General features: G+C 37.9%; 3 protein-coding genes across 4 annotated transcripts; 2 read left to right on the top strand and 1 right to left on the bottom strand.

The window, feature by feature from the left end:
* Positions 1 to 26,126: 26,126 nt before the first annotated feature.
* Positions 26,127 to 52,531, bottom strand: LOC102587547 (uncharacterized). Of its 2 annotated transcripts, XM_006361508.2 has the most exons (10): positions 52,211 to 52,531; positions 51,790 to 51,828; positions 49,942 to 50,068; positions 49,237 to 49,298; positions 37,605 to 37,672; positions 37,172 to 37,221; positions 35,303 to 35,372; positions 28,315 to 28,438; positions 27,127 to 27,243; positions 26,127 to 26,552 (listed from the first exon to the last, which is right to left on the bottom strand). In XM_006361508.2, exons 1-10 carry the CDS (start codon positions 52,469 to 52,471, stop codon positions 26,454 to 26,456), a joined length of 1,017 nt encoding a protein of 338 aa, XP_006361570.1. In that variant the 5' UTR covers positions 52,472 to 52,531; the 3' UTR covers positions 26,127 to 26,453. The 2 variants fall into 2 exon arrangements, with proteins under 2 accessions (XP_006361570.1, XP_006361571.1); XM_006361509.2 differs by lacking the exons at positions 49,237 to 49,298; positions 49,942 to 50,068.
* A 945-nt stretch (positions 52,532 to 53,476) lies between these two features.
* On the top strand, positions 53,477 to 54,846 carry LOC102587226 (salicylic acid-binding protein 2-like). The gene is made up of 3 exons (XM_006361507.2): positions 53,477 to 53,987; positions 54,084 to 54,221; positions 54,440 to 54,846. Exons 1-3 carry the CDS (start codon positions 53,547 to 53,549, stop codon positions 54,722 to 54,724), a joined length of 864 nt encoding a protein of 287 aa, XP_006361569.1. The 5' UTR covers positions 53,477 to 53,546; the 3' UTR covers positions 54,725 to 54,846.
* Positions 54,847 to 55,392: 546 nt separating this feature from the next.
* Positions 55,393 to 56,397, top strand: LOC102586884 (polyneuridine-aldehyde esterase-like). Its single transcript, XM_006361506.2, has 3 exons — positions 55,393 to 55,776; positions 55,854 to 55,985; positions 56,062 to 56,397. The coding sequence occupies exons 1-3, from the start codon at positions 55,393 to 55,395 to the stop codon at positions 56,344 to 56,346; spliced, it is 801 nt and encodes a 266-aa protein (XP_006361568.1). The 3' UTR covers positions 56,347 to 56,397.
* The last annotated feature ends 3,005 nt before the right edge of the window (positions 56,398 to 59,402 follow it).

The raw sequence follows: 59,402 nt of genomic DNA, 5'->3' as shown, positions 1-59,402 counted from the left end.
GTTTTAGCTAAACATCATAAAAAGATAGAAATCGTTACCAAATTGTGTTTCCATCAATAGGGTAAGATTAATTTCGTCTTTACAAAGGTCCAAATTGAAGAATCTCAAATACCCACTTCCAATTTCTCAAAAGTTAAAAACCTCAATTCTTCAAAGCTAAGGAAAGCTTGTCTCTCTACTCAGAATTCTCTCTCCAAAACTTAGAACTCTATATTCAATAACAATATGATAATAAACTAAATATTCAAAAACGTATTTATAGTCACCAAAAGTATGATGCGAAGAGCCATTCGGCGCAGTAAGTCAGGCTCGCCGATCAACTCGGTGATCTACCCTTTGGCCCATTTCATCGCCTTTCTGTTTTGGCCTTCAGCATCCTCCAAGGCTGGTACTTTGGGCGATCCAACACTGCATCGTGGAACCACTCGGTGATTCACCGACTGCTCTTTTCTCTCGCCGACTTGATTTTCTCCTTCAGGGCTTGGCACACTGCAACTTTAGGCGGTCAAATGGCCACTCGGCGATTCGCCAAATGGACTTGGCAATAGCCAGGATCTCTTTTCTTCCTTCTTTCAGCTCGCTTCGTTCCTTTTTGCAAATTAGTGTCCTTGCTTTGTTCCTCAATCCAAATACCTGGAAATCAAGGATTTTACATAAGTTATTAGAACAAAATAACCATTTGAGGACACTAAACCATTATAAATAAAGCTCTAAATGAGTCCAAATCTCAGACTCATCAACACCCCAACTTAAACTTTTGCTTATCCTCAAGTAAAACTCAAGTTCAACAGTTCAAAAAGGATGTCTCAAATAGTCCTACACAAGACTCAATCATGAATGCATACAACAAAACTCAACTTACTTAAGCAAGGATCAATTATGCACTCAAAGATTCAAGTTGTGAGTCACCATTATCAAAGATTCTCAAGTTCAGAATACTTCCTTCAAATGCAAGTTCAAACTCAACAAAGGTATTCAAATGCCCTCACAAAAAGATGATTCCATATTCACACATAATTTGTTCAACAATTTATATCTCTGGAATCACAAACAAATCTCACACTCAAAAAGATGAAAACATGCACAATTCCACCCATAGGTTTGCCCTTATTTTACAATCAACACTTGTCTCAGCTCACTCAAGATCAAAAAGGTATTTTCAATGCTTGTAACGGGGTTGAGTGTAAAGGTATGGTCATTTAGGCTCAATGGTTGCTATCCTCATGAAATGTGGTATGAACAACACTTTCTTTCCTTCTCTTCATCATTCTCATTCATGTTCACAATTCACCCCATTATTCATTTTCCATGAAATACCGAACACCCCATTTGTTTTCCAACTTTAACAACTTTATTCCACAACTTTTTCATTCCTTTTTTTCATTTTTCTTTTCTTTTTCTCTTTTTTTTTTATGGAGGGGTTCCATCTTTCTCAAAACCATGGGGCAAGGGGAATTTCTTTGAACTTCTTGATTTACCTTTTCTTTTCATCACAGCCCCAACTTAGGCTTTTGACCTAACTTGGCTATTCAAACAAATTACATCTCATGAGAATTATGGGTGAAAGGATAAAGAAAGGTCACAATTTCATCAAGTTTCTTCCAAGAAAAATCTAAGTCTCAAAGGGTGCTCAAGCAAAGTTCACACACTCACAAGGTAGGTCGCAAAAGAGGTATAATGTCAAATTATTTCACTCTTTAAAATTGTTGCCTAAGATCATTTCAAGAGCCTGCATCACTTAGTAAACCGGACCAACAGGGTAAATTCTAGGTGTCATCACACATGGTTCACTGTAAGCTCATCACACAAGGCATTGACACCAATTTCAAACAAGACTCCATACTTTCGCTAGTGTGCAATGTTCGTCACAAGAGACTCAATTCGATAACTGTCTAGTCACAACGAGATTCAAAACGTTAACATATTATCTATGTAACTTTCATTAGGCTTTATCGTAGCCGCACATTCATGTTTGTTCAATTGAGAGCATCATTCAAGTCATCGGTATTGACCATAACCGATACTCAAATTTGCACAAGAACAACCACATTCAAATACAATCAGGAAGGGTGGCAAAAAATTTAGAAGAGTCCAACAAAAACCAATTTGAATTAAAACAAGGAGCCACAAGCTCAAATATCCACAGAACAGTGCCAAAACACAATATATACAGAAAAGTTATACTCACAAGAGGTAGGTATGGAAATACCTCACCCCACCACAAACAAAAAGCAATTTGTCCTCAAATGCAATAAAATATCCAAAAATCAATAAAAATGACAGAGAGGGAGGTAAAGAGGTATCCTGTCTACACAGTCGCTCCATCTGTCGGGGCATCAGTACCTTGTGCAACACTCTGATCTTGGGCATTAGTGCCCGGAGTCATATCAAAAGTACTTGATCCACTAGGCCTGCCAAATGTGTGTCTGCCAAAGAGGTCTGCATAGCTACATCAACCATCGCCTCTTTAGTCTTCGTGATACCTTCTTTAGACGCATCCTCATCAATACCAACCTGCTCCTCATCAGTATCAGCCTCGGACTTAGCAGCGGCCACCTCATCAACTCGAACCTCATCTCCGATGGTAGTCGGAGGCACATCTGGATCAACTTGCACATCAGGGATCTCTACTGTCCCAAAAATCATCGACATGTCGGTGGACTTTAGTTGGTCAACATCTCTCCTCAGCTCAGCAATGGCAGCCTTCAGAGCGGTCACCTCATCAGTATCCCCTTAGCCTTGATCACACACCGCTATACGTGCAGCAAGGGCATCAATAGTAGAACTCAATGGTGTCACAACATCAACAAGAGCCTTCTCGATCATTCCAGGAATGGTGGCCTCAATCTTTAGGTGCATCTATCAGTAGAATGGGCTAGTTTCCCCATTCGTAGTAGTGTAGCCTGGGTGAGTGGAGGTCAGGCAGTAGCAGCAGTAGACTTGGGAGGCAAGGGAGTTGTAGAGGAACTAGGCATCATAGAAGGGGCAGTGCTAGATATACCTGAAGGCCCAGGGACTGGAATAGGCAATACTGCCTCTGTAGGTAGTGTCTGAACATCAACAACCGGGGATGCCTTCTTCTTCTCGGCCTCATCTTTCCAGTTCACCCCCTCAATCCTCCGAATGTCGATAGAAGATGTGGGAATCGCTTCCACATCCTTCTTCTCATCTCTAGGCACCCGAGCTTGTTTGCACAGCTCGATAATCAACACTTGGAATGGAAGGGATGCCTGCCTCTGCTTGTCCCATTAATGATGCAACCAAGACAGACTGCTTTGGTGTGATGGAGAATTGACTTGTTCTAGGATGACATAATGGTACTGCTGATGAAGTTAAACCAGAATCTTGCTGCTATGTTTAGATATTTTTTCTCAATGGGTGCTCTAACCTCAAGCCAGTTGGGAGTACAATCTGATATCAGAGGAGCCAAGCACTTTTTCATGTTTTTGAATGTTTTTGTCCTGATTTTGTATTGACAGTCATCCTCAAGTTTCGTTGAACGTTCTAGGACTGCATTGATGGCAACATTATCACACTGCACCATTTTGCCCCTAAAAACCTCATAGTCAATCAGCTTGAATTTGGCTGCCGGCTTCTTCCCTTGTGGTACCAGGGCTTCGTAGACAGTGTAGAACTCCCGGACCCAATTTGGAACATAAGGACCTTGGGGTCGAGTGAACAACTATAACTTGTGCGAACTCTGGCAACTCATGATCTCTGGATACCCGTAAATGACTCCATCAGTGGACAACCTCTTCACCTCTATGATAGTCTTCAGCCCCTCAATCTTCAATCTGTTCATAGACAGGGGAGGAGGACCCTCTACCGGTGGTGCTAGGACCACAACCTGAGCTGGAGCAGAAGGAGTAGTGGTGATCTAGGGAGTCCTGATCCTAGCCGGATCATTCATCCTCTTGGATCGCAGCTCTACTCTCTGGGCTGCTACTAACTCATCATCCTCAGGCTTAGAATTGGTAGCCCGAGGATCCTGGGCTCACCCTCATTCCCAAAAGTGGTGCGGTGAGTGGCATAGATCCCGTCACTATCGGAGCTGACCTCCAGTGACGCAGGTGCAGGTGCCTTGCCCTTTTCTTTTCCCTTCCCAACTGTTATGGGAAGTTTGGTAGCCTTAGCCTTGGATGCAGTTGCATCCTCAATGATATTTATTCCCTTGGCCCTCTTGCGGGGTGGCATGTCTCTACCGACCACTTTTTGTCTAGCCATATCTGCAAAAATTTCAAAAAGAGTTAGAAATAGTTCAAACAAAATTGTATAAAAGAGTTGCAAACACACTCACCAAACCGGTCGGCGAGTTGCCGAATCACATTGGCGAGCCAGATCGGGCTTGCCAAAAGGATTGGCTCAATATTTCCTAGGAAAATTGGCATGTTGACGATGGGAAGGGCCTTTCGGCGAGTTGCCGAAAACATTCAGTGATCAAGGACTAGCCCACTAAAAGTTACAGTGCGTTTTAAGGGTTAGGGGCGCAGAAAGGGCGATCAAGAAAGACAATCGGCAAGTAACTGAGTGCACTTGGCAAACCTAGACCTCTCGCCGAAAGATACAGAACCCAAACTCAAATTTAGCATGAAATAAAAGGCGATCAAGGGGGATTCGGTGAACCGTTGAGTGGTTCGGCGAGCTCGACCTGACTCACCAAACGACCCAACGTGTTTACTTTCAACCCTGACTTCTAAATTCAATCCCGCAGCCCCCGAAAACAAAATCCAAACATACACTCATTCAATTAGACTTAAACCTATTACACCCATGCCTTCGGATACTCAGACTTCTCCCGGTTTGGCAAAATTTGGCAATTTGATGACTTTTTCCCTTCAAAATGATGTCAACCGCTCCATCATTGGGTAAAGTACGTCATTTGGCACAAATGTGGTTACTTAGACTTCACACGACTAGACCCAACAATAACACAACACAACTTAATAAGATTTTGATCAATTTTACCATGACTATTCGAGAAATCAACAATATTGACAATTTAGGTGAGATATTCGAATTAAAATAGGCACACATGCACACAAGCATAAAAACAATGAAATCAGAGAGGAACAACACACATCACTAAGATAAGATCAATTGCAAATGAGTAATATTCGCTAAAAAGAATTCGGGTTCAGAAAACCAATCTTTAATGCCTATTAAATAAGTTGAAAACCTAGGCGGCAAAGTTATCAAACTCTGAACACACAAATGACGACTAGGAATCAGTAAAAATATGAAAATATAGTGCGGGTATGAGTTTGGAAAGTTGAAAAGTGAGGGAACGTGAAAGAGTTTGAAAGTTTAAACCTTTGGCCTTTAAAACCGTCCAATTCTCGCCCATTCGACAACATTATTTTTGCTCGCCGAGTTTTACAAGACCTCCAGTTAATGTGGGGGTCCAAACGGCGGACAAAGTCATGATCGCCGACTTGGTTGGTGATTCGCCAAGTAGTCCATGGGCTCGCCGAGGTTTACAGACTATAACCTTAGAATTTCTTGAGTCCAACGGCGGTCCAAATCCGGCTCGCCAACCTCTTCGGTGAGTCACTAACTGGACATTTAGCTCACCAATCTACACTTTTCAAACACATTCCACACTTTAACCTGCACAATCAACACACTATTATTTCAAAATTAAAAAAAGAAAGCAAATAAAACTAAAACTTGGGTTCCATCCCAAGCAGCGCCTTAGTTAACGTTGTGGCACGATGCACGTCCTCACTCAAACTTCATTTTTGGGGTTGGCCATAGTGTCACTAGGCAAACCCCCTTTGTTTTCTCGGGTTTAAATGAGACAAAATATGACCCATCTGGGTTTCCAACTGTTTGATAGAGACGGAATAAGAGGTAACTGTCTGGCTAAGGGTCGACACATCTTCCTTCATCTCTTTCAAAATCTTGTCCGACCCCTCAACCCCGTTAAGAATACGAGATAGCATATCCTCAGACCGGCCACCCTCCGAATCCTTGGGCTGTTGGTGCTCGTGCGGTGGAACATATCTATCTTTTTCCCCATTTCTCTCTTTCCAAGTGGGGTTATGATCCCTCCACTCTCTATCATGATCCTTCCAGCCTTCATCCATGCTCCAACCTTGGTTACCACCCTGCCTTGGGTAGTTTGTACGATAACCACCTCTTTGGTTTTCTAGGAAATTCATCTCTTCGTTATAAAAAGCTTCAAACTTAACCTCATCGGGGTTTACACACCCAACATTCACAGCATTGACACTTCTAGCTCCAGCTCCCATGACATTTTTAGACAAAATGTCAAGTTGTGTCATGATCTTTGCCATGTTCTGGTCCCTCTCTTGGTCTTTCTCAAGCTGCTCTTTGGTCAATTTAAACGTGAGAGGGGAGATATAATTTTTGAGGGTGTACCAAGCACGATTAATTGTGGTCATACATCCAAAAGCTCGGCTGCTATAATATAAGGTTATTGCATCAAACCTCCCGGAGAAAGTTGGTCGGCTACACCCTTGTTCACCGAATCAAGGCTTCACTAAAAATACTGCAGCAAAACGTTGTCTGGCAAACCATGAGTTGGGCATTGCAACACCAACTTTTTGAATCGTGGCCAAGTCTCATGAATTGGTTTGCCTTCCAAACGCTTGAAGCTTTGGATGTTGTCCCGAAGTGTCATCATCTTCGAAGGAGGGAAAAATTGCACTCAAAATGCGGCTGCATGCTCTTCCCAGGAAGTGATTGATTCTCTTGGCAATTCAGCCAACCATTTACATGCTTCTCCCATTAAAGAGAATGAGAACAACCTCAACCGGACCGACTCTTGGGATATGTTCTTGAAGGAGAACGGCCTGCAAACATCAACAAAATTTCTTATGTGCTCATGGGATCCTCTTGAGCCAATCCACCAAACAACCTTTTCAATTGCAAGAGTTGCATCATATATGGTACTTGTTATGTGGAACACAACGTTCCCTTCAGCCGGAGTGATGTTTGCATAATCAATGACATGTCTTACAGTTCAGGTGTCTACGATCGTGCAATAGTATAATAACCCAACCAAAGGTTGGGATCATCCCAAGGGAGTGGTTTTGAGAATTTATAGAAAAATAAAATTTCTTTCTAACTAGTCGTAGCTAAAGACATTAACGATTAAAAACATTGTAAATTAAAGGGGGACACAAAAGTGTCAATTAACAATGGGGTTTTAACACAGGTAAGAAAAAAATTACAAGATTAACAAGAAAATCTAACAATGAGAGGGGGATTCTTGGGATGTGACCGGAATACGGGTTAATCTAAAGTATTGGGTACCTACTTTCGATAGAAAATTTAGAGAGTAATAGTGACTAGGCTAAGCTTTATGTGGAAATAAGTTATCTCTCGAGCAACTTACCCCGTTTCAAATGGGTTCCTCTCGGACACCCACTTGCCGTATGAAGACCATCCTACGCCTTACCCCACTCACTCTCTCGAGCTGAGTGTTAGGATATGGGACTAGGGCTCACCCTCTCGGGATGAGCCTCATGTCGTCCCACTCCTTAGGCCATCAATCTAGTGGTCTCGGTTTCACGACTTCTCTCTCGAGCTAGCCAAAAACACATGAGTGAACTTGTATTTGCAACTACAAATCCATTAGATTCAACCACAACTACTAAACAGAATAACCATTAAACTACATTTAAACTATCAGCGAGCAAGATCCAACAATTATCTTAACCCATATTCGCTAAATCACACCCCAAGAATTGGGGTTTTCAGCCACACATCAAGAGATATAAGTCTTGTTACAGGCCAAGAATGAAGAATCAAAGAAACCCAAGTCCAAATCCTTGGATATGAAACCCTCTTCTTCTTCAAGTTTTCCAAACCCTCTTAAACTCAGAGCAAAAATAAAAAGTACTATTCTATATGAAAATTATAATAATAGTTTCACACTGAAAAAATCTCTGTTTAAGCTAAAACTCTCAACGAGTATTTATAGTTTTAAAAAATATGTGCTGCAGCGGATTATTCGGCAACATTAGTGGGAATCGTCGATCATATTGGCAATTTGCCCCTTGATGTAGTTCATCGCCGTCTTGCACCATCCTTCAGCATCGTCGTGCTCTGGATCATTGGGCGACATAGTACTGCCTCGCGGAATATCTCAGCGTTGCGCCGACTGCTCCCTTTTTCCGCTGACTTAATCCTTTCCTTCAAGGTTCAGCACACTGGGACAAAAGGCGAAGTGAGACCCTTCAACGACTTGCCAAGTGGACTCGGTGATCCTCATGTCTTCATTTTCTTCGTTCTTTTCAGCCTTTTTGTTCCTTTTTGCGAAGTAGTGTCCATATTTTCCTTCAAATTTCAAATACCTGAAATTACGTGTTTTCATCAGATATTGAGATAAAATAAGCATTTGAGGACACAATTTCTATTAAATAAAGCCCTAAATGAGTCTAATTTGTGGACTCATCAACACCCCTAACTTTAACTTTTTCTTGTCCTCAAGCAAACTCAAGTTCAACTGTTCAAAAAGAGTGTCTCGAACAGTGCTACAGAAGACTCAATCATAAATGCACACATCAAGACTCAGTTTACTTATGCAAAGATCAAATGTGCACTCAAAGATTCTAGTTGTGACTCACCAATATCAAAGAACTTCATGCTCACAATACTTGCTTCAAATGCCAGTATAAACTCAACGAAAGTGTTCGAATGCCCTCACAGAAAGAATGATTCCATAATCACACAATGGTTCACAGTTTAAAGCTTCGAAATTAGATGCAACACTCACTCTCACAAGGAAAAACACAATGCATGCTTTCACCCATAGGTTTTCCCGTATTTTCTCATCAACATTTGTTTCTGCTCACTCAAGATCAAAAAGGTCTTTTCAAGGCTTGTAATAGGGATGAGTGAAAATGTATGGTTATTTAGGCTCAGTGACTATGATCCTCATGAAATGTGGTATCTCTAACACTTCCTTTTCTTCTCCTTCTTCTTTCTCTTTAGTGTTCATAATTCATCCCATTATTCACTTTCCCATGGTGTGTTGGAAACCAAATTTCTTTTGTACTTTATTCCACAACTTTCTTTTTCATTTCTTTTCTTTTCTCTTTTTCTTCTTTTTATTTTATATGGAGGGTTTCCATTTTTCGCAACACCATGGGTTAAGGGAGACTTTCCTATTTCAATCAAACAACAATCATGAGGATTAAGGGAGATGGATCTAGAAAGGTATAGTTTTCATCCAGTTTCTTCCAAAGAAAGGTAAGGCTCAAGGGGCGTTCAAAAGAGAATCACACGCTCACAGGTAGGTCAGAAAAGAGGTATATGTCAAATTGGCTCACACTCTTAGAAGTTGACTGAGATCATATCAAGAGATAGCATCACTTAGTTGATCGGACCAACAGGGCAAATTCTAGGATCTATCATGCATGGTTCAAAGTAAGCTCATCACACAAGGCATCAACACTAAAGTCAAACAAGACTCCACACTTTCGCTAATGTGCAACGGTCATCACAAGAGACTCGATTTGATAAATGGCTAATCACAACGAGATGCAAAGTTTTCACATATTGTCTATGCAACTTCATCTGCCCTCGTCGTAGCCGCGCATTCATGTTCGTTCGATTGTAAGTACTATTCAAGTCATCGGTATTGATCAAAACTGAGACTTAATTTTTTTGCAAAGAACATCCACATTCAACATATAAGAGGTGGCAAAAATGTGCGAAAAATTCAAAAAATTTCGAAAGGGTCAAAATCGTTTTGTAAGTTAAAACAAAAGGAGCCATGAGCTCAAACATCCACAGAAATAGTGTAAATACAATTTTAAACAGAATAACCCAAATATATACATAAAACATAACTATCAACACAAAAGGTGTGGGCCTTAACCCACCACAATTAAAAAGCGTTTGTCCAAATAAAAGTGTCTAATAGTAAAAATAAATAAGACAACAAGAGAAGTAAAAAGAAGTCTTGTCTATGTCGTCTCTCTATCTGTCGGGGTCTGAATATGGGCATCAGTGCCCGGTGCATCTATCTGGTCACGAGTCTCAGTACCCGGGGTAGCCTCGGACGAACTAACAATGCCAGATCCATTGGGAGCTAGTGTGCATGTCTCAGCCGACACTATCTGAGTTACCGACTGCACAACCATCTCCATAAGATTCAGCAAGTCTCTAAATATGTTGTCCTCTTGGCTTTCGCTCACTACCTCATCACGCACTGCTATCTGCTCTTCGTCGGTCTCTGTCTCCGACTCTGCGTGCCCTGCATCATCCCTCTACACATCTTCGGTAGTAGCCAGATGAATCCCTGAGGTCTCAGGAGCATCCTTGTCATCTGTTCCCTGCATCAGTTTAGTGAAGTCGCTAGCCTTCAAATAGGCTATGTCGTTCTTAAAATCTGCTATTTCGGCTTTTAATGCTGAAACCTCGGGTGTCTCCCCCTTGTCTGCTCTCACAAGCAGTGAGCCTTGCGGTCAGATCCTCAACAGTGGTCCAAAGGGGGTTCAGTGCAGTCAAGATGGCACAGTCAATCATCCCTAGGATGGATCTCTCCAATCGCGTTGCCCTCACATCTGCTGAATAGGCCAACTGCCCCATCTTCAGGATTATGGCATGTGTGATCCTGGTAAGCTGGGAAGAGGAGGAGGCACCTAGAGTCTGTAAAGGAGAAGAAGGAGCGGGTATACCTGAAGGTTCCGAAACCGGAGTAGACGAAGGTGCCTCTACTGGTAATGAGTCAACATCGACCTCTAGAGAAGTATCAACTAGAGATGCTCTCCTCTTGTACACCTTCTCTCATCTGAACTCGTCCTCTATACACTAGATATCAGTGGAGGATGACGGGGTGACCTTTATATCTCTAGCAGGATCCTGGGGTACTCAGGCACACCGGCATAACTCAGTGTTCAGAACAGGAAATGGCAGAGCCGTCTGCGTCTGTTTGGCTCTCATAGCCATCTCCTGTGAAACCAGCAGTCCCAAGTCGATCCGCCTCCTAGCCATGAAAGAACCAAGACAAGCCACCTTAGGATGACACATAATGGACTCGTTCTGGGATGGCATGATAGTGATGCTGATGAAGCCAAACTAGTATTGTGAGGCAATGTTCATGTCCCTCTTCTCAATCAGAGATCCTGCCTCCATCCACCTTGGGGTGGTGTTACAGATCATTGGAGCCAACTAACCCTTGAGTTCAACCAGGGATGGAACAATAGGCAAACCCTGGTAGGGCAGTACCGAGTGCAACGATCGACCCAATACATCATTAATATGATCGCTGTGACACTCCACCTCCTTGCCTCTAACCATAACCGACTTCACTGGTCGGAACTCACTAGCCTTCTTCTTATTCTTTGGAACCAACTCTCCATAGGCTAACTAGAATTCCCGAACCTAGGAAGGAATGTAAGGGCCCCGTGGCCTAGTGAACTGCTCCAAGTGATGATACCTGAGTGTGTCAAGCACCTCAGTGTGCTTACCTTCTAAACCCTCCATAGATAGTAATTTTTCTTCTACAATGGTTTGTAAAACATCGCCTTTTAATCTGTTCAGCAATCCGGGTGGAGGTGGAGCTACGGGGATTGCAAGGGCCACTGGAGGTGATGTTGGAGCTGACACTAATTCAGTAGTTGGAGAAGTGGCAGCTGAAGGAGTTCTGCTAGATGTGGGCTGAGTTATAGCCCTGAGTTCATTCCTTCGATTCATCAAAGGTTGCTCATCCTTTGGCTCAAAAATATCTGGTTCAACATTTGTACCCATCCTAGCTATGTGCTTTTTTCATTTGCCTTTATCTCCCGGTTGGAGGTCATCCCTTTTTCTCTTTGGAGGATTTGATCATCCTTCATTTATTGTAATGCGTTTAGTCTTTTTCTGTGTTTGTTCAGTTAAATTGGTGCGTACCATATCTGCAAAAGATTGAGAACGGATAAGACAATCACTTCAATTCAAGTATAGCGACTCTCTTTGGAGATGGACTCGTCGATCAAGTCGGCGTATCGCTGAACCACTTCCGCAAACTAAATCAGGTTTGCCGATGGGTTGGCTAAATAATTAAGGCAAGTTGGCGAAAAGAGAGTTCTTTCGGCGAGTCGCCGACTACCTTCAGCGAGCAAGGGTTTGGCCGCTGAAAGTTACAGTGCATAAGGGTCTCAGGGGTAGCATACAAAGGGCGATCAAGAATACTTTCGGCGAGTCACCGAGTGGTTTCGTCGACCCATGGCTTCTCACCGAAAGTTACATACTAAAATATCCAATTTGACACGCTGTTAAGGGTGAGATGGATATGTTGGGCGAAACGCCGAACGACTCGGCGAGCTCGACCTAGCTCGCCAAATGGCCCAACGTGCCCATTTTCAATCCACCTTCTTGAATTCAATCCCGTAAACCCCAAAAACAAAATCAAAGCATGCACTAATGACATTCAAACAAGACCCATACTACCTATCACCCCGGGATACTCAGATCTCTCCTGGAGTTGCCGCATTTGGCCATTTGACGATATTTGCTTTTGAGAGCGGTGTCACCTGTTCTATCTTTGAGCAAATATTTGACATTTAGCACAAACGCGGGCTACTCAGACTTCAACCAATCAATTAACCAACACACAATCACAATCCAACTCATTAAAAAGCACAAAAGCTACAGGCATTTGACAATCAAAACACTACGGGCAAGATTTTCAAATTGAAAGTGGCATGTAAACATTCTAATCCTAGCAGAGAGGCCCAACAAACATCAATAAGAGACAATTATTGCAAATAAGTACAAAACTTTCAAATGTAACTGTGGGTAAATGAAACCAACCTTCAATGTTGATTAAATTCCATTTGAAAAGCTAGGCGACAAAGTATTCCAATTCCGAGCACAAGTCCCAAAATAAAATACTAGAGTAATGCTAATTTGAAGAAGTTACTACCTTAGTGTGAGTTTAGGAGATTTGTGAGCGAGGGAAAGTGAAGAAGTAGAAGTTTTGAATCTTTTGGCCATTATAAACCATCCAGTTCGTGCTCATTCGGCGATATTAGTTGCAATCGCCGATCCACTTGGCGATATGCTGAGTGATCACTTGCCCCGCCGATTTCTAAAGTTCTTTGAGTTTCTTGGGGGTCAAGACGACGATCTGCATCGAGGTCGCCGACACGCCGAACTACTTCGTAAGTCCGCCGAGTTTTACAGGCTCTGACTTAACTTTGAATTGAGCCAAACGATGGGTCAAGTCGAGGTCGCCAATCTGTATTTTTCACCAGTTTCCTCATTTTAACCTACAAAATCAACACACCATTATTTATAAAAGCAAACTAAGCATTTAAAACCTTGGGTTGCCTCCCAAGAAGTGCCTTATTTAACGTCGTGGCTCGACGTGAGCTGCCAGTCAAACTTCATCTCTAGGGTTAGACCTAATGCCACTAGGTAACCCGCCTTTACTTCTTGGGTAGAGATGAGGCAATGTGTGGTTCAAGAGGTCTTCAATCAACTTGATTGATCTTGAGTGGGAGCCACTCATCTAATTCAGTCCTTCCACGCTTTCCCTCATCACCTCTAGCATTCTATCTTGCTCGTGAAGCTTTTGGAGAATGATTAATAGCGTATCCTCGATACGTTTATTTGCATTGCTCCTAGACCTTTCTTGCTCATAAGGAGGTATGTGCTTCCTTTGGCTCTTGCACTAGTTTTCCACCTTTGAGATTTTGGTGGTCAAGTCATTCAGCTGAGTTACTAGTGCAACTAACTCGAATCCCCTCTCGACTTCTTGGCTCGACTCAACTAACTTGCCACCACTTCCCTCAGCCATGCTCAGGGATTATGCATACAACAACTTAGAGAAAAACAAAACTAAAAATAAAATTAGTAAAACTACAACTATTAAAAATAGAAATTCTACTAATCTAAGAATCCTCAAATAAAACCACTCCCAGGCAGCGGCGCCATTTTGATGTTTGTGTAATCAACCACACGTCTTACAGTTCGGGTGTTTACGATCGTGCAATAGTATAATAATCCAACCAAGGGTTGGGATTGTCCCAAGTGAATGGTGTTGAGAATTTATAGAAAAATAAAATTTTGTCCTAAGTAGTCGTAGCTAAAGACATTAACGATTAAAAACATTGTAAATTAAAGGGGGACACAAAAGTGTCAATTAACAATAGGGGTTTTAACACAAGTAAGTAAAAATTTGCAAGATTAACAAGAAAATCTAACAATGAGAGGGGGATTCTTGGGATGTGACCGGTAAACGGGTTAATCTAAAGTATTGGGTACATGCTTTCGATAGAAAATTTATAGAGTAATAGTGACTAGGCTAAGCTTTATGTGGAAATAAGTTCTCTCTCGAGCAACTTACCCCGTTTCAAATGGGTTCCTCTCGGACATCTACTTGCCGCATGAAGACCAACCTACGCCTTACACCACTCACTCTCTCGAGCTGAGTGTTAGGATATGGGACTAGGGCTCATGTCGACCGACTCCTTACACCATCAATCTAGTGGTCTTGGTTTCACGACTTCTCTCTCGAGGAAGCCGAAAACACATGAGTGAAATGGTATTTGCAACTACAAATCCATTAGATTCAACCATACCTACTAGACGAAATCACCATTAAACTACATTTAAACTATCAGCGAGCAAGACCCAACAATTACTTAACCCATATTCGCTAAATCACACCCCAAGAATTGGGAGTTTTAGCCATACATCAAGAGATAGAAACTTATACCTAAATGAGCTTGCATTCAAATGGGTATGAAGATATAAGTCTTGTTACAGGCCAATAATGAAGAATCCAAGAGACCCAAGTCCAAATCCTTGGAGATGAAACCCTCTTCTTCTTCAAGTTTTCCAAACCCTCTCAAACTCAGATCAAACCCTCGCATACTCTGCACTACATCCTTTCATGATGTAGGTTCAGGTACTTAGCATCCAACTTAGATCAACTTTCGGTCCGTATTTAGCAACTTCAGTGGTGAATCCTCATACTTCAAGGACAATAGACATGTTTTTCATACTTAGTCTTTTATTTAGTTTTCATTTTTTGTTAAAGTTAGTTGGGGGCATGTCCCAGCAACTCTACTTATTTAGAGGCTTTTCAGACATAGTAATAGATTCAGCTTTCATTTGAGTGGTTGTTTAGTATCACTAAACTCTTAGTATGTTTTATACATTTATAATAGTTTGGTATTCCCCACTTTTAGTTATCTGTTGTTTTAGCTTCTGCATAGTACTTCTTTTATTCAGTAACTTTTATAGTATGCTTATGATATGCCAGACACAGAGTTAGCTTGGGGTCACTCGTGATCCTAGGTCACGTGTTACGTCAAGGGGGTAGCCTTGAGGCGTAACAAACTTGGTATCAGAGCATTAGGTTCAAGAGTCCTAGGATGTCTGAAATACACACTAAGTAGAGTTTCTTTCTTAGGTGTGAAGTGTACTACATCTATGAGAAGGAGGCTGCAAAGTGTTTTAAGAAAAAAATCATTTTCCTTGCTATTCTTATTGTGCGTGGGATATGATCCAACTTCTCCTTTCTAATCCGTCGTTATGTGTTTAGATCATGCCTCATCATAGAGCTTACGGACGAAATGCTAATGCACACAACGCTAATGGAGTTCTTCCAGTCCCGAACCATGAGGTTACACATGCAGAATTTTGGAATGTGATTCAGCTCTTGGCTTAGAGTGTGGCTAACCAGACAATCAGCAAGCTCCAGTTCCTGCAAACACTAATAATGGATCAGCTGTAGCTAGGGTTTGAGATTTTGTTTGGATAAATCCGCCTGAGTTTCTAGGGTCGCAAGTTTGTGAGGACCCACATAACTTCATTAATGAGGTCAAGAAGATTTTTGGAGTGATGCAAGTAATTGGTAATGATAGGGTGGAGTTGTCATCCTACCATCTTAAGGATGTGGCTCACATATGGTTCACACAGTAGAAGGACAACAACAGTGTGGATGCAGCTCCTGTGACTTGGAAGTGTTTTACCGGAGCTTTACTGGACTGGTTCTTCCCAAGGGAGTTGAGAGAAGCTAAGGTACAAGATTTTATGAACTTGAAACAGGGTACAATGTCAGTCCAAGAGTACGGACTTAAGTTCACTCAGCTCTCCAGGTATGCTCCACATATGGTTGCCGATCCTATGGCACAAATGAGTAAGTTTCTATTTGGGGTGTCCAACTTGGTGAAGACAGAGTGCAGGAATACTATGCCTTTAGGGGATATGAGTATCTCTAGGCTTATGAATCATGCTCAGCATGTTGAGGGAGATAAGCTTAGGGAAATGGCTAAGGACAATAAGAAGGCTAGAACAGGAAATTATGAATACTCTTTAGCAAAAATCAGGTGAAGGAAATCGATCACAGTTTCAACAGAGGTCTACAGCCCCAGCACCTTCATCAGCTAGTGCTCCATCCCCTAGGTTTCGACAGGATCAGAAAGGGAAGGCATCGGGCTCTAAGTCTCAGGGGAGTATTCTGGTAACAGGACTTTCCCAACTTGCCCAAAGTGCGGTAAGAACCATCCGGGTGAGTGTCTTGCTGGCAGAGAGGGATGTTTTGGGTGCGGTCAGTCTAGCCATAGGTTGAAGGATTTTCCTTCTTCTAGGCAGGGGCAAGAAGGTAACAACAATAAGGCTCAGCTTCACCAGCACCAACAGGTCGCCCAACTCAGTAGGGTTTTTCATCTGGTACATGTGGTGGTCAGCGCCAAAACAGGTTATATGCTCTTCAGGATCGCCAGGACCAGGAAGATTCTCCTGATGTGGTCACTGGTACGTTACGACGCTTTCATTTAGATGTTTATGCGTTGTTAGATCCTGCGAGCTACCCTTTCTTTTGTAACTCCCTATATAGTAGTAAACTTCGGTGTTAGTCTAGAAACTCTTTTAGAACCCTTCTCAGTCTCTACTCCAGTTGGTGACCCAGTTATAGCTAGACAGGTATACAGAAATGGCCATGTCATAGTGTCTCAGAAAGTCACATCAGCAAATCTTGTAGAGTTAGAAATGGTATATTTTGATATCATTCTAGGCATGGATTAGTTACATTCCTGTTATGCCTCAGTCGATTGTAGAACTAGGATCGTTCGATTTCAGTTTCCAAACGATCCAATCTTAGAATGGAAGGGCAGTAGCTCAGTGCCTATGCGTCGATTCATTTCTTACCTTAAGGCTAGAAAGATGATCTCTAAAGGGAATGTCTATCATCTTGTTTGGGTTAAGGATTCAAACTCCAAAACCCCAACTCTTGAGTCAGTCCCAGTAGTAAATGAGTTTCCAGAAATATTTTCAGAAGATCTTTCCGGAGTTCCTCCCGAAAGGGAAATTGACTTCGGAATTGATCTCCTTCCAGATACCCAGCCTATCTCGATTCTTCCTTATAGAATGGCTCTAGCCGAGCTAAAGGAATTGAGAGAACAGTTGAAAGACCTTCTAAATAAGGGCTTCATCTGACCTAGTATATCACCATGGGGTGCTCTAGTGTTGTTTGTGAAAAATAAATATGGTTTTCTCAGAATGTGCATCGACTATCGTCGGTTAAACAAAGTCACCATCAAGAATAAGTATCCCATCCCCAGGATTGGTGATTTGTTCGACCAACTTCAGGGTGCTAGTTATTTTTCAAAAATAGACCTCAGATCCGGCTATCATCAACTCAGAGTCAGAGATAGTGACATTCCGAAGACACCCTTCAGGACTTGGTATGGTCATTATGAATTTGTGGTTATGTCTTTCAGACTAACAAATGCTCATGCAGCTTTCATGGACTTAATGAACAGGGTGTTCAAACAGTATTTGGATTTGTTCATTATTGTTTTTATTGATGATATCCTCATTTATTCTTGGAATGAGGAAGAGCATGTGACTCATCTGAGATTTGTTATGCAAACTCTCAAGGATCGCCAGTGTATTGAGTGTTATTGAGAGGAGTAGTATCTTTGAGTTCTGAGTTCTTGAGTATTGAGTTCCTAATCCTTTGTGAAACTATATTCCTAATTATGGGATTACTATATGTTATGCATGGAGGTCCTAGAGTTGAGTCGTTCATGCCCATAATTCTGCATGAACCCTATGAGTCGAGCATTCTTATGATGAGTAGTATCATTGAGTCCTTGAGTTCTGGAGTTCTTAAGTTTTGAGTATTGAGTTCTATATACAGTTATTCAGATCCTTGAATTGAGTCGTTCAAGTCTATCATTCGGCATGAACCCTATTTTGAGAAGTCTTTAACAATTGGTTATAATTTGTTTTTAGACTTGAGTAAATGAGTATGAGTATGAGGAGAGTTGAGTTACACATGTCTAAATGAGTAAAAGGGAACTAAGTATTCCCGAGCATGTAACACTTTTACATTTAAAATGAGAAAAACATTGATTTCTAAATGAGTTTATGAGGAGTCTTGAGCATCACCTCTTTTAAAAGGATTTTTTGAGTAATTATCTCAAATTGAGGAAGAGTAATGTTTTTAAACATTTAAGCATTATTTTTATATATTATTGGGAGTAGTATTGAGCACCAATATGGGGATGAGTTCAGACAACTCAAAATCCTCATAAACCATGTATGCCAACATGGATAAAGGTTCATACTTTTTAAGCATATCTTAGTGGATCTACTTAGTTGAGGATTTCCTATACTCCGGCAAGGTATAGGACAGTTTTTGCAGTGTGGGAGAGGCGTTATATCATTGCGTAGCTGATAGTGATGGTTGTCAGTTAGAGAAACTCCCAAATAAGAGTTATTATTGTATTTTTGCATACAATTGAGTTATTATCTACTGTTTTAAAATCTTTCCATATATTGCATCTTTTATTGTTGCTTATTCCTTGAGTTGAGTTGAGTATCTTCGAGTTGAGTATCCTTGAGTTGAGTCGAGTTGAGTGAGATGAGATGAGGTAAGTATGTTCCCTTTTTATTTGCTCAAACTTATGTTAGGTTTCAGTATTCCCCTTACATGCTCGTGCATTCAATGTACTGACGCCATTTGGCCTGCATCTTTCATGATGCATATACAGGAATTCAAGGTCATCAACAAACGCTATGTTGACACACTTGCAGTTCCAGTTAGCTTTGGTGAGCCTCCTTGCTTCCGGAGGGTTCCACTTTTAATTTTCATTTTGTTAGGATGTTGTGGGTCTTGTCTCGATAATCCTTCTGTAATAGTAGAGGCTTCATAGATAGTTTAAGGGTCAAGGAGTCTCTCATTATTTCCTTAGTTGTTGGAATGTTTTGAGGTCATGAGACATTTAACTATAACTTGTTAAATTATTTTCAAACAATGATTGGAGTTGAGTTCAAATTGAGTTTTTAAAGTTATTTATGCATTTGGAGTTCCCATTTTGCTTGAGTAAGTCTTCTGCTGAGTAATGAGCCAGGCTAAGGGTTTGCTTAGGAACCAACAATGGTTCTTGAGTGCCAGATACGCCTAGGGTGTAGGCTCTGGGCGTGACACACGTATTCGAGATGTCATAGCTAGATACATTACAAACGTGTATCTATTTATGTAGAATAACATAATTGCGCAATTAATGGAGTAAATCACTCCTTTAACAACTTTTGAGTATCTGTAGCATAATAACTTCCTAAAAAAGTTTCAAAAATCTTGAAATCATTTCCTTCCTTTTGTGAGAAACTAACTAAAACAATGTACATTTCATGTTTCAAAATTTTAAATAACAATGTATCTCAAAATAAACACAATAGATCTCAGACAAATAATAGTTGAAAGAATAATCATAAAAACTAATATTCATTCCATATATATATATATATATATAAACAATGCATATAAATTAAAACACAATGTATACATACAAATCAAATACATATGAAAATAGTCAAATACATTATAATAACATAATAAATACATATGATAATATTGTGCTAATCAAAGTTAGGTGGGAGAAGGAGAAATTGGGAGGGGATTACAATGTGGGGAATCGAACCCTCACCAACAAGATGGGAGTTCAAGTAGTCACTCAACAAAGCTACTAAGATTCACCTTCCATTGTGTAACAGAATACTAAAAATAAGTTTACGCAATAATTCTTAAAAGTATTTTTAGGAACAAAATATTAAATATTCAAACATATTTTACTTTAAATTAATTCAAATTTTTCTTTCTAAAACATGTCCAAATAAGCTTAGCATTTATTATTGTTTGTCAGAAGTTAACCAATAGAACAAGCATCGAACGATGTGAACAAACACCGGCTTCTTGCTGGTGTGCGTTAGTGAAGCTAATAGTTCGTGATCAAGATTGGATTAGCGAGGAAACTCTTCATTTTAACACAATTACAAAAATATCCTTATGGGTCCATAACAAAAGTAAGGAGATATATGGATTTTTCTAGATTTTCATTTTTTGACCATTAATAATACAATTATTATTTTTCCCTTAAATAAAGTCACTAAAATGCCATTGGTCTTCCTTCTCATTGCTCTTCTATATAATAGAAACGTTTTGTGAGTTTTTCAATTAGAAATATGAACATGAAAAAAATCTTTATTTTTTTCAGAGTTAAACTCCAGAAAAATGTTTAAACGTAAAATTTTAAATTTTTTTGAAATTCTTAAAATGGTATAGAGAAATGATTTACAATGACCATATTGATATAACGATAACCATATTGATATAATGATGACTATGTGATTATTAAAAATTAATAAATATATAAGTATTTAAATAATTAAAAAGATATATCGAAGTAATTTACAATGACGATATTAATATGAATATGGTTATTATAGTTTCTTAAAAAACTATTGTTTCCTCCGTTTCAATTTGTTTGACCTATTTTACAATGACGATATGAATGACCCCTTTCTTTTAGCAACTCTTTTATTCTAACTTTCCACATGAAATGCTTAAGACAACCAAATTAAAAGACATTTTAGTACATTAGATATATCTTTAATTTTAGATTACAAGATTCAAAGGTCTTTTAGACTTTCTTAAACTCTATGTCAAATCAAATAGGTCAAACAAATTGAAACGAATGGAGTACAAAGAGATAAGGAAAATGGTTCCAAGGAGAAAATATTTCTCCATTATTTTTTTATTTCTATCATATACAAACTTTAAAAACAATATATTTAACTTGATTACAAATTTCATAGTTTATACTTTTTCTTTTATAATATTAATTTTTTTGTGTCATTTAAATTATCACAAAATATAAAGGTCAATTTAATTTTTGTGATTTTTAAATTATCTTAGTAGCATGATGATTTTAAGAGGAACTTAACACTTTTTCTTAAAAAATAAATATGAAAGAGAGAAATGTTGATTAGGATAATACTTATAAACTAGAAATGATGAAAGAGAAAAAAAGTTTGGAAAGCAAAATTATTTATGGTACATACCTTTTTGTTGATTGTGCTTCATCCCTGGTAAAATTTTTCGAAGAAATAACCCAGATCATCATAAACCAAAACTATATTTTCATAGGATTTAGAATATTACAATTTTTTTACGTATCGAAATTGATTTCATAGAAGGGAGAAAAAACTGAGTACCTAAACAAACTTCCAATAATTACATAATAGAGTTAGATTTATAAATTGAGACTTCAGGAGTGACATAAACGTGGAGCAGCACAAGTTAGCTGAAATAATTAATTACTGAATTAGTTAGTTAATGTTATGTAAAGTTAGTTAGTGAAATGGTGAGCTGTGAAATCAGTTAGCCAGCTGGAAATACAGTTAGTAGATAACAGTGTGTCTATATATACTTGTGAACTACTTGTACAGATTAATTCAATACAGGTGAAAATTTCCAAATCGATTCTCTCCATTCTTTTTCTTCCTTGCTTGAGTTATGCTCCTCTCTAATCTCCAGATTGAGATTTGTTCATGGTATCAGAGCTTCGAATCAAAGTTTGATTCAAGTTCTCATTTTGATTTTCTCTTCCGCAGCTAATCTGGTAAATTAGCATTCGAGATTTTCTGATTTTCATGAAGAATCATGGCCAACAAAGATACAATTGAGACAATTGAGAAGCAACGTAATCATCCCTTGTATCTTCATCAGTTAGATACTCCAGGATCAGTGTTGACAAGCATCCCACTCACAAGTGTTGAGAATTATACCGTATGGAGCAGATCGATGATTCTCACACTTCGAGCTAAGAGCAAAATAGGTTTTGTTTATGGAACCTACAAAAAGAGCAATTATGGAGCTGACCTAGAAGAGCAGTGGAAAAAGTGTAATGCGTTTATTTTATCCTGGATTCTCAACTCTGTATCAAAGGAGCTCATGAGTGGGATCGTATATGCCACAGATGCATCAGTTGTTTGGTCTGATTTGAAGAAACGTTTTGATAAGGTTGATGGCTCAAGAGGTTACCAACTACATAGAGAGATTTGTACAATTGCACAAGGTAACTCATCTGTATCTGCATATTTTACCAAATTCTGTGTACTTAGGGATGAATTTGATGCACTTGTTCCTCCACCATTATGTGGTTGTGGCAAATCAAACGTGTATGCTAGTGATCTGCACTGTATGCGTTCATTTTCTTTTTTAATGGGGTTAAATGAGTCTTATAACTAACAAAGGAGCCAAATCTTTATGATTATACCTCTACCATCCCTAAATAAATCCTATTCAATTATTGTTGTAGATGAAGGTTAGAGAATGACTGTTGGTTCGTACTCAGGGGTTAAAATGGGTGAATCATCAACTGCTCTTTATGTGGGAAGCACTAGTTCTAACAAACCTAGCTATCAAGGTAACTTTCATGATGGAAGTACTAGTCTAGGTAGTAATAACTTTGGCTATCCACCTGCTGGCAACAGTTCTTCCAATGTTGTGGGTTACAATTTTCAAAATAGTGGTTCCACTTCCAATTCACAGAGACATAAAAGGAACTATAATCTGCAATGTGAAGTATGCAAGTTGGAAGGACATACCAAGGAAACATATTATAGGGTAGTTGGATATCCTCCTGGTCATCCCAAGTTTAGGAAGAAATATGGTGGAATAAGGATGGCAAATGCAATTGATTGTGATGATACTTTCAGTGCAGCTGTGAGGAGCCAAGGTATGCAGGACATACATCCTATGGAACAACCAGTATTCACAAAGGAGCAATATGGATAGATACTCAGACTGCTCAACAAAAAGAAGGGCACTGAAGATTCAGCGGTCAACATGACAAGTATTGCACATGCTTATCTGGTAGATAATAAAGTTGACTATACTTACAAGCAATGGATAGTGGATTCAGGAGCCAGCAAACATATTACTTCAAACTTAGGAGCATTATTTGACACATATGCTTCCCACAAGGCAATAAAAAGCAAGTTCATCTACCTAATGGCCAAACCACCACAATTTCTCATATTGGAAAGTATTGGAAAGTATAAATGGAATGGTAGGGATGTCTTGAAAGATGTATTGGTAGTGCCTAATTTTAAGCATGACATGTTATCTAAGTCACAACTCACTAAAAAATTGCAGTGCTCAGTTGTGTTTTTCCCTGAGTTTTGTGTATTTCAGGACCTCTCTACTTGGAAAGTGAAAGGGATTGGTAAAGAAAGTGGAGGCCTCTATTTTTTTATGGATCATAGTAATATTCATCCTAGCAACAACAATGGTCCGAAGCTTATGGTTGTCAATGTACACAATGATGGAGCAGGCGTATTGTGCCACAAGAGACTAGGACATCATTCTATCAATGTTCTAATGAGAATCTCATTAGCAGTGGGAGGACATAACAACACCATTCAGAATAAATGCACAGTCTGCCCTGTAGCAAAACAGACTAGATTGTCATTTCCTTTGAGTTGTACTAGCAATAGAATGTTTGATATAGTACATTTGGATGTTTGGGGTCCCTATAAAACAGCTACTCATAATGATTTTAGATATATTTTTTACTTTAGTTGATGATTACAGCAGGATGACATGGTTGTATTTGCTAAGATTGAAGTCAGATGTTATCACTGTATTAAAGAACTTCACTTCAATGATAAGAACTTAGTTTGCCTCTCCTGTGAAGATTTTTAGATCTGACAATGTGACTGAATTTTTTAATAAAGAATGCAAAGCTCTATTTGAAAGCATAGGTACCATACATCAAAGAAGTTGTCCTCACACTCCACAACAAAATGGAGTTGTGGAGAGGAAGCACAAACATATTATTAGAGGTGGCTCGAGCCCTTAGATTCCAAGGTAGTATACCTATTAGGTTTTGGGGTGAATGTGTCTTAACTGCAGTATACTTTATTAATAGATTACCCACACCAGTCCTTAAGGGTAAGTCTTCATATGAATTGTTCCATAAACACAAAGCCCCATTTGATCATCTAAGAGTGCTTGGTTGTCATTGCTATGCAACTAAGGTTGTCAAGGTTGACAAATTCTCACCTAGGGCTGCTGCTTGTGCCCTCTTAGGATATTCTGCTACTCAGAAAGGTTACATCCTTTTTTACTTACATAACAGGAAGATATTTGTAAGCGGAGATGTAGTTGTTCATGAGAATGTGTTTCCATTCAAGATTGGTTCTTCACAATGCTTCTGTGCCCCTACTTCCCTACCTACTATACCAGTACACTTTGATGAGGATGAGAATTCCATAGTTGGTCCTGGCACACATGCAAACTCCAATAGTAGTGATAGTGACTTGGTTCCAAATGGTGAGGCCAGTGAATCTGTAGTAGAGACATCATTTGCTGATGAGATGAATTTTGATCATGCACCAACTGCAGATGTTGATGATGATCATCACATCTTGGAGGTAGTTCCTGAATTACCAGTTGCCACTCCTGCTCCTAGAAGGTCAACAAGGGCTACTGCAACACCTACATGGCATCAAGACTATCACTGGTCATAAGGTTGGGAAACAGGTTTCTCACCCTATGGGTAATTGTGTTTCTTATCAGCATATTTCTTCACCATATCAAGCAAATATAGCCAACATTTCCACTGTTGTGGAAACATCCACATATGAAGAAGCTATAACAGACTCTAGATGGGTTCATGCTGTGAATCAAGAGTTGCAGGCTTTGAAGGATAATGGGACTTGGAAATTGGTTCCTTTGCCTCATAATTAGTCAATTGTTGGGTGCAAATGGAAAATTGGTTCCTTTGCCAGCTGGACTATTCCTTTTTTACAAAGAAGCAAGGAAACAAGATGGTAATAATACTAGTATATGTGGGTGACTTGCTTATAACTGGAAATGACACACTGTTGATCAAGGAAACTAAGCAGGTTCTCCATCAGTCCTTCAAAATTAAGGATTTAGGAGAACTGAAGTTCTTCTTGGGAATTGAATTCCGTAGATCAAAAAGGGGAATCCTAATGAATCAGAGAAAGTATGCTCTAGAACTATTAGTTGAAGCTGGTTTAACATGAGGAAAAGTAGCATTAACTCCTTTGGAGTGCAACATGAAGCTGACTATAGCTGAGCAAGATGATGACAAAACAACTGAACTAGTGGAAGATATACAACAGTATCATAGGATAATTGGGAAACTACTCTATTTGACGATTACCAGACCTGATATTGCATACACAATGCAGACACTGAGCTAATTTATGCAAAAGCCCACAATGCAGCATTGGAATGCAGCATTAAGAGTTGTGAGATACATTAAGACTCAACCGGGGTTAGGACAGTTAATGTCATCAGAGAAAGACATGAGGCTGACAAGGTATTGTAATGCAAATTGGGTTGCATCCCCAAATACCAGAAGGTTTGTAAAAGGATACATCTTGAGGTTGGGAAACTCACTCATTGCTTGGAAATCCAAGAAGCAGGCAACAGGCTCAAGGAGCTCAGCCTCGACTGAGTATAGAAGTCTGGCAGGGTTGATATTGACAGCTGAAGTAGTTTGGGTGAATAATCTAGCAAAAGAATTGGGAATCAAGATTGAAGGTCGAGTATCAATATATTGTGATAACAAGGCTGCTATACAAATAGCTGCAAATCCAGTATTTCATGAGAGGACTAAGCAGACTGCCACTTCATAAGGGAAAAAATTCAAAAGGGGTAGCTGTTTATGATCCATCACACGATCAACTAGCAAATCTATTAACCAAGGCATTGGGAAGGACACAACTTGAATACTTATTATCCAAACTAGGAGTCCTCAATGTCTTCATGGGACCTAGTTTAGGGGGGAGGGGGAGGGGGTATTGAGACTTCAAGAGTGACATAAACACACAAGTTAGCTAAACTGATTAATTACTGAATTAGTTAGTTAATGCTACGTAAAGTTAGTTAGTGAAATGGTGAGCTGTGAAATCAGTTAGCCAGCTAGCAATACAATTAGTAGATAAACAGTGTGTATATATATACTTGTGAGCCACTTGTACAGATTAATTCAATACAGATGAAAATTCCCAAATTGATTCTCTCCATTCTTCTTCTTCCTTCGTTGAGTTCCACTCCTCTCTGATCTCCTGATTGAGATTTGTTCATTATATATCTTGAAATACCCAAGACTAGTACATAGGAAAAGACAGAGAGCCTATCAGTTTTAAGAAGCATGCAACTATAGAACATCCAAAGAATAGGTCTGAAACAAGTATGATATTATCTTCTTGTAGTCACCAATCTGTGTGCCAGTGTTTGGATCAACAAGGTAAGGCACCTGCAAAATAAATTGGACTTCACTTTGAATTTTACTTGCAAAATGCTAGATGCCCTAAGAATTATGAAAAGAAAACAGTTCATGTCAAACGTGATGCACTATCTTGTTTTAATCTGTTCTAAAGCATAAAGAAATAAAGTAGAATAAGTTGCAACAAAGAGATCAGATCATGTTTGCAAAGCAATCTAGCCAAACTTAAGATTCTCCGGAACTTTTGCAACATAAAACATCAATTACATATGGAGTTTCTTGACAGGCCCATGACTTATTTAGGTCTTATGAACACGGAGGTTAGAGATATAACCAGCAGAGGGACAGATTATCAATCAATCAACTAAATATTACTACCAACTAGTGGGATCAACCGTATGAATCCATCCTTTGCATCCATTCCACTCTATTTGGGACATGTTCCAAAGAATTCATCAAGTTTGAGTATTTATGCAGGCTGTTAACCTACCGCAACCCTCCTTTAAGCTGACAATGCCAAGCTCTATTAGCGCCTTACCAGAATTATAGAAGGGAGATAGACTGCAAGTATAAACGAACAAGAACATTGAAAAGGAATTCTAACCTCCTTTCCACCAGATAATTTGATGAGTGACCGTTCACGTGTTGATCCCTCACCTATGTTATTTAGTATGTAAGGAAGCTCCAGTTCACAAAGTGCTTCACGAACTATTCGAGCATACTGTGACAGGAAAAAAAGAAAAAAAAAACGAAGGAAACAATTTTATTAATTTCACCAGAACAGAAGTATTTCCCAACAGTGCATCGGCATGCTTGTCTTTTGCTCATATTATATGTTTTTCTGGGATTTCCCCAAGTATTTAAGGGTCACACTATGACTTGCATGTATCTTGGGTTCGGTTTGACTTTTTTTCTTTTAATACCAAACCAAACCAAGAGTGGTCGGTTTTTTTTTTCAACCGCAAAACCAACCAAACCAAACCACAAATCGATTTTTTTTTCGGTTTGATTTGGTTCGTTGGTTCGGTTTGACTTTACAGTTTGTCTTGTACACCCCTACTGCTGATCTACATTCTGTGTTTTATGGTCAACGGTTTTTTTGAGGTAAACAGGATTCAGATGCATTAATAGAACCTAATTAAGTTCACTTTATGTGCAGGGGCGGATGCGGCTTTAACATATCGGGTTCATTTGAATCCAGTACTTTCAACATGGAGTACAAATTTATAGGTCAAAAATTCATTAAAATTCAATAAATAGTAGATATGAACCCATGATTTTAGAAATATAAGGAGTTCTATGCTAAGAACCTTAAAAGTTGAACCCATAGAACTTAAATCTTGGATCTGCCTCTATCCATGTGCCAGAACAATTATGAGACGCCTTTAATAAGTTAAATAAGCACATAAAGCACAGGTTTTGCCTATATTTGTCATCGTTCTTTCAAAATCAGATACGCAGGTTCATGACTAAAGTGCCTGTGTAATCTTAAATGCCAATAAATTTAGCAGTTTGTCCGGTAAAAATACAGCAGATTGTCCAAATAACTAGTAAATTGAAAATGTTGTAGAACCTTTCACAAGTTGTACCTGGTAAGGATTGTAAAACAATAGTTTCTGAAAATCACTAGTATGGCCACGACATTTTTTCCAACACAAGCCAGTTTATATCTGATTATCTGAACTCAAATTAAATAAAAATTTCCTAGCTTCATAGTGCACAGAGAAGTATTCAAGATACAAAACGAGCAGTCAATATTCCTGAAAAAAGAATGATTTAGTAGCAGTCTTACAGGATTATTCTCATATGAGAAGAGTTCAAGCTTTTTAGGTGGTGGCTCTTTCCTGGATCTTTCCCAAAATGTCATTCCCCTTCCTGCTCGAAGAAGAGTTGGCATCCATCCTGTTAAGATAGTACTGTATGTTGCCAATGTATAAATTATGTCAAAATCATAAACAAAGATGGCTAAAGAATATGCATTCTTCAAGCCATAAACGCAACTCAGACTACTGCACTATTTAGCATGACATACTATACTAGGAAGGAAATAGTACTATCATCTTAGAGCCTATTTGAATTAGCTTTTATTTTTTGACTTACAAGCCAAAAGCCATTAGTTAGAATTTCTAACTTATGGCTTTTGACTTATTTTAACCAATTTAGCTTTAAAAAGCCAACCCAAACAAGCTCTTAAAAGTATGAGTGTCTACTGTCTTAATTAACTTGGTTGCATTACTTTACTGCTCACTAAAATTTATAGAGAACATGAAATATCTCCTGCTCATGTGAAAGTAAAACACTGTGATCTTATGCAGAAACATCCTAGCGTTTGAGTATTTAACAAATTATAGAAGTCTTGTTGGTTTTGAACAAAGGAATTAGGAAATAACAGAGAAATAAAATACTGCATTGTTGTCAAAGGGAATAATTTTATTCAGCTTTGTTGAACTCTACATTTATAGGAAACTTGCAGCAAAATATACTAAAAATATGATCATTATCCTAGCCTAGAATATCTCCATAGAATCATATCTTTACCTAAGTAATTACTAGAAATTAGGAATAACTAGTTAACATTAACAAAGATTTATTAAAAAAAAAAAAAAAACTAAAGTAGTAAAATAAAGTGACCACAGTTCAAAAGCATAATTCTAACAAGTCCAGCAAGGGTAAGTATAGGCATATTTGTTAGTGTCAGGAAGCAAAAGCAGCTGAAAAAGACATTAGGAGAACATAAGCAAACTTGCATACATGTAGACGTCCCGTTAAAGATGTATCCAAACCACTAATTATACCACGTTAGTGATCTGTATGATGATCCTTTCTATGTTCTTTCTCCAAATTTCCATTTCTAAATGGATATTGAATTACAAGGCAGATACATGAACTTCATTTTATATGAAAGATTCTACAGTCTAAAATAAAACCTTTTGCTAATGAGAAATATAGTTGATAATCATATTATATCATGAGCACTTGCTGTAGTTCTAGAGAGGATATTTTATTTTTCTTGCTGCAGTTCATTTTTTATCTGCTTCTTCACCCGCAGAGCTGTTCATCTGCAACACAACACTGGACCGCGCCGCCCGTCTCCATTCACTGCTCACTGGCGACTGCAGCCTCACCACCCACCTCCGTTCAAATTTGTTTAGGGTTTTCGGATCGCACAGGTGTGTTAAGCTGCTAAATCACACCATGAAAGTTTTGGAGAAGGTAGTGGAGCCAGTTTGGATTCATGCCGGGCAGGGGCGGCTCAAACCCATTGGTGGCCTAAGGCCAAAATCAAACTAGAGGCCTTAAAAAGAAGAAATAAAAAATTAAAAATGTTTTTATTTTAAATCTATTTTTCTAGCTTTTTGAGATGCAAAGTTGTAAATAATTTTTGTGTAGTCAATCTTTCTAATAATTCTTTTTCAATCGATAATATAGCCAAACCACTTCTAAAATTTATCAAGAGCACCTTTTTGAGATTTTATCAAGTTATAGACTTTTCTTTTCCTTTTAAGTTTTGAATGACCGGATTCATATTTTCTAGTTGACATATTAAAATCTAACAAATATTTTAAACCCTATTTACAATATCAAATAAAAAATATAATAAACATAAGACACAAAACAAAAATAATATTAGAAATTAGAATGATATTACCGAATTCAAGAACTATGAAGACTTGATTTTCGAAAATGAATTAGGTTGCTGCAATATATTTTTCTCCAAATTTAAAATATAAACTATCAATAGAACAAGTAAATTCTTAAGCTTTGAATAAGAGAGAGATATAAGATTAGAAAAGAGAAAGAGAGAAGAAATAGAAGAGAGGAAGAGAGGAGGATAGAATATATAAAAATAAAATTAGAAAAAGAACAAGGTAAAAAAAAAAAGATAACTTGTACATTAAATAAAAAGTACACAACTTTTTATTGGAAAGGGAAAAAGTAATTGCCATAGCTATCACTTCATTCATTAATGTCGTTTGCATTTGTTGTCTTAGTTCTAATTTTTTTTTTAGTTTAATCCTACCTAATTAACTAAAAAATGAGGCCCTCAATTTATTGGGGCCTAAGGCCAAGGACTTTTTTTATACCTTACCAACCGCCCCTGATGCCGGGGCATTACACTACTAAAGTCATTCATCTTGTGAGGAGACTGATTGAGAAATATAGGGAGAGGAGGAAGAATTTGCATATGGTGTTCATTAACCTTGAAAAGACCTACGACAAAGTCATGAGAGAAGTTCTTTGGTGACGTTTGGAGTCTAAAGGCGTACCAGTGGCCTACATTAGGGAGATAAAGGATATGTATGATTAGGGGTGGGCATGGTATGGTACGGTACGGTATTTGAAAGTTTCTATACCGTAATTTCGGTGTTCGGTTTTTAAAACATTATACCATTACCATACCAATTTAATTTGGTATGGTTCGGTATTCTATGGTATGGTAAATCGGTAACCATTGTTTGTTCAACTTCGACTAATATATACTCGTATAATAGAGTATTATGACTTCGACAATTAAAAAAATGTCTCAATTGTATCATACAAACACATTACACGTGTAGAAATATTTATTCAAAATAAAGTACAAATAACTCCTTTTGTTAATCAATTAAATTTCAAATACATTTCAATCAAAATAGAGTAGCCAAAGCTTCAACTTCTAAACATTTAGTTTATACTAATACTAGGTTGCATATTTGTTAGTATTTTAATAATAATAATAATAATAATAATAATAACAATAATAATATATATATATATATATATTAATTATTTATGTAACAATATACTTCGGTATGGTATTCGGTATTACGGTATGTTATTTCTAAATACCAATACAAAAGAAAAAATTAAAATGTATACCATATACCATACCAAATACCATAATACTAAAACCACGGCTTCAAAAATTTTGATATGGTATGGTAATTCGGTATATACCATACCATGCCCACCCCTATGTATGATGGAGCCAAGGCCCGAGTAAGAGCAGCGGGAGAAGACTCGGAGCACTTCCCTGTCGAGATGGGTTGCATCAGGGATCAACATTTAGCCCATTTCTATTTGCCTTGGTGATGGATGAATTGACGCGACTTATTTAGGGTAAGATGTCATGGTGTAAGTTATTTATTTTTGATTAAAAAAAATAACTTACACCATTACATCTCACCCTAAAAAGCTGCGTCAACATTGTTTTGATGGAGGAGACTCGTAGTAGAGTTAACGATAGATTGGAGGAGTGGAGACTGACTATGGAGTCTAAAGCTAAGTTGTGCGGACTCTTCACTTTCGATGCCGCACTCGTGTTGGATTCTCCAAAAATACACTACTTTGGAGAATCTGACACACACCTACACACACCTGTTGTCATTATTGAAGAGTCCGAGCAACATAGGTGATAGCTCCATGGACACGGATGAGGCTATAGAAGCCCTAAGAAAACCATCAAGGTCTCAAGATAAGGAGTTGCAAGCCAAGATCGTTGGGCTTCAATGGGAAATCAAGAAGATGCTTATCATGGAAGAAAAGCCCAAGTACGAGTCCAAGAATTGTGGAGAAGAATAGAGTAGGTGCTACACATATTTTATGGTTCAAGTCCTAGCCCAGATGGAAGAAGATTGGGCCACACAAAGCCCAACAAAAGAGCCCAAAAAGCTGAATTGTTAAAGTCAAAGTTTCCTAGTTTAAGAAGTTCTTTATTTTAAAGTTTCCTAGTTTAAATTTTTCCTAGTTTAAAACTTTCCTAGTTTAAAGTTTTCCTAGTTCAAAGTTTCCTAGTTTAAAGTTTCAATAAAAGTAGGATTTGAATCTCATTCTATTTGGGATAGGTTTTCCCTATATACAGGGGGTTTTATATTTTAAGACAGACAACATTATTATTAATTGAGAGTTTCTCTTCTTTACACCTTTGTGTGTGGCTACTTAGGATTTATCTTACAACCTTATAAGAACGACTCTTAAGAGGTGAGATTAATTCTTTAATTTGATACCTTTGGTTCTTATTCGTAAATATTGACTCTTCGACCTTGTCAGCTTCCTTTCACTTCACTCCATACTTCCAATTCTTTGTTCTTGGCTCCCAACGGCATCCCCAGGTATTTGGTGGGAAGAAAAGCCACTTGGCAGCCCAGGTTGTCGGCTAGGCCTTGCATATTAGGGACTTGATTAACTGGGAACAGGCAACTCTTCTGCCAGTTCACATGTAGACCTGAAATGGCTTCAAATATGGTTAGTATTGCCCTCAGATGCCTAATTTGTGATACTTTTGTACCACAGAACACAAGAGAATCATCTACTGTTTTAAATGCCAGCCAGAGCGCCCCAACCCAGCTTCTGAAGTTTGCCCTCTGGCGCTCCGCGCCACTCAGAGCTCCAGGGAGTTCTAGCAGCGTGGGCGAGACGTTATATCATCACTTTAGCTCATAGTGATGGTTGTCGGTTAGAGAAACTCCCACAGTATTATATTACTTTATATGTAAACTGAGTTGTTATTGTATTTCTTTAATACATTGAGTTGTCATCTACTGTTTTAAATGCTTTGTATAAACTGCACCTTTATTGTTGTTTTACTTTGCATTTGAGTTGAGTATTCATGAGTTCAGTAAAGCTAAGGTAAGTGTTCTTTTCAGATTCCTTTCAAGTCTATGTCATGTTTAGTTTTCCCCTCGCATGCTCGTACATTCAATGTACTGATGCCATTTGGCCTGCATCGTCTTATGATGCAGATACAAGTAACCAGGATCAGCATCCAACACCTCGTTGATCCAGTTGAGCACTCAAAGTTAGTTGGTGAGCCTCATTGCTTCTGGAGGATTCTCTTTTATTTCCTTGTTAGTTAGTTGTTAGGATGACCGGGGGTCTTGTCCTGACATCCCTCTTAGTATTTAGAGGCTTCATAGACAATTCGATATGAGTTCTTTAGTCTTGTATTTCAGATGATTTGCTAAAAGACTTGAGTTGCCACTTTGGCTAACCTGAATGTTTGTCCTTAAACGTTCCAAGTTTATTTGAGACAGTTGTTTTAAAGTGCATTTGAATCCTTGTATTAATGCTTTAAGTCGTCCGCTATGAGTTAAGCCAGGCCAAGGGTTCGCTTGGGGCCAGCAATGGTTATCGAGTGCCAGTCCTGCTCAGGGTATAGGCTCGGGGCATGACAGTTGAAGTCCCCACAGGTGATCCAAGGACCTCCACATAGCTCTCTAACTGCTGCAATTTCTTCCTAGCGTTCTAATTTTTCAGTTCTGGTATGTGGAGCATACACACCAGTGAGAAACCAGCAAAACCCATCTTGGACAGCTTAGAATTTATATGTAATTGAGAATTTGCCTTCCTCTACACTACTGCCTACCCAAATTCTTGAGTCCCGCATAATTACGACCCCCCACTACTGCCATCGTCTTCAATATACCCACACCTAATCCATCTACTAGCCCACAATTGTTCGGCAATCCTCTCTACATCTTTGCTGATTTTTGTCTCCTGAAAGCAGTAAACATCAGCTCTCCATTTAAGTAGAGAGCTCTTAACCAGATTCCTTGTTGAAATCTTGTTAATCCCCCTAACATTCCACGATAATATATTTACTTTCATTTGAGAAATAGTGGCTGGACTCTCCCTCTGTTGACAGAAAATTCTTCAGCTCATTCTTGCCAATTCCTCTGTGTCGAGAAGTTGATGCTTCACTATTTTCCCCTTTCTTCTCCATCACCCTCTTTCTTTCATCGAGCTTCATCAGTAATGCATGTGTTTCTCCCCTGAAACCTTCAAACGCCACTCCGTAGGTTCTGCTAAGTTCCAAAATATGTGAACTTACCCAATTGGATGCTTCGACCTATGGCTATGGGAGTTTGTGAGTTGTTATGGTTAAAGATAATCCTTGATGATTTGAAGATAAGATGGGAAGGACCTATGAGACTATATTGTGACAATAAATCAGCAATAAGTATAGCTCATAATCCTGTACAACATGATCGCACTAAGCATATTGAGGTAGACAGACATTTCATTACGGAGAAACTAGATAGCGGACTCATTTGTATGCCATTTGTATCTACAAAAGATCAGGTGGCTGATGTTTTAATAAAAGGACTGCCAAACAATGTGTTTCAAGATCTAATAAGCGAGCTAGGAATGGAAGATATCCATTCACCCACTTGAGGGGGAGTGTTGGCTGATAGAGGATTTCCAAGAAGATATTCTTGTCATCAAAGATATGATTCTCTAAGATGAGAAGATATTCTTCATATCAAGATACGATCCTCTAAGATCTTAGGATAATTGTGGTAATCTAGAATATCATTACTCTGATTCTTTCTCTTAATGTAAAATATATGATTCTGTATAATCCCAGATTTCATCGGATTTAGGTGATTCTATTCCACAATCTCTTACGTATATATAAAGCCATGTATATGACATAGAAAAATATGAATGAAATTATTCAACAATCTTATTCCACATTAATCACTATATATCATTCTGCTCAAGTGGGAAAAGGCAAACAGCATGTGGACTATAACGCACTGAAAATTTGGACCTCCCATTCACCTACATTCACTGGAGAAGTCAACAGGCGGGTGCATTTTCAATATTGAGCACAAGTATCATCATCAAGCACAATAAAAGAGAAATTAATCATGGAAAACTGATCTGAAGGTAATTTCTCTGCAGTAACCTCTGCCTTCTCTGCTATCCATGCAGAAGTCCCTCTCCCAACACCCACCAGGAAAAAAGATCCCCAAATTAGGATGCCTATTCATTAGCATGATAGCTATGATAAATACCTTTCCAAGAGACCAGTAGATGGATTCCTTCCTTGACCATATTGATGAAATAAATATTTAACAATATCACCTGAGAAATAAAAACCACTCATTAGTTTACTAGAGGAACAGAGTTGTATAGAATGCTGGTTGTCTCATCAGCTTTTTCAATATCATATATCCCAATTAGAAAGGAGGTGCCTCCTGATAAAAAGGAATTGGTATAATGCATAACACAGATTGCAGCTCTTGTTTTCTCTTTATTTGCTTCTTTTCTTTTTGGCAAGTTATTCATTTGCTACGAACCTAGGACATATGGGTCTTGGTATTCATTCTATAGCAGCTTATGTACTTAAAATGTACAATGGCGCTCAGCTGGAAGAAAATGATTTAGAGAACTACAGCAGTTGGTGAACTGGTCACCATTCTTATGGCTATCCTTCCTTGTACTGGAGCTGATGAAGTGACATGGAAAGGTGACAGTGTGTATATATTTCCCTTGGAAGTGCTTACCAACTCCTAGAAACAAGGGAATAACAACCATTGGCATGGTTCCCTTAAAGAATCCCAAGATTAGCTTTCATTCTTTAGCTGACCAATCAGAACAAACTTAGCACACTGGAGAGATAAAAGTCAGGAGATTGTTGAAGATAATAACCACTGCTTTTAACTCAAAACCTGAGATGGTAAAGCATTTACTTTTTGCTAGCAATTTTTCTGACCCATATGCCATCAGATTTTGTAGACTGCCTAATATATACTGGTTCTTACTCTAGCAATGATGAGCTTGCATGGTGATCCAGTGTGCAAAAAGCAAGCCCACTTTGAATAGGGGGTACTAAAGCTTGCCTTTATTGTGTGCTATTGCAAATGGAAGAGGAGTAACTTGGAAGAATTCCAACAAAAACCTAGAACATAATAGAGACATGTAAAACAGTAAAAGAGAAGGTAAATAGTAGTCAAGTCACTAAATCAGATACAACTGAGAACTAAGCTAGGGTTCCATTGTTTTTGGTGATAGAGAGAACCATAAGATCATATGCTTTGCTTTTGTTAATGTGTAAATACCAAGGGTATGCCATCTTGAATATTGCGAACCATCATATCAATTGAGGTATCAAAGTTTCTCAAGTTACAACCAAAAGGAAGGTATTAAGATGTCTTGAGAAAGGCTCTACCAGGTTAGTAGTTCTCTCTTCACATGATGTAACTATCCCTACAACTGTACTCCAAATATAAAAGTTCCTCCCCTGACCCTTAGAAGAAAACAGAAAGCTGGATCTGTTCTTAAGCTAGTAAGACAATCAAGGGCACAACTATGCTTATAGCCTGTTTGGCCAAGCTTTTGGGAGGCCAAGAGCGCTTATATTTTACAACAAGTCCTCATATATAAAATTTTAAAAAAAAAAAAAAAAAAAAGGTGTTTGGCCAAGCTTTTGGGAGAAAGTAAGTGCTTCTGGGAAGTAGCAGAAGCTGTTTTTCAGAAGATGTAGGTTTTCCCTCAAAAGTACTTTATAGAAAAAGTACGTTTGAAAAAAATATACTAAGAAGCACTATTAGAAATGTTGGTCAAACGCTAATTGTTGCTCAAAAGTGCTTTAAATTTATTGGCCAAACAGAAACTGTTTCTCACCAAAAGTACTTTTTTGAAAAACACCAAAATAAGCTGATTTTAGAAGATTGGCCAAACAGGGTATTAGTCTTCATCTTAATCCAGGGTAGCACAAATTAAAAGCGTGATCCATGCACTAACATTTAAAAGCTGAAGCATGTATGTGGTATTGCACCCATTTGGTTGGAAAATGAACAGTAATTCAGCACTCAAATGAAATTGCCTTGAACACCAAAAAAGTACGAAGGAAAAGGAACTGCACTACTCATGCTTCTTACCACTTTCATAGAGCGAAGTTCCAGTATTTGGGTCCACAAGGAATGGGAACCTGTAAAATAGCAGCAATTCACTATGTTAAGAATGACAGCCAGGACAGCATTAAGCAAGAACCAAAAATATGGCCCTAAATGAATACCTAGTTTAATTAGCTTCTTGCCTCTTATCCATATGCATATACTAGGCAAAGATCTCCAATTAAAGAGGTATACTAAGATGTGATTCAGAAAGAAAAGACAAATTAAGAATACAATATAATAGACATCCATGAAAGATCTTCTTGCATCTTCACCTTCTCATGGTTCAGCATTATTTGCTCTACATGTTATCTAGCTTTCCGGAACTTGTTTGTTAAAGGAGAAGGAAAAAAAATCCTCCAATGTTTGTCAAACTAACAAAGCTCAATATAAAATTATCTAGAGATGATCTACATACTGTTCTTTGCCTCCCAATCTTCTAACCATTTCACGGTGTCTCACTGAACCCTTTGGGCATGGGTAAATCTACAAAGTCACATTTGGAGCATAAGATAACCTCATGGCAAATTAAATAAGAGATAAAACTGAAATATGGAAAAGTAAATAGCTTTAACATTCAACATTTGTTTTGATAACTGCCTACATCAGACTTGGACAGATTGGAAGAAATCACATAGAGTTTTTGCCTCCACTGGCTTTGAACCCGAGACCTCATGATTCTCAACAAACAGGGAGGAAATAAGAGAGTCTACAGTAAGATTGATTGGGCCTTTGGGAATATGGTTTGGCTGCAACAGTTTGGACATATAGAGGCAGAATATTTGAATCCTTCAGTATCTGACCATTCTCCCATCCTGATCAAATGTAAGCAATATAACAGCATTCATCCAAGGCCATTTAGGTTTTTCAATAACATGATGGAGCATCCTGATTTTGCTGAAAAACTGAGAAATGCTTGGGGTGATAGTGTGGAGAAGATTAATATGAAGCAGGTGTGGGGGAAACTCAAGAATGTAAAACATCAAAGCAGGGACATAAACAACTATATGGCTTCATATAAGCAAAAGCTGCAGGTACTAAGGGAAAAACTGGAGATAATCCAAGGCAAAATTCAGATTAGTAAACTGGATCAGGAACTTATTGATCAGGAGAAACAGACAATCATAGAGTTGGAGAAATGGAGTAATATTGAAGAGGCTGCACTTAGACAAAAAGCTAGGGCTAATTGGATTGAACTTGGGGACTCCAACTCCAAATATTTCCATGCCCAGTGGAAGATAAGGTCTAGTCATAACACTATTACCTCCATTTGTACTGAAACTGGTCTAAAGCTGACAGAACCTTTACAAATTGAAGCAGAATTTATTTCTGTTTTCAAAGAGTTGATGGGGACAAAAGCATCTGAATTGAAATGTTTAAATACTAGAGTGGTTAGAGGTGGTTCATGCCTAACTATCATGCAGCAAAGAGAGCTCATACAGGAAGTAACAAATGAGGAGATAGTGGAGGCCATAAAGAGCATCCCAAGGACAAGGTTCCAGGAGTGGATGGTTTTCCCATTGAATTCTTTACAAAGAACTGGAAAGTGGTTGGAAAGGATGTTATAGCAGCTGTACTACATTTTTTTCAGACTGGTAGGATCCATCATGCTATTAATGTTACAGCAGTAACTTTAATTCCTAAAGTCAAAGCGCCAGCAAAGGTTAGTGATTATAGACCTATTGCTTGCTGCACCACTTTATATAAAATCATAGCTAAGGTTTTAACTAATAGACTGAAGCTAGTGATTTCTGGTCTTGTTGATAAAGCCCAATCAGCATTTGTGGAGGGTAGGAGTATAGTTGATAATATCATGGTCAGTCATGAAATATTCAAGAGCTAATAGAAAATGGATTTCACCTAGATGTGTGTTAAAGGTGGACCTAAGGAAGGCATATGACACTTTGGATTGGGGTTTCTTGGAGAGGTTGATGAGTGATATGGGGTTTCCAGCAAAGTTTGTGCAATGGATCATGAAATGTATATCTACAGTATCATATTCTTTGCTTTTGAATGGTGGGCTAACTGAACCTTTTCCAGCACAAAGGGGGATCAGACAGGGGGATCCCATGTCCCCCTATCTCTTTGTATTGGCTATGGAGTATCTTGGAAGGGAACTCAAGCAAATGGCAACAAATGTGGACTTTAATTATCATCCCAGGTGTGAAAGACTGAACAGCATTCACATTTGCTTTGCTGATGACTTATTGATGTATTGCAGAGCTGACTTAATATCAGTCAAATTGATGTATGCTGCCTTTAGGAATTTTTCTGTAGGCATCAGGCCTACAAGCAAATACAGAGAAGAGTTCCATATACATTGCTGGGGTGACTGATCATACAAAGCAAAGCATAATTGAAGCATTGGGATTCATTGAGGGGACTTTGCCATTCAGATACCTAGCAGTGCCTCTAGCATCTCAAAAACTTGGAGTTAATGCATACCTCCCTTTAATTGAGAAGATAACTGCTAAAATAACTTGTTGGTCTGCCAAACTATTGTCATATGCAGGGAGATTACAATTAATCAAAGCATTCCTTTTTGGAGTACAGGCTTATTGGGCTCAGAATTTTCTTTTACCCAAGAAAGTAATCAAGACAATTGAACAACTCTGTAGAACTTTTCCATGGACTGGTGCTGTAACAGTATCAAAGAAAGCTCTAGTGTCTTGGGCAAACATCTGCCTACCAGGAGCAGCAGGAGGACTTAATATAATGTACCTATGCACTTGGAACAAAGCAGCTATTCTTAAACTTCTATGGGACATAGATAGAAAGAAAGATTGTTTATGGGTGCAGTGGGTTCATAGCTACTACATCAAAACTGGAGACATGTATCCAGTAAGGATCCCCAGGAATGCATCTTGGGTGGTTAGAAAAGTGCTGGAGGCAAGGGAGCAGCTGAGGATTAGAAGCCATAGTCATGGGACAATATCACAGCAGATGCAGGGTATACAACTAGGGGAAAGTTCTCAATACACAAGATGTATATTTCCCTGCTTCCAGACCATCCTAAAATTGCCTGGAAATCTCTAACAATGCATCCAAGGATACACCCCAGGCATAGATTTATACTATGGTTGGCCATAAAACAGAGACTTGCAACAGCTGAAAGACTATTGAAGTTTTGGAATCAATGTGACACCAGAATGTGCTTTATGTGGATTGCACATGGAAACATTTGCACACTTATTCTTCGAATGTCGAATTACCACAAACATTTGGAGGTGGGTACTACAATGGTTGGGGCATAACAGACAACCCATGAGATGGGAAGATGAATTGCATTGGATGAGCCAAATAGCTAAGAAAAAAGGTGGAACAGCAGAGATAACAAGTTGTGCTTTTGCAATGGTGATATATAAGTTGTGGCAAGCTAGAAACAATGCTCAATTTCAAAGGAAAACATTCCAGCCAGAATTGTTGATTAAAGACATGGTGATCCATCTACACGTACTAGGCAGAAACAATGCAATTTGGAGAAGGAGACTACAAGAGATTTCTAACTATCCTGATTAGTTTTTCTAATTTTTCTTAGTTGTAGTGATATGATTGTAAATAGAGCAGCTTGTCCAGGCTGTCTGAACTAACTTGTATGTTTTGGTATGAATGAAATATATATGCCAGTTAAACCAAAAAAAAAAAAAAGTTCAAGAAATTCAAGTACCCAATGTAGAGGTAAGAAATTCATTTTTCAACAAAGGAACTTTGTTCATAGGATTAACATTTCAAACATCATTCTCAATATTGCGTGTTTCAACGTCAATTACACAAGTGGTGTTGCATACATCAGGATACCATCCACATAGTATATACCCTGATCAACTAGGCAACACACAATCATTATTACTCATTTCCTTTTTCTTTATATCAAGTAGCTCATGTCATTTCTTTAATGAAAATCAAGAGAAACTGATTCCACTATTATCATTTGAAAATATTTCATAAATTTTGTAATCAAACATGTTATGAGAAACATTTGAAAAGCATGGTGTGTTGCACAAACGACACATGAATCATATAAGAATCATAACCACTTATATACAGTTCAAGACTTGGACAATTGGGCAATTTCAACATTTATTTCAAACCAAGGAGCGACCACTCAAGCTTGTTTGGCACATGCATCGAATCTCATTTAAATCATCAATTCGAAGTCATAAATTCGTATGGAAATCTCATGAGATAGTTTAGTCCCAACATACCTCAAGTCACCCTTAAATAGTTTAAAATTGTCATGGTCATCACAACGGTACCCAACGACTTCATTCTACATATATGAACTGGTCATCACAACAGTACCTAATTTGAAAATTTTCGTAAAATTACCGTTTTACACCTCCCAATTTTGACCCCGAGTCATTTCTCATTGAGTTTTGACAGTTGATTTCGAGCTTTGAGTGAAAGTTTTGAATTGCGTAAATTTTGGGTTTTGAAAGGCTGTAGCTTAAAAGTGGTTTTTGGTGTTTTTTGGAGTTTCGAGTGTTGGAATGGAATTTTGTTGATTCCATCAGTCCTGGAGTGTGGAGACTTGTCCAAGGGAGTTGTCGGCCTCAAATTCCGAATCTTTTTAAGGATTTGAGGTCCTAAGGTTGAAATTGTTGAGATTTTAGCCTTTGGGTTGACTTTGGTCAACATTCGAGGTTCGGATTCTCGGATCGGCATTCTGAGAGTTTCTTGGATTTGGGGGATGGTCTAAGTTCTAAGTAAGGTCTTGATTGAATTTTTAGAGGTCCCGAGCTTGATTTAGCCTTTTTAGGCGGTATGTTCATTTCTCGACTTTCATGAGATTCGGGTCAAGGAGCCCTCAGATTCGTGTTTCGGTGGTTCCATTGTGTCCAGAATGTCAAGTAAGTCAATTAGCATTATTTGTGTGTACGGGGTTCCAAACAAATCCTGAGGGTCCATTTGATGATTTGTAGTTGGCTGTATTTTTTTGCTGGTGTTAGCAGGCCTCGCTTTTGCGAAGGCCAGCCCGCTTAAGTGACCTTCACGAAAGCGAAGGAGGCTTCACTTTAGCGAGAGACCTCACTTAAGCGGGGTTCGCTTAAGCGAATCGGGGGTCGCGTTAGCGACATTCGCTTAAGCGAACCTATGTCCTCTTTTGCAAGATCAGAGAAGGTTAATAGACCTGCAATTTTGGGGTTTTGCCCCTTTTTTCCGCATTTTGGTTTTGGAAAAGCCTTGGAGGCGATTTTGAAGAGATTTCTTGTCCTAAATCATTTGGGTAAGATTTTGTGACCATAAAACTTTAATTCCCTTTTCTCATTTATGGATTTTAACATCAAAACTTGGGATTTTGATCGGCAAATGGCAAGATTTTTCAAGAACTTGTGTTTTAAAGTAAAATGGTGATTGTGAACTAATTTAATTATTTTTTCGAAATGGTTTTCACCAATGAGTTCCAAATGCCTTGGGTAACATTTTCAAGTAAAGATTTTCGAATTCAAACCTCATTTACGGAATCGGGTTCTTGAGTTGATTTGATCCATTTTTTAAAATGTATGACTTGGATGTTGTTAATTCCGGAATCTTATTATGATTACTTGATTGAAATAGATTGTGTGGCTTTGGCATTGTTCGGAAAGGGAAGACTCAAGTCTTGGATTGACTTTTGATTAAATTGAGGCAAGGGATCTTCTAAACCTTGTAAAACTTATAGAATCTTGTATTTCCCTTCATTGTGTGTTGGGGAGTAATGGGAATGAGGTGATGGATTCATTTATTCCACTTGATTAATCTTAATGAATAAAAAGGAGATTAATGAAAAAGGCAACATGTAGATCATAATGCTTTGTGAATTGCCTTGTTGTGGACCCTAATTTGTTGATTGATGAAATGCTTTGATGGCATTATTGTGGACTTGAATTGCTTGAGTTGTTGTCTCTTCCTTATGGTGTGAAATTGCTTATTTGCATTGATTTCTTTGCACCATGATGAGACATGATTATGTCAAAGGGAAATGGTTACGGCAAGTGAGGTGATATAAAGCCAAAGGAAAATGGTTTCGGCTAGGGCTATGATATAAAATCGAAGGGAAATGGTTTCGACAAGTGATATGATATAAAGCCGAAGGAAAATGGTTCCAGCTAGTGATATGATATAAAACCGAAGGAAAATGGTTTCGACGAGTGATATTGTGCCAAAGGAAAATGGTTCCAGTAAGGGTTTGACTATTGTGATTTGATGCATTTTGACACTTGTGATTGATCTACTTAATACTTGTGATTGATCTACTTGATACTTGTGATTGTCATACTTGAAACTTGTTGGTTGTTGAACTGTAACTGTTGGACTGTGATTGTTAAGCCTTGTGAACTATGTATTGTAAAACTGTAAGGTTAGGTTGATTTCAATGCAGGTTGTAGTGTGATGAGGTTCGGTTGGGATGAAAAGAGTACTCGTATTCTAGCTAATTTGCTTTTTTTAGTAGGTTGCTTGTTGAGTACCGTGTTATTTGGTACTCACTTCTTGCTTCTACAATTGTGTAGGTTCCGAGCCCAGATCCGTGTGATTGCTCTTCTATTTAGAGGCTTTCAAAGGATGTTGAGAGGTAGTTGCTTGTCATCCCAGCGGGCCCTCTTGTTCCTTATGTTATGTTTTGTTCTATTTGAGAAGCAAAGCCATTGAGACTTGTAATTATCTTTCAATTTTGAACTTTATACATTAGTGGCTTGTACACGTGACAACCAGGTTTTGAGGTTATATTAGAATGACTAAGTTATTCGCTCTTATGTTATTCTTGTTTTAATTTCTGCATTTCTTTCATTTTGTTGGGTTTGAGGCTGACTTGTCTTGGTGGGAATAGACGAGTGTCATCACATCCATTTTGGGTCATGACAGAAATATATCATCATCTCATAATGATCTCCATTTAATCAACTAAGTGTTCTATAGTTGCGCCTAATTTTCAAAAATTTCACAATGGACTATTTTGGGGAAACATGTGTTAACCATCCTAAATAATCTCAACAACAATGCTAATAGGTTCATTTGATCCATAACAATACACCATCAAAACTCCATCGCCACTATTTATCATCATCTTCATCTACCCAACAACTTCATTAATGTAGTAAAATGCATATTTAGATTTCCGCATCTATGGTCACCCATCCACCAACAACTCCAACAAACATTTATTTCTAGCATAAATACTCACTAACAATCCACAAAAACCTACGTAGAGTTTAGATTTAATTTCTTGAAGAAAACCTTTCCTCTTCTAGAGTTCTCGAAAGATTTTCTTGAAATCTAGCAATTCCAATGTTAGTTAGGACTCTAATCACATAAAAGTTACATTGAGTGTAAATGTTGAAGAATAGGTGAAATGGGGTTGATAAAATTCCACCACTTAGCCAAAATTTGGACAAAATAATGGCTGCCCTGACTTTGCTATTTATAGCCACGGTCGCACGCCCCAAGCTGCGCCATCACACCTGGTGACCTAAAGTTCTGCTTCTTAAGGAGCTACCACTATGTGTCACCCAGAAGTCCCTCTGCTTTGCCAAGCCCACCGGCGCGATGGCTCGCGTCGTCGAAACATTGGGCATGGCAAACCTAGCATTTGTTATATTTCTTTTTTTAAAAATAAAATTCTTCCTTCCTTATTGTGATCTTCCTCCCACGCGACTTACCTACAAACATTGATACGCACTTCATAACACCTCTATATGCTCCGTATTCATCTGTAGCATTGTGTGGAACACAAAAATGATATTTTCAATATTCATAGTGCGCTTTAAAGTATTAAAACTTGAATTTTTCAGGAGAAATACATTTGAGTAGCTGGAAGATTTGCAGCTTTTCATGTTTAATGGAAAGTTTCAGGTCAGATGATATGTCTATTTTTTTTTAAATAGATGGTCAGATGATATGTCTATTTTATATAATTACATAACTTAATGGCAAGGTTTTACAAAAAATGTAACTGAAAGCAAGGGTTAACCAAATTTTACTAACTAATTCTTCTTTAAAAGCATATGCAACTATCTTGCTGAATTTCCACCTTTTGACACTGTGAGCCAGCAACCCTTGGGATCTCCGAAAGAAAATATCTGAGTGTAAAATTGAGAACTTTTTTGAGGACAAGACTTGATTTAGCTAGTTTGCGTGAAGCCCATGTATTTCAGGTCCAGGTCATCTCACCAATATTACCAAGACTATCACAAGGTTGATTCTCCAAATAGATGCTGGTGGTCTCTTAATTGAGATAGCATCTAGCTCGATGATAGGCACATCGCTAATTGTATGTACCTGTACAAGTGTACAGCTTCTAACAAAACCTAATAATTACAATGATACTGAAAAAATGGATTTTCCCAAATCTTGCTAATCTGGTGATCCTACATAAGAAAAATTGCAGTGCTCAATAAAGGCGGTAAAAAAGATGAAATTGCTTCAGTATAAAAGGTGTAGATTCAAATTCCCTACACCTCCAAAATTGGAAGAAGAAAGCCTCACTCAACTTTTGTTGCTTCTATTTGAACGCTCGATACACAAGTCAATTTGAATTTTGATATATCTTGCAAAGACACTATAACATTCCAAAACCAACAATCAAACCTACTGATTAAAGAGAAAAATAAAAAGAGAGAGAGACAGAAACCAAGAGCCAGTCCATACATAGATAGACTCATAGTCCCTCTATGTCCTCAAGTTATCTTGTCTTAACTGAAACCCTACAACCCTCATTTGAGGAAAATCACAAAGAACAAGAAACCAACTGCTCTCCTGGTCTTAACTTGCAAATAATGCAATTACGTAAATTGGCTAATGAATACTTCCTTCTATTTGACTTTAATTCTGTTTTGACAACCATGGAGATGAAGAGAAAGTGTGAATTGATTATTATCTTGGAGTCTCTTTTGTTATAGAAAGAATCTATTATGGAATCAGCATGGATTACTACTTGGAAAAAAAGTACCCAAAAGCGTGAAGGTGGGGAACAGTTCCTCAAAAAGTTCTTTTTGGAAAACGAAGAAATCAAGTGGTACCTATATCAATGTATGGAAACTTATCCATTAGGGAAAAGGATCAAATACTTGGGTAGTCTAGCTCTGCCTAAAATGGTAGGCATTGTATAGTAAGTTAGAACAGAGAGGGTGACTCTTCAACACTTAGCAATGTTATCGGCATAACTAATGATGGTTGTATCTATATTCCAAAAGCTACTAACGAACTACGTCATTGTAACAAATGCATTTTTCTCTTTTCTAGAGGAATCATACTCAAAGAAACGAAGGAAGGAATCCAGTTATGCAACTGAAACCATAAAAGCTGGCATTGCTTTTTTTGCATATGTTTCTTCTGACTCTATAGAAAAAAAAATTGCAGCAGGTAAAAGGTGGGTAAGTTAAAATGTTTCTGATACATCTGGAAAAATCAAAACCAAAACTAGAAAATTTTAACATGATCAAGAAACAATACTCTTTCGTTCCAACACATGAAAAAAAAAGAATTTTCCTCAAAGGAAACAACAACATACCCAGTGAAATCTCACAAGTGGGGTCTGGGGAGAGTTAAATGTACGTAGACCTTACCAATACCTCATGGAGGTAGAGAGGCTATTTCTGAAAGACCCTCGGCAGCAAATCCAGGTACAAAAAAGGAGCCAGTGAAGAAAATATAGCAAGTAACATGTAAGTAGTGTAAAATCTAACAGAAAGAAGCAAATCAACAATACAATAGTGCGATAGTCGGAACACACTAAACAGCATACTAAACAGTTTTAATACCCCTAGTACAAAGTTTACAAACACCAATCACCACAAGCAAGACAATACTGCACTACCTTCTAACCTTCTACCCTAATGCGTATCCTCCACACCCTCCTATCTAAGGTCATGCCATCGGTAACCTGAAGCTAGGTTATATCTTGTCTTATCACCTCTCCCAATACTTTTTCGGACTACCTCTGCCTCTCCTCATATCCTCTATAACCAACTTCTCGCACTTCAATGCATTTCTTCTTCACATGTTCAAACCATCTCAGTCGCACTTCCCTCATCTTGTCCACCACATAGGTCACTCCCACCTTATTGGCTTATTCTGAATATCCTCATGTCTAATACTATCAGTCATAGTATGACCACACATCCACCTCAGCGTCCTCCTCTCCGCAACATGCAGATCTAGACATGAAAGTTTTTAACTGGTCAATGGTCAACACTCCGCCTATACAACAATGATGGTTTAACAACCACTTTATAGAACTTACCTTTGAGTTTTGGTGGTACCTTTTTATCAATAAGACTCCAAAGGCAAGTCTTCACTTCATCCACGCCGCACCAATACGATGTGTGATATCATCATCGATGTCCCCACTCCCTTGAATTATAGACCCAAGGTACTTGAATCTATCACTCTTGGGGATATTTCGTGTGTCAAATCTCACTTCCACGCCTACCTCATGTCTCGCATCACTGAATTCACACTTTACATACTCTGTCTTGGTCGTGCTCAACCTGAACTATTTAGTCTCCAAAGTTTGTCTCCACACATCTAACCTAGCGTTAACTCCATCGCGAGTCTCATCAATCAGTACTATGTCATCCGCAAACAACATACACCAAGGCACCTCATTTTGAATGTTTCGTGTCAATTCATCTATCACTAAGGCAAATAGAAACAGACTAATAGCTGATTCCGGGTGTAACCCATCTCCATAGGAAAGTGCTCTGAATCTCCTCCCACCATTCTTACCACGTTTTAGCTCCTCCAGACATGTCCTTTATTGCCCTAATGTAGGCCACTATACACCTCTTGCCTCCAGGCATGCCACAAGACTTCCCTCGGTATTTGTCGTAGATCTTCTTAAGGTCAATGAACACCATATGTAAGTTCCTCTTCCTTTCTCTATATTTCTCCATCACTCTCCTCACAAGAAGGATAGCTTCTATGGTTGATCACCCTGGCATGAACCCAAACTGATTCTGAGAAATGGACACACCCCTCCTTAACTTCATCTCCACCATTCTCTCCCGAACTTTCATAGTGTGACTTAACCACTTAATACCCATGTAGTTGTTGCAATTCTGGATATCACCCATGTTCTTGAACAAAAGGACCATTTTGCTCCACCTACATTCCTCGGGCATCTTTGTCGTCTTAAAAATGACATTGAATTGGCTAGTCAACCACTCCAAACCTACTCTAACTGTGCTTTTCTAGAACTCCACCATCTCTTCTGATCTGATCGCTTTTCCCCTGCTCATCCTACTAATAGCACGCTTCACCTCCTCAACTTTAAAACGCCTATAGTATCCGAAATCCCAATGTCTCTCAAAGTGCTCCAACTCAGCCAACACAAGTGAGATACCCACATTTTTTCACAAGATTATGGGACATCAAAAATTCAGTGTGGACATCACATAGTTTAGACTAATGAACCACTTCAAAATATTTGAAGCTCATACCACATATATAAGGAGCGCCCAAGAGTGTGATCAATAAAGTAGATTGAGAACCACGAGGTCTTATGTCAAAATCCACTAGGTGATTTCTTTCCATATGTTGTAGGATTTGTTTATTTTTGTTAGAGTGGGTTAGAGTCCCACATAGGTTGGGGAATGGACAGTGGTCTGCTTATATAGACTTGGCCAATCCTCCCTTCATTAATTAGCCTTTGGGATTGAGTTAGGCCCAAGTGTCTTATCTTTACAATTTTTTATTTAAATATGTTGTATAATGTCATTTTTCCCCTTCCTTGAAAGGGTAAGATACAGGTACTTGGTTCGCTGAACTTTGATCTATTTCTTTACTCTCCATGAATTGTATCTTTCAGTGTGCTTTGGTCCTTCTTACAAAGATTGTCCTTGTATAAGTTATGATCCATTCAAGGAATGAGCTTCCCCAAAGTCAAATACCATGGACTACAAGGAAAACCTTGGTGGATAGAGTTACTCATTGCCTATGTTGGTGGAAGGTAGTATGTAGTGCACGTAATTAGTCAAAGCGCACTCAAGCTGGCTCGGAGAACACAATTACTAAAACAACATGTATGCGGAGATGAGGATTATCAAATTAGATCTAGGTAAGAGTATACTCACTTCTGCAGACAGATCAAGTTCGGTCATTGCCTCCCTAACCCTTCTGCAAAATGGGCATGCCTCTGTTGACAATTCCTATAAGAACCTGAGTTATTCCATGATGAAGTAACACATGCATTTAGGCATAGCATTACACGAGTTATATGTGGATACTACACCCCTTAACGAAAGCTCGTAATAGGTTTCATATTTAGATGTGTATGAAAGGTTAACTTTGTATTCTCCTACAATCAATTTAGAGTTTGCCTTTACCCACACTTTTAGGGATTTCCAAATTTAAAGTGTGCATATCTTGAGAAACGTGAGAATACTTCAAAAGCAGCATATTAACAATATAAGCTAGTTTTTTCAAGTTGAACTGACTACGAAACAATGGTCTACCACTTCATTTTAGGTTAAAAAATATGCGAACAGTTAGATGACGAGCCGGGTATTTATCAAATTTAAGCATTGAAACAGTATCTTCAGCACTAATCATATGAGTATTAAAAGCTAAGAGTTAAAGTTTCCTACTCTGTTTTTTCTAATGCTTGTATGAGAAAAACAATACTTTCAAGATTTTGAGTTTTAAGCAATGTGATTAGTTCAGCATATCAAATCTCACAGATACGGGACCACTGGTAATATTTATATTAGTTAACATCCGGGATTATAAGCCAAGGGGGCTGATGATTTAAGCTTATCCCACAACGAAGAGATGCTCACCGAATTCAAAGATCTGAAGGTGCATTGGAGGATTAACGTTAGTCCCATCTTTACTGCCTAATGTACCATATTGTACTCGTGAACCCCATGGGAGTCTTGCCAAGGTAGAAAGCATAGATGTTGCTTCCTACAAGAAATAGGTACTCAAGGATTAAGCGAAGCATGAAAGGCTAAAACAAATTAAGCCATCAACTCATTTAGAAGGTTAACAACTACTATGCAAACATACCTATAATTATGTCAGATAAACAACTGTAAGATGCGCACAACTGATGGTACAAAGTTCAAAAATTCTATCTACCCTGCGCCATGCTGTCTCAGAAAGACAGTTCGAAAAACTGTCAATCAATTCTCTTTTCTTATTCGTCTTTTCCTGATTAATGAATCCAAGTGTTCAAGGGTTGTGCACATACATCAGTAAAGTCTATACTTCTCTAAGGAAAATCCTAGGTTTAACTTCTATTACAAGTAAGCTAATTGTTTGCTGATCAAGGGTCGTTAATAAAGTACCAATTTTCACTTCTGTTGTCTTATTTAATATCCAATACGTCATATATTGAAATAGGTGAAATTCATAAACGTTCAAAGCTACCATGATCAAAGTTATTTACAAAGTAAATGAATCGATTTATAAACTTAAAAGTTGTTAATTGCTTCAAATCTCCTTGAGCCGAGGGTCTACTGGAAACAACATCTCTACCTCCCAAGGTAGGGAGGGGGGTATGTTGTTGTTGTAATTTCTGCAAAATCCAGGATTATTTGGCCTGGGAGGTCAATAACTGGTGAAAAATTTAACTCCTCATCCTTAAGTCTTTGATTTTCATTACTGCATCTCATGATCTTTTTGTGCTTATTTATCATCCTTCATTCTTGGTTCCCTTCACAAGATTCATGCAGCACTCATGTTTACATTTCTTTAAATCGTATTTTGTAGAAAATGGCATTAATGTCTTTTTTCAGTTAAATTCGACTTCTCTCAAACATAATTATCTAAAGATCCAACACAAAAGTTTTCCAAAAATTGTAAAATCTCCATACTATTAATGTAGCTCAAATTTATGAAAAGCAGGAAGGAAATAAAAAGAGAAGTACAAGCAAATTGTGAACTGCATATCTACTAGATTAGCAGGTAATCCTGAGAAGTAACATGCTAAGGACAAGATAACTTCATGGATACAAACTTGCAGCTTAATTACAAATCCAACTACTAAACAGTAGTCTATACAGAGATTCTTAAACATTTGCGGATGTATATGTTACTATCCCCTTTTCTTTTTGCCAGAACTACCCACAAATAGAATATCAATCCAAGATTAGCTCCATTATATTTCTTTTTTCCATTCCATTTGTCTTTCAACCTCAAATTCTTTTTCCTGTTCAAATAACTTCTCAATAAATACTGATTGCATTACCAGTAGACAATAACATCTATAGAAGAGTTAGAGTGCACAAATAACAGCGCTTAACTACAAAGATGGTCATTCAACTTTCACTTCTTTGTAACGAAAAAGTCACTCAACTTTATGTCAGCAACACAGTAATCAGTAATCTATTTTTTAAAACAAAAAAGCCACTCAGTTATGTCTAAGCATCATACATAGTCACTAAAATATGTGGTTACAAAGAACAGATATTGTAGGTTCAATGATCTAGTGATCTTATGTGATATTTAGGCAAAGTTGAGTGACTTTCTATGATATTCGTTAGACAAAGTGGAATAATTTTTTCATTACAAAAAGTAATATAATGACTTAGGTGCAATCAAATAAAAGTTGAGTGACTATATATATAGTTAGTTGCAGAACTTAAAATGAAAAACAAATCGAAGAACTTATAATGTGTTGGTACCTCCAATAAATAGTTTCTTTTGCTTGAGGGGTCTCCTCCCTGCATGATGACCGATTATATTATTAAACATAAGAATGTCAAATAAATTTTTCATGAAGAATGCAGCAAAGAAACCGATAAACATTGATAAATAGAATCAGCAGCATAATGCACGACCTTGAACTAGACACATCCCCAGGAAGCAGTTGGTGTTATAAATGTTAAATTGAAGATTTGTTAGATAAATCCAGATTAAACTGCAGCTACCAACTTACCAAAGAGAAACCAGTATTTTCCAACCATTAAATATCACTCGTTACTCTCATAACTCAACCCGCTCACCCATGAACAGGTTTAAGTTTTTGTCCTCGAAAACTCAAGAAGACCCTAACTCAATAAGGAGAAAAAAATGAAATCAATATTTGACAAAGAACAAACTCACTGAAAAGAGTTTAAGCAGGGGGCAAAGTAAAGACAAGAAACTGGTAGATGGGTCATTTGCAATCTCAGAAGAACCCTCGTTTTCCATTTCTTGGTCAGAAGATTTCAATGCTGGCAATATGCGGGAACCTAACTTCACATTTCTTGAGATTATTACATGTTTTTGACATTTGAAGCTGAGAGTTGGAAATGGGATTGCAAATTTCGACGAATCGGCGAATTGCATTTGCAGAGCTGAGGCTGAGAATGTAAAGGATGACATTGACAACTATTTGGTGATTAATTAGAGCCGTAGCTACAATTTACATATTTCTGTGCTCTTTTAAAGGACTAGAGCGGCTAGCCTTTGAAGTATTATACAACTACTTGTATACCAACCACAAATGTACAAGTCAAATGTATCTACCGAATTTTAAAATTGAGATACAAAATTTATTTATTTAAATTAATTTATGTTTGGAACTAATTTCCTTAATTAGAGAAGTAATTGAGGATTTTCAAAATACATAGATAATTAATTTCATTTTATTCTTCTTTAAAATAGTAAATTCATTAATATTATTAATATAAGATAAAAACAAGTATATCTTGGTAATGCAATTTGATTAATTTCAAATTATTACTCTTAAAATAATAAATTCATTAATTTGATGTACATATCAATAAATGATGTATCCAACAAACTAAACACTTAGATACATGAGTGTCCTGCAAGTACATTCATATGTATCATAGAAGTATCTAGCATTAATTTCATGTATTTGTTATAGGTATCTAGTATTGATATTATGTATCTATATATATGCATATATAATATTAATTTCATGTTATCTTTTATATGTATCTAGTATTAATTTGATGTATCAAGTATCAATTGCATATGTTATATCCAAAAACATGTATCTCGAATACATAAAAAGATATTTCTCAAAAACATTTTTTCATTCATAAATTAAACACTAAAAATCTTTTTCGAAAAATGTTTTCTACTCACCAACCAAACATGAGAAAATAAGTCAAAAAAATCAACTTATTTTCCAGGAAAACAGTTTCCTTCATACCAAACACACCCTTAGTGGAGTGCCTGAAGTAGGATGTAATTTGGCAAACCAAGAAGGAACCTTGCTGGGCAACGCTAGGGCTACTAATAGTGAGGCTACCATCCCCAGGATTGCACCAGCTTCTACTACATTGCTTGCCACTTTCTCAAATAATAGTCAACTTGAGGTTGCTTCGGTATGGAAGAAAGTTAGCAGAAACCAAACTCCTCCAACTATAAAGCTTCCATGTAGAGTTTCATATTATGTGCTCATTTTTCAAAAGAAGGGAAAAAAGATATGGAGAAAAGCAAGTTTCTGACAAGTCTAGTAATTCTAATACTTGTGTTGCCATATGCAAATGCAACCTTGCCAGGGCCTAAAGCTAAGAAGCACTTCGTGTTGGTTCATAGGGGAAGCCATGGAGCCTGGTGCTGGTATAAGATTGTGGCATTGATGAGATCTTCAGGGCATAGTGTCACAGCTATTGACTTGGCGGCTTCAGGTATCAATCCCAAGCAGGCCCGTGAAGTCCCACATTTGTCCGATTACTTTAGTCCCCTAATGAAGTTCATGGTTTCACTTCCTGCACATGAAAAAGTGGTCCTTGTAGGCCATGAATTTGGTGGCTTTGCCATTTCTAAAACCATGGAAAGCTTTCCGGAAAAGATTTCAGTTGCTGTATTTGTCACTGCTCTAATGCCTGGTCAAACTCTCAATGCAACCACCATCTACACCGAGGTTCCAATTTTTTATATTCCTAACTTTAGCCATGAGATGATCTGTTATGTTTGCTTACACTTTCACATATTTGAAACTAAATGTACTTTGTTACAGCTCTTGGCATTCACTGGTGTATTATCTGCACTTGATAATCGTGTTACTTATGATAATGGACCTACCAATCCTCCAACAACCTTGAGTTATGGTCCCAAGTACTTGGCAACTAAGTTTTACAATAAGAGTCCAATTCAGGTAACCAAAGCATAATACAAATATATAATTGAAATAGTCAAGTTCTGTTATTCTGAAAAAGTGAATGGACCTAAAGTGACTAATGACTTGCTTTGCCAAAAATTATTAGTAGGCAAACATTTAAACTAGTTTATCCAAATTATAGCTCTATTTGAGTACTTACCGCAGCATTGACATGAAACTGACTTAATTCAGTTATTTTCCATTCTTGATGTTAGGATTTCGTGCTGGCCACTACAGTCTTAAGGCCGATATACATATATAGTGTGGAAGATATTTCTAAGGAGATAGTCGTGTCAAGCAGAAGGTATGGATCAGTTAGGCGACTATTCATTGTTGCTGCTGATGATAACCTTCTGAAGAAGGAATTTCAAAAGTGGATGATTGAAAAGAATTCAGCAGATGACGTGGAAGAGATCGAGGGCTCTGACCACATGATCATGATGTCTAAGCCCAAACAACTTTTTACTACACTTTTAAGCATATCTAACAAGTATAGCTAAGAGATCTTAATTAAGAAGAATAAGAGAAACAGGTGTAATTAAGGCTGAGAATAAAACTTCAGTCAATTCACATATCTGATGCATTGATATGACTATTTCAATTCTTCCATATAAGTCCTACTGCTGAGCTAGTTAGTTTGATATTTCAGTCAGTTTCTTTCAGTTGTTATTTCCTTTCATTGTAATTTCAGTATTTGGAATTGACATCAATAAACAACCTCTATGTCCTGTAACAACTTAATTTTAGTTCAAGATCAAACAGTTAAATTTCCAAGCTCACTCAGATAGGTGCACCCAATTATCAATGTAAGTGTGAGTTCACACATCTATATTTAATTATATTTTTACAAACTCTAACACTCCTTTATATGATCTAGGGATGGGAGAATGGGTCCATGAGAACCCGGGACCCCCCACCCCTATGAATACACTAGCCAATGCCTCAAATAATAGCCAGTGCGGTTGCCAGTTTTGCATGGAAATAAGTTATCCAAAAGTCAAACTCCTCTAAAAAAAATATCAAATGCCTCAAATAATAGCCAACGTGGAGTTGCATCTGCATGGAAGTAAGTTAGCACAAACCAAACTCCTCTAATTATATATAAAGTTTCCTTGTATGGTTTGAAACCATCTGCTCATTCTTAAAAAAAAAGAAAAGGAAAGAAGATATGGAGAAAAGCAAGTCACAACCTAAAGCTAAGAAGCACTTTGTGCTTGTTCATACGCTAGGGCATGGAGCCTGGTCCTGGTACAAGATTGTTGCATTGATAAGATGTTCAGGACATAATGTCACAGCTCTTGACTTGGGTGGTTCAGGAATCAACCCGAAACAGGCCCTTGAAATCCCAATTTTTTCTGATTACTTGAGTCCGCTAATGGAGTTCATGACTTCACTTCCTGCTGATGAAAAAATAGTTCTTGTAGGCCATAGCGTTGGTGGACTCGCCATTTCTAAAGCCATGGAAACCTTCCCTGAAAAGATTTCTGTTGCTGTATTTCTTAGTGGTGTAATGCCTGGTCCAAATATCAGTGCATCAATCGTCTACACTGAGGTACGTACGATCCATTTTCCATATTTGTTTAAATTTTTTACATATTTGAAACTAAATTTATAGATACTTCATTATAGACAATCAATGCAATAATACGTGAAGTTGATAATCGGGTTACATACCACAATGGACCTGAGAATCCTCCAACCACCTTCATCCTAGGTCCCAAGTTCTTGGAAACTAATGCTTACCATTTGAGCCCAATTGAGGTAAGCAAATCATAATAGTACTGTCATTGAAATTTATAACCAATTTGGAACTGATTTAAATTGGGGTTTTCCCTAGGATTTGGCGCTGGCCACTACACTAGTAAGGCCATTTTATTTATACAGCGCGGAAGATGTTTCTAAGGAGATAGTACTTTCAAGCAAAAGATATGGATTAGTTAAGCGAGTGTTCATTGTTGCTGCTGAAAATGAAGCTCTGAAGAAGGAATTTTTCCAAATGATGATTGAAAAGAATCCACCAGATGAAATGAAAGTGATCGAGGGGTCTGACCACATGACCATGATGTCTAAGCCCCAACAGCTTTATACAACTCTTCTCAGCATTGCCGACAAGTATACCTGAGACCTTTCAATTTGATATTTCAATCATTTTATTTCGATTGTAATTTCAGCGTTTGGAATTAGCATCAATAAACAACCTTTATTTCCTGAAATTACTGAATTTTTAGCTCAATTTGATTAAATCTCACCAATGGGAATGAAGAGGATACAGATGTTAATATTGATTAACTTAAGCTTGTAGATGAACACTACACTAAAAATAGTGTATACATATACATGGTCAGACACTCCATTACTAAAAATACAACTCAGATCTTAATTAAGATTACTACTGATTGGATACACATGTTTCAAGGACTATATCAAAGTAATATTGGTACTGCCAAATCCATGTCCGGTAACCAAAGAAAGCCTTAGAAGAACACCAACAAAACAAAAAACTACTCTACAATACTCCCTTTGATCCTTTTGCGTTGTGGTATAACATAATCAAAACTAAGATCCATTTCTTCCGGAGACAAACAATCAAGACACACTCTGAATTAAAGTTTTCTCTGTAGCAGTTACTTTGATTTGATCTAGTTATAAATGAACAATACAAAATAATATTTGAGTTCAGGAGAATTTGTCGGCCATGGTGATGATATCTTGAGAAGAAGAATGTAGATTAGCTATTGTTGGAATGAAATTCTTGAATCATAAAGGAGGAGACATAATTGAGTGATAAATATGGGAGGGGAGAATTAAGAGATAGTGGTTGATTTGGAGTGAAAGAGTTAATTAAGCAGATAATTAATCAATCCTAGTTTTAAGATATGTGGGTATCTAATAATCTAATTGTATCTTCAAATAATATATTAATATATGGTATAAAATATTAAAAGTGGTAATATATGTAATTTTTTGAAAGTAAAGATAATATTAGTAGATATAGTAGTGATGTATGTCTAATAAGGTAGTTTATCCTATATACTTTGCAGTTTGCATAGTAACTCGTAAGACTATTATATACTTTCTCTGGTGTAATTTTCCTTTCATGTTTTTAGATCAAAAGTTATAAAAGTATAACTATTTCACGTACCCAACTACAATACAATTTTATCATTTCTATTTTATTGGAGATGAGGTAAATTGTTAACTATTTAATGTAAAAATTGTCATCCATCATATCAAAAGATAATTTGTGTTAGATAAATGATAAACTTATCAAAACAGTAGTTAATATTTATTTATTTTTAATTTAAAGTGTAGGGCAAGCCCATTTATTCAAAAATAAGAACAAAAAATCAGATGGCTTTGGTTCAATAGTGACCCAAGCCCAAATACATAATACCACATCTTGTATTGACAAAGTATACTGGAATGGAAAGTTTTCTCCTTCAATGCTAGTCCCAGCTGATCCGCTTCCTCTCCGACCGGCATCAAGCTTCTCCAATGGTTTTTTTATTTATGAAAGGGCGATAAAAAAGTTATGAGCTTGGGCGGTATCCACCTGGGCATTCAAAAATTCTCACGAATGCCATGAATCCAACCCTATGAAGACTTCTTCAGCTCATATCCTTCTTCCGACATATCCAATCAAGGTAATCTCCAAAACTGAAGCACACCTTTGGCTCGATCAATTTTGAGAGATGTAACTGATAAACTCCCAATTTGTGCAAGTTGAGCTTCGAAGAGCTGATACCACTGCCTCAAATTTTGGGTATACCAGGTAACCTCTCCATTTTGATCTTTAAAACGAATATTTGACTTACATTTTTCCGTAGCTATGAGTTGCAGCAATTATATTCAAGCATGTTTTTGTATGAACTAGTCATTTGTTCTCATACACTCTTTTATGCTTCATTGATTGTTGAAGTTTCTGTTTTGGCATTATCTGATTCTGATATTAGGAATACCCTGCTTATCTATATGTAACAATTTTTCCTGCTTGTGTTGGTAGTTCTGTGTTATATAAGAACTGGATCCTTGTTGTTCCTGCAAAACTAAAAACATGATTAGTTAAACAATCTACTACACAGTTCCCCTTTCTAAAGATATGAATCACCACCACATCCTTATCCTTCAACATCTTCTTGATGCACCTTATGTCCACTTGTAACTTCATGCAATTTGAAATATCTATGAAGAAGCTTGAAATTGGAAATAGTCATTTTTGGAAAAAAATTAAAAATCTGGAAATTTGGTTAAGTATGGAAAAAGTGAGTTTTTGGTCAACTTTGAGCAGTCATAACTCCTAGATCAGGATGAGTTAGGTGTCTTTCTAGTTATTTTTGGAAAGCCCTTGGAATGATCTTTCCAACGCCGCCGAATTTACTCGATTCCGAGTTCGTATGAGTGAGTTATGCCCTTTGGAAGTTGGGCTGTTGGCAGGGCAGTTAGCCCGAATTTGTAAGGGGTATTTGGTCTTTTTCCCTAGCCATTCTTTTGGTTATATTGAGGTGTTAGACTGATTTTAAAATCAGTTTTTCCCTTTTAAAAGTGAGAGTTAGGGCTTTTTGAGAGAAGAGAGAAAGAAGAGGAGAAAGAGAAGAAGAAGCAAGGATTCGTCAAGATCGTCGTGGTTTTCGTCGGGGGTGATCCCTATTAAGGTATGTGAGATCATAGTGTTGGGCTGGTTCATTCCCCCCACACGCCAAAACTCGTTTTAATTCCGAGAAAAAGGATTGGTTGTGTTTTGTTGAAATCTTGTGGTTGTGTTGAAGTTTCTTGTTGATGTGAGACATGTTTCCGGTTGTGTTTTTGAGTTGAAATCCATTGTATGTTGAGAGGTTTTATGATTCCAAGTGTTTGGGGCTGGAACCTTTGAAGTTAAGGGGTTTAGAGTTGGAAAAATGAAGAAGAAAAGTCGAGTATTCTAGGGAAAGAGCTGGGGCGTCGCGCCAGCCAGCGCGCCCCAAAAGGGACTCTGAAGTCCAGCCCTTGGGGCGGTGCGCCTAGCAGAGCACCCAGCAGGCCCCTTTGAAGTTTGAGGGCTGGCGCCCCGCACCAAGGACGCCAGTCTTCCTCATTCCTTCCCCACTTTTTCATACATGTTCCTTGGTAATGTACCTATGTTTTATAGTTGTTTCCACCGCTAAGGTACGTCTAAACGTCAAGAACTCATCCATAAACATG

The sequence above is a fragment of the Solanum tuberosum genome, unplaced genomic scaffold, assembly GCF_000226075.1.
Source record: "Solanum tuberosum cultivar DM 1-3 516 R44 unplaced genomic scaffold, SolTub_3.0 scf00362, whole genome shotgun sequence".
NCBI classification, from domain to species: domain Eukaryota; kingdom Viridiplantae; phylum Streptophyta; class Magnoliopsida; order Solanales; family Solanaceae; genus Solanum; species Solanum tuberosum.
This window is presented reverse-complemented; position numbering and strand designations above follow the sequence as displayed.

Coding starts and splice junctions, on each gene's coding strand:
- LOC102587547 (XM_006361508.2), bottom strand. CDS start 52,471: ATGTCATCCTTTACATTCTCAGCCTCAGCTCTGCAAATGCAATTCGCC. Junction 49,299..49,941: donor CCTTCAGATCTTTGAATTCG/GTGAGCATCTCT, acceptor AATTGTCAACAG/AGGCATGCCCATTTTGCAGA. Junction 37,222..37,604: donor AGATTGGGAGGCAAAGAACA/GTATGTAGATCA, acceptor GCTATTTTACAG/GTTCCCATTCCTTGTGGACC.
- LOC102586884 (XM_006361506.2), top strand. CDS start 55,393: ATGGAGAAAAGCAAGTCACAACCTAAAGCTAAGAAGCACTTTGTGCTT. Junction 55,777..55,853: donor CATCAATCGTCTACACTGAG/GTACGTACGATC, acceptor ACTTCATTATAG/ACAATCAATGCAATAATACG. Junction 55,986..56,061: donor ACCATTTGAGCCCAATTGAG/GTAAGCAAATCA, acceptor GGTTTTCCCTAG/GATTTGGCGCTGGCCACTAC.
- LOC102587226 (XM_006361507.2), top strand. CDS start 53,547: ATGGAGAAAAGCAAGTTTCTGACAAGTCTAGTAATTCTAATACTTGTG. Junction 53,988..54,083: donor CAACCACCATCTACACCGAG/GTTCCAATTTTT, acceptor ACTTTGTTACAG/CTCTTGGCATTCACTGGTGT. Junction 54,222..54,439: donor ACAATAAGAGTCCAATTCAG/GTAACCAAAGCA, acceptor TCTTGATGTTAG/GATTTCGTGCTGGCCACTAC.